The sequence below is a fragment of the Sorex fumeus genome, unplaced genomic scaffold (assembly GCF_029834395.1).
Source record: "Sorex fumeus unplaced genomic scaffold, SorFum_2.1 ptg000072l, whole genome shotgun sequence".
In the NCBI taxonomy this organism is placed as follows: Eukaryota; Metazoa; Chordata; class Mammalia; order Eulipotyphla; family Soricidae; genus Sorex; species Sorex fumeus.
Window position 1 is genome coordinate 25,048,224 of NW_026606129.1, and position 72,089 is coordinate 25,120,312.

At 37.4% G+C, this 72,089-nt stretch overlaps 2 pseudogenes; both read right to left on the reverse strand.

Annotated features, from left to right (window-relative positions):
* Positions 1-20,922: 20,922 nt before the first annotated feature.
* Positions 20,923-58,200, reverse strand: LOC130037472 (mitogen-activated protein kinase kinase kinase 21-like; annotated as a pseudogene).
* A 56-nt stretch (positions 58,201-58,256) lies between these two features.
* Positions 58,257-60,147, reverse strand: LOC130037473 (sentrin-specific protease 1-like; annotated as a pseudogene).
* Between the last annotated feature and the right edge of the window lie 11,942 nt (positions 60,148-72,089).

A 72,089-nucleotide genomic window follows, 5' to 3' on the forward strand; every position in this document is an offset into this window, starting at 1 on the left:
ACTGTGCTATTGCTCCAGCCCATGCTGATACAAAAAAAAAAAGATAAAAATTATATTATTTTCTGGCAGTTAAAGAAAAAAATTTCAGATAGCTGACATTGGCAAAACTCTTTTCAATAGCATTCAAACAAGATGATGATGGATGGCATGCTTCTTATGATTCCATCATTGATTACTAAACACTGTATACTGCATACTACTGCTGACATACTAATTCTACTTGCTATAAATTAGGTAGTCTGCATTATGCTACACAAACCTCCATTTGGTTTACCAAGAAAATTTCTTTAAGCAATAATACAATGCAAAGAAAAGTTGGTGGAATGACTCAAGACATTAAAGTCTCATCACATGAACCTTAAAAAATTATACCATTCTCTATACATCTTGATAAGTCAACTTTTCCAGGAAATGAAGCATTATTGTTAGCAGATAGTTATTCATAAAACAAAAAAAAATGAATCCAAAGAGACAGCACTATGGAAAGGGTGCTTTTCTTGCACACCACTGACCTGGCTTCCACCTTGAAATCCCATATGGTCCCTGAGCACTACCAGAAGTGATCCTTGAATGCATAGCCAGGTGTAACCCCTGAGGCTCGCTGGGTATGTTACCATACCCCACCCCAAGACACCCAATAAAACGATGCCAAAATCTATCACAAAAGGAAAAGGGTAAAGAGTGTAAGAAAGTGCCTCCCATAGAGAAAGGTTGGGGGTGGGAGGTGGGGAATAGGAGGGGGGTGGTGGGAGGGAAACAGTGGACATTAGTGTTGGGAAATGTACATTGATGGAGGGATGGGTGCTGAATCATTGTATGACTGAAACTCAATTATGAACAGCTTTGTAATGGTTTATCTTGCGGATATTCAATTTAAAAATATTTTTAAAAAAGGAATGTGGAGTTCATGTCTGCTTCAGTCAGCTTAATCATTGACTGAATAAATAGCAGTACTCCTACATTAAGAAAAAAAGAATAATTTCCTAAAATTTACAAACTGATGCTAAGAGATAATTATATTTCGTGCATTGGAAGAGATTTTCTAAGAAAAAGAAATTTACTTGATTGAAGTTACTATCAATGCTGTTCTTCTAAAGGCAGGGTATGGAAGGGGTTTTCCTGCATGTTCTCAAAAAGTGGTTCCAAATGCAGTCCCTGTATATTATGTCACTCATAATCAACATTTAGTTGTCAAAAATCTGAGTGAACACCTACATAAGTCATTACATTATATCATTGAAGTAGTCATATAATCAGAATTAATTCCATAAATGGAAGATTGTTTGGTGAACTATGTTCTGAAAATGATGACAAATTCAATTAGTGCTGATTCATACAGATAACCTTTGGCTTCCCCCAAATGTCTATTTGAATTGATTGTATAAACTCTTAGACTCAGTGTTAGAGTTTCTAGAATGCAAACTTGATTGATTCCAAAAATGATATAGTTTATGATTATTTGACTTGTTTAATAAATTTAATTAAACAAATCTATTAGCTTAAAGGTGAGTAGCTGAATTTAATAAAAAGAAAATTTTATTATTTCATTATATATGGAAAACTTCTACAAAAATTAAATCTAGGGTGAGGGAATTAAGGCATATTTTAAATTTATCTACAGTAGCCGAATCATTATGAAGACTTGCTTACCTAGTGCCGGAACTCAGAAGCCTTCCATTCTGACTTCAATCAATGATTTGAATTCTAAACAATTTAAATCATTTATTGATTTGAATCAATGTTCATTTCTTAAAATGAAGATATCTGACTGGGCATTACCTTTTTTCAAATAAAAATACAGAAAAGCATTTAAAATTTTAAAAAAATTAATAAAGGTGACAACAAATAGAAATTGAGATTGAATTTGAAGGATGGCTATCAATAATTCTGGCTGCAAAGGCAGATACCTACATTTTATCTTTGTTTATGAGCTGTACTACATTTTAAATTTTATTTCATTTGTCATATCTAGTGAAACATGGGCTTCGTGCATTCAAAATCTTTTAACCAAAATGAGAAACTGATTTCAAATAATTATATGGTGACTTAAGAATTCCTCTGACAATAAAACCAAGCATTAATAAATTGATAAGCAAGCACCATATTTATCCTTCTCTTTAGGATTACTTTCAATGTTATTCATACTTTTTGCTTTAAAAGTATCCTTTGTTGTCTTAATTTTCTATGTGTAATGTTAATGTCACTATATTTAATTTAAATAAATTTTATTACTTCAACCTTCAAGGTATATTTTAATACCATTTTTACTGTCTTGTAAGATGTAAAGAGAAATATAGGTACAAGGTGTGGAGAGACAGAGAGATAGCATGTGGATATGCAGCACTGTACTTGCCTGCAGCCTACTTTGATTTCTAAAACCCTATGTGGCTCCCTGAGCACCTTCAGGAGTGATTCCTTAGCACAGGGCCAGAACTAAGCCCTGAGCACTGTTAGGTGTAATTCCAAAACCAATAACCAAGCAAACAAATAGAGATATATTAAAGAATACAAAGTTTTCACTGCATCTTTCTGTTTGTTCACTTATGTAAAGTAAATTCTGAACAGCAATGAGTCTTTTTTTTCTGAATAGGGGATGAGGGATAAAGAGACCAAATATATTTGGGAACCTCTAGAATATTGAAAGAAATTCTATTAAGGAGGAAAACTCTTTTCTTTACCTAGCTTCCTTTGACATCTATGCCAATACTCTACTTTATTCTACTGACATGGTTTACACAAGAGGGTACCCCCAGAGTTGTGTAATGGGATGGCTCTGACTTATACCAGAAATTATAATATATTAAGGCACTTGAGAAGCATTGATTATGTAGAGGTTTTCCCACAAAAGAAAAGGAAAGATGAGTTTCTAAAAGTCCATTTAATAGCCTGTGAGTCTACTTGGTATAATAAAGATAATACACATAAATACTTTTAGGATGTTAAAGTGGAGACAATAAGTTATTACATGGCCGACCCGAGTTCGATTCCTCTGCCCCTCTCGGAGAGCCTGGCAAGCTACCGAGAGTATTCGATATGCCAAACACAGTAACAACAAAGTCTCCAATGGAGACGTTACTGGGCCCGCTCGAGCAAATCGACGATCAACGGGAGGGCCTTTACCTTTACCTTTACCTATGCAATCTCCTAGAAAATGACGAGCACTTAATAAGCACCTGAGATTTAGTTATTTCATTTTAAATGCTTATTATCAGATACCTAAGTATTTGTACAAGGTAAAATAGATACTATGACAAAATTTCTACAAAGGACTTTCACACTTTAATTCTCAATTTTGTTGCCACTATAAGGAATGAATTATCTCTCGTTCAACTCTATTGAAATCCGGTGAAAATCTGCAACTGAAAATTTCTCATTCTTCACCTATAAGTGTCCTACTCTATTATACTATGTTTCAAAGAAAATTTCACTTTTTCTTTCTATGTCATCATGATTATTAGACGTAAGAACAGGTTTGACTGCACTCTTATGTCAGTTCTCCTAAAAACTGCACCATATTTAATATATTTCAATGAAAACTGTCATTAAATTTAAAAATGAGTTTCTCAGTTTGTTAGCATCTTTCAAGTGCTCATTAGCCATGTCTGCCTTGAGACACCCTTAGCAAACAGAATATTTCTGTGATCACGGTGACTTTTATTGATAGAAATACCCTAAGGGGACAGCAAATCTATTTTTTTAAAAATTGAAACTTCTACAGAATAAAGTTGCCAAACAAGTTCTCTAAGACATCAGTTTATTAGTAGATATTACTAAACAAGCAAGAATATGCAGCTTCAATTTGTGCTGTTTAGGTTACTATGTCAATATAGACAATAACCCATAGTGTTTCTCAATAGCTAACGATTTTCACTGTCTTCAACAAAAGAGCAGATGACTTGGTGACTTGGGTCATGATTGCTGAGTCTACCTCAACAACCCTGAGCTTATAAACTGATAGAAATGCCAGAAAGCACACTCAATTAATTCATATGTTGTAATAGTAATAGAAGCTATGGCAAGGAGCCAATAACAAAAATACTGATGAGTTTGACTTTTGATAGGAAGAATGCCACTTTGAGCTTCATGATGTTGCATGAACTGAGAGACATTTTTTTTTCCTTTTCGGAAACTCAAGTGTTTTTGTGGCATTATAGAGGGATTATGATTGGTGGTAACATACACTAATAGGTGCAAAGAACTTACCATAGTGCTGGCATATGGCAATCCTCCACAAATGTTTGCTAGTAATGCACTCATGCACTGGTATAGAAAGGGAAAGACAAAAGGAAAAATTATCTAAGGTTGTGAGGAAATTTTATTTCACCTGCTAATGTTTTTTTAATAAAACACATAATCCAGGTTTTTATCTGATGACCAATTACTCCAGCTTTTTGCAAAGAACAACATGAAGTTTACTGAAAGGACAGAATACATATACAAATAATATAAAATTTTGTCTTGTCTTGTGTTTTTAAGGAGTATGATCCTTAAACTTGCCCACACCTGTGAATTATCAGTATAAGTAGATAATAGACATGAGATTTATTGGAAAATGGAAAATAATTTTTGAAACACATGATTATGCTATGTATCACTCTCTTTGTTGTATGGAGAAACTTCGGGTCAATAAAATCACTTAACCTGTCACTGACAAGAATAAATGTCAATGAAATTAAGTCAGTATTTTAGGGAGAAATTAGAGTTTATAAAGCATGCTCTTTTCTAAAGAGATTAGAAAACTTTTCAGAAACTGATGGATCATTAATCCTTGGTTAGCTGTAGTTTTCCTCTGTTCAGACAACAAATTCAGTTTGATACTTCCATTTTTTTCTTGCAAAATTAGAGAACTTGTGGTGAATTTGAAAAATTATTTCAAAAGAGGGTCTGGTTCTCTTACTGAAGAAGTACTGGGTTGTCAGGGAAACCAGAAAATAAGTAAAAGAATTGTCGTCTTACATTTTTGCTCTTTCTACTTTAAAAAATAAAATTGAAATAAAGTTGAATATAGAATTAAAAAGTAATATTGCAAGTGACATTTATGCTAATTGTCTGGCTTTCAAATAGTTTATGACTGACTCTGCTCCTATTCTCATATTGTCACAGAGAGAAGAGGGATAAATAAAAAATGACAGTCTTTCGAAATGAAGATGTGAAGAAAAATGCCAGAATCAAGGTCTTAGCTTTTATTAGCTTTTATTAACTCATCAATTTAATTTCAGTGCAGAAAAAATCAAAAATAAACAAATCAAATGGATTGAAAGAACAGAAATTAGCATGTAAACAAAAGGGTACATATTTAGTGTTTCCTTTCCAGGCATAGTGTTTACTGCAGGCTGCATAACCAGGCATGATTATTTACCTTTGTTAAAAGCAGTTGTCTAAATTATATTGATGTTTGAAATAAGTGTTAGGAAATGCAAAAATTCTTACAGGTCTATGTCTAGAGAAGTTTTATTACAGCTATGTTCCCTTGATATTCTAAAATTTGGGGAATTGTTAAAGGAAGGTCACTGTCACTGTCATTGTCCTCCCATTGTTCATTGATTTGCTCGAGCGGGCCCAGTAACATCTCCATTGGAGAATTTGTTGTTACTGTGTTTGGCATATCGAATACATAACAGGTAGCTTGCCAGGCTCTGCCGCGCGGGCGAGATACTCTCGGTAGCTTGCCGGGCTCTCCAAGAGGGGCAGAGGAATCGAACTCGGGTCGGCCATGTTGGCTGCGTGCAAGGCAAATGCCCTACCGCTGTGCTATTGCTCCAGCCTAAAGGAAGGTAGACTATTATATTTAGATGTTCATAATTGCCATCTCTAACAACCACTCCAATATTCCTCATGGTTACTCTATTATCCTTCAAGCACTCCTCTATTCCTTACACATGCGCAGACATACCCCAACTGTTCCTTACACAGTCACACATACACACACACACACACACACACACACACACACCAACTTTTCCTCACACACAGTAAGACAATGGTCCCAAGTGTTAATCCTTGTATGGAATAAAAGGTCTCAATTCATTCATCAATTCACCCAGCACAGCGGGTAGAATGTTTGCCTTACATGCAGCTGACCTGGGTTCGATTACTCCACCCTTCTGGGAGAGCCTGGCAAGCTACCAAGAGTATCCCGCCCGCATTGCAAAGCCTGGCAAGTTACCCGTGATATGCCAAAAACAGTAACAACAAGTTTCACAATGGAGACGTTACTGGTGCCTGCTAGAGCAGATTGCTGAACAATGGGAAGACAGTGGAAAGTGCTATCTACCCATTGAATATTCAAAAAATCACAGATAAACCTAATTCTAGACCCTGAAAACCCTCTCATAAAACCAAAAAAGGTATTTTCAATGAGAAGAGCTATCAAGATTGTGTTCATAGAACCCAAATTATTGCAGTATTGTGTGTAGCTCAGATAGATAGAGTTAAAAACATAACAACTTCCTGAGTGACACTGAGTATAGCCCTAGATACCCCAAAGCATTGTCAGGGTGACCAAGCATCATAGGTTTAAACAACACTGCATCCTCGTGTCCAGTTATGGAACTGGTAATCCAATTGGCTGAATTGACAATAGCCGTAGGACTCCTGAGCACCACTTACACCACCACATCCCTTCCCCCCCCCACCCCGCACCTCCACCCCCCCAAAAGAAAAGGTTTAATTTAGATCTATGGATTCTAGGAAAACTCTTAATATTTAAAGTTTTCTGGTAATGAATCTGAATTGATCAACAGAAACATTTTTCTCAATGTCACAAGTTAAAAACCAGATTCATGATATTTCTCTAAAGCAGGGTTCTTAACCACAGTAATGGCATTAAGTATAATCCATTATTAATACCTGGAAGTACATTTTAATGACTGCCTTTTCCTTCTTACTCTTCTGCGCAGGCAAGACTATTCCAACCTGACACTACCAACTCTGTCCTCAAGTCTAAAACCAAGACAACTCTAGTTTGAATTACCATCATGTCTTGTAGAGATGGCTTAAATATTCTCCTAATTTGTCTGTACACATTCACTCTTGTTTCCCTCCAATTTATTTTAGACACATCCATAATGATTTTCTAAAATAAAGGTCTAATCATACCCTTAACTACTTACTTCTTTTCCACGGCTTCCTATTACTCTCTGTGGAACATCTCAGTCTTTAATTTGTTTAACAGCTCACTCTTCCTTTACACCTTTGGTATCAATACTACTTCATTGTTTTTTTCACTTCCCTTTATACACTAGCCTTACTTCAGTTCTGTAAACATGCTAAGTTTCTCCTCATGCCTAGACCTTTTCTACTGCTGGGCTGAAGTTTAGACCAGCTGCCAACCAACATTTTGTCTCTTGGATATGAGCAGATTGAAATATGATAACAAAAAAAAAGAAAAAGAAAAGAAGAATTGAATTGCCATACAGTTCTTTAAAAGAAAATAACACAACCAATGATTATTAATAATATCTGCAGCATGATCTACAACAAACTTAGCAACTTTTCCTTTTCCTCCCACCACTGTCTTTCTTTTCTTGAGTTCATTTTCATGCTACGCTAAGTATCACAGTCTACCTGATTCACCCCACCTATGTCTGTCTTATATGGATACCTCTGGAATTAACTCCATTACCTTCTTTCTCAATATTCATCCCAAAGGTCCTTTTTGATCCCATTCATCAAGTCTGTGCTATTTTTTTCCCTCAGTAAGTTGATGAAGTATAAAGATTGTGGGTAATGGTAAAGATAGAATTATTGAGGCTGGAATACTGACTTCATGCACCAGCTCTGCCACTTATAGGCTCTATTATGGTTAATTTATTGCTTTTCTCATATTTTCCACTTTACTATGAAGAATTCTTTTCAATTTTTTGGTACAGCATCTCTGTACCATTGGAACTTTTGTATTTCTTTTTTTATAAAAGTAAATATTTATTCCTGAGGCTGAGATTACATGGAGTCATCCATGCCCTGGACAGTGTCAGCCTGGCCCCATCCTCCTTCCTGGCTAGGATGCTGAACTCAAGTCCCACCTCCATCCCCGAGCTGAGTGTGGTTAAGGAGGGGACTCCTCTGTGACTCCTGGGAGGCAGCCCAGGGCTGTGGGGCTCTAACAGGTGCCCCATCCCATCTGCCCAATAGGTGGAAGCAGGGTCGCAGTTTCCCTCGACCAAGATCACTCCTTATTGCCCTCATTACCAAATACATCCTATCTTTGATGACCCATCTCCAAGAAGCTCTTCCTAAGTCCCTTAGTCTGTCAGCGGGCAGCCCTTGTATACAATTCCTTAGCTTCTTCACTTCCCTCCCTAGTGCATTTATCACACATGATAAATATATTTCCAATTTTCTCTCTCACTAGCCCTCACATCCAAGGGAAAAGGAAGAATAAATGCCTTATTCACAGTCATATTCCCCCAGAGCAAGATTTTACCAGAATAAGCAGCCAATATACATTGAATAAATAAAAATGGAATGACAAAGGGAGACTATCTCCATTCACTAATAAACTACTCAAGTTGTGGGGATTAATTCATATATTTAGATAATGCCAAGTATAGTTTCTAGCCCCAAATAACCTAGTTTCATCTGAAAAATTAGCAGTGGATCAATATACAGCATTAATTCATTCATACACTGGCTAAACTTCCTTTAAAATAATGTTATTTTAACTTGGTGTGTACCTTTTTTGAAAATAAAAGTTCTAATTCAATGAACAGAACTGAGATATAATATATATAATATTTCTCAGCTAATCCTTTTCAGCACAATGACAAGTTCATTTTGTGTCCATATGGAAATCAAATTGGCCAGAAGCATCCACCCTGAAATTACAAATGTCAGGGTAGATCTGCCTGGTGTAGAGTTCAGGTATCTTTCCTGGCACTATCGTGTTCTCTCCTGTGCCACATTAGTCTGTTTTCTGTGCTTATTGTATTTCTCTATAAACTCTGATAGCCACCAGAAGCAGTGGCAGTGACCAAGAGAAGCAGAGTCAGCGAACTCCAGCTCTCAGCAAAAGCTGACTGCTTCATTTTTTGGTCCATTGCCTTTGACTTCTCCCTGGTTGATTCTCCCACCAGCTGTTCTCTTCTCCCTGTCTTTGCCCCTCAAGTCTCCCATTAATTGTCTTGGATCCTTTCTCATCTGCTAATCTTCTGTTTCCTTTTGCCTGCTGTTGTTTTCCTTCTAACCTTTTATTTTGGCAACTATTTTTACCTCAAAAGCTCTATGATAAGAACAATGAACAAGAAGGTATAAAGAGAATAGCAACAGAGAAAAGTATAAAACTATGCCTTTTTACCCCAAGATATGTTTTCTTCCCAAACTTTAGTCACCTGGGTTGTTTTCATTTAAAAATAAGACAATATTTGAAGGTGCCTGTACTTTCTTTCTTGAACACTACTCCTCTCTTTGTCTCCTCTCAGAACTTTCTAAGTAAATTTTATTCAATAGAAACTATCTTGATTATCTTTAAAGAGAAAGAGGGGGAGGGAAAGAGAGAGAGAGAGAGAGAGAGAGAGAGAGAGAGAGAGAGAGAGGACTAGGGGCTGCTGGAGAGATAGTACAGTGGGTAGGGTACTTGTCTTGATGCAGCCAACTAGGGTTCAATATCCAGCACCCCATATATACCTAGTTCCACCAGGAGTGATCCCTGAGTGCTATGACAAGATTAAACCCTGAGCACTTTAGGGTGCGGCCTCAAAACAAATAAATGAACGGGATAATAATAACAGCTCCAGTATATTAGCAGGAACAAAAAAAGCTATCATTCTAAGAATTATAACTTAACCATATTCAGATCTGGGACCATCATCTTTCTAAAACAAATGGTCCCGGTCACGGTCCTTCCATTGTTCATCGATTTGCTCGAGTGGGCCCAGTAACATCTCCATCATGAGACTTGTTGTTACTGTGTAGGCAGCGTGTCAGTCTCTAAAACAAAACTAAGTATAAAATTATACCTAGCCACAATTATTTCTCAATATCATAGGAATTAAAGGAAAAGAGGCCTTGATCTACTTCAATAGCCATATCTACTATAAATGGCTCAGAAACTAAATCACAATGACCAGGACCAACATGGGCCCATGTTAATTCCTGCCCCATTCATTCTCATTTCAGAAATGCCAAGGAGGCTACCAGTCAAATGTGGGCTGATGTCAGATCTGAACATCAAAGCAAACAATTATAATTTACACATGACAAGGGAAGAGAAATACCAATGCAAGTGAGTGCCTTTCTCCCCTGCATTGAGTCTAAGCCTTTTATATCTCCGCATCTGTCTTGGTTTATTGAAGGTCAGATTATTGCTTATCTTTTCTTTTCTTTTTTTTTTTGGTCATGATATATTTACCATACATTTCTTCTGCTCTAGAAAAACAATTTTTCTAGTAAGTCTTAATCTTTCATTCATATTTCCTTCTTTTGTCTTGAAGCATCATTATATACATGCTGTATTAATTCCACCTATTATTATTCATGATTGTTGAGGTGAATTCCTTCCAGATAATTGGATGGAAGTAATTTTAGTGAGGAACTAAGTCAAAATTCCTTCTTAGCAATTATTGCTCTTATGGCAAAGGTATTCATGAAAGTGCTTTAATATTTGAATCTTAAAAGCAATAGTGATGACCATTGTTATCCTGATCATAAAGTAAATTATCTTCCTCCTCCTCTGTATCAAGATTGAATTACTGAAAATAAGATTGATTTCTACCCCCTCTTCAGCCTGTTTTATCTGCCTGCCATGATTTTAAGAGAAACTGAATTTAGGAAAGATCGTATATTAACTCTCCCATCTAATAAATTGCTAGTCTTTAACTTCAGATGTGTCACTATTATGAGAATAGATATAGGCTGATATTATCTGAGCTCTACAATCACAAGAATTGCCTCTAATATATTCTGACATATTTTATTTTTTCCTCCCTTATTTTTATACTAGCTTGGAAACTCTTTTTCATGTGGGTACCAACATTTTAGTTTCATTAAATACATGTTAGCACATTTATGCTTTTTCACACAGTTGTTTTATAATGATTTCTTGGGAGAAAACATGAGAAACTCAGAATATCAGATCAATAGGCAAGATTTTCACATTCTTCATCAAAACTTTGACCACTTCTTATCTGGAGATTGCAGTAGCCTCAGAATTAATTTCCCTGTGCATAGTTGGGCTTTTTAACCAATCATTTTTTCAATAATGTGATCACTATTATTCAAAATTTTATACTAATATCTTATTTCAAATCTTCCAAAAACTCTTCTTAGCTTTGTGGAAAAAGCTCAAACTTCTCAAGGCCTAAAGGCCTTGTTGATTACTGACTCTTGTTTGGCATTCTCTTAAATTTATTCCCTTATTTATTATTGAATAGCTACTCTGTGGCCAAAACTAAAGTTACAGTGATAATCAAAATTCTCCATGTAGCTTCTGATCATGTGGATAAAATATATATTAATCAAATATATAGTTTACTTATGTAATTATAAATTGATCAAATTAGTAAGTGTAAAGACAGAGTACTATGAGCAAAACTGACTTGATTAAGAAGGAACAACAAAAAATACAGTGATTTGTCAGGCCTTGCATGCTTTAAGCCCTAAAAGATAACCAGAAATCACAACATTACTCTGAGGAGAGGACTTCAAAGAAGAATCATGAAAGATGGTTCAGAGAAATAAATACAGTCTTAAAATACCATTTTTACAGGCATTACTTTTTTTCTAACAAAGTATATTTCCTTGGAGTTACCTAAACTAGAAGTCTTTCAGTAGCCAATGTATTCAAATGTACTAATATCTCTTCTTGGATTATTCATCTTGATTCCTATTTAACTTTCAAATTTCAGTTCCTTAGGTAGACAGCTGATGATGGTGGACTTATTCTTCACTGTTCCCAGTATCAAAAGTGCGTCCAACAAAAGTTAACTTTGATTTTAGGTTCATCCAGACATTATTATTATATATTTATTAGAGAACATTAGTTAAAATTATGCAAGAAAATCTTGAAAAACACTCACAGACTAGAAACTATTCTACAGATTTTTTTCTTGCCTCTCTTCCTTCAATAGAACTATATATAAAGATGGGCTCATAGGAAGATATAACTGGCACAAGCTCAAACAATCAAGGTCATCCTGGAATTGTCAATGCCAACTTAACTCCAAGCCTGAACATTTTAAGACAAGATTATCAAGCTGCCTTCTTCATTCTTATCTATGGCAGACACACAAGCAAATTGGACCAATATCAGTGAACTATCAATCCAAACTTCAAATTTGATTGCTTAAGTGACTGATAGTTCCTTATAGGCATATATTATAATGATAGTGAATAGGCATTCTTCCTCTAAAAAAATTTTGAATCCGTTCAAGCAATAATAATTCTATTCTTCCATCCCATCATGTTTTCAAGTTATTTGTTAGGGCACCTTTGTTCCTTGTACCAACGATTTACCAATTTACTTTTACCAGTTTTAGGTTCTCCACGATGATAAAATCAGTACTTAATTTAACTTTTGACTCATGAAAAAGCATTAGTATTTAACATTTTGTCATTCAGTAGCACATATTTATTTTTGTTCCTTATATTTGTTTTGTATTGTCTTGGGTGCACAAAATTTTGGTTTGGGGCTATAATTCTGTCTCAGAGCTTAGGGTTCACTCCTGAGAGTACTCAATGGACCATGTGGTGTCAGAATTCAAATTCAGGGCTCTTGAGTTTGGCTAATTATTTTGTATTATTACAAAGGCAGTTTTTCAGGGAAGGAGAAATCAAATTCAGTATTTTTTTTAAATTCTGCTAGATTCTGAACCTATATGAAGATATATAAAACTAAATATTTTTATTTCATAGGTGAAAAAAAAATCTCATAGCTGGTACTAACCTCACTCTAGGCTGCCTTTATCTGGGCAAGTTGGAGGGGGGTGGGTTGAGTTTCCCTCCGTGCCCCAACAGATCCCCTGCAGCCAAAAACTTCTAGAACCCAACCTCTGCCATGCTCATGACTGCTCCCCACAGGCTCAGAGAACCTCACCCGTGAGTGAATTTGCAGAAGAACCCAGGTATGCGGGACCTGTGACAGAAATATCCAAGCTTGCTCAGAGCTGGAATGGGCTTCCTCCCCTCATCTCCCAAATTTACCAGTAGCATGGCAATCACATCCACAAACTGTCCCTGGCACCACACAATCTCATCAATGGCCAAGATCCAGAGACTCTGAAATAAAGCTTCCAGAAGAGAGCAACATAGGCCTCACCCATGAGTGAATCTGCTGTATAATCATATTCTAAATTTTAGAATTTCTGGTGCCACAGTCTCTCATACTCTACACTGCTGATATACCAAGGGTAGCACACATTTGATTGGGTTTTAAAGAAACATGCTTGTAATCCCTTATACAAGGACTTAATGACTCCAGGATGAAATATAGCAATCTTAATACTCTTTCTTCTTATGGTGGTAGGAAGGTACAATGGTGGTGGGATTGGTGTTTGAATATTAAATGTAATGAATTATTGTGAAAAACTTTACAAAAATTAAATTTAAAAAAGTGGATGGCTTTAAAAATCTCACATTATCTTGATTTCTGAAAAAGTTCTTGGAAAATATTTAATCTCCCAAAATACAAATTAAAAATCTGAAGATGTATCCTACTGGTTACATCTTTTAAAGACTTTCTTTTCTCTCATCCATTCTACATTAAGAAGCAAATTTGTTAACTTCAGTTACCAGAAAAATTTACATGTTCCTAGAAGAAAATTACATGTGGTCATTAAATTACACGTAGTCTTTGATTGGAAACTATCAATTAATTTCTTTCACTTACTTTACCTCAAAATAAGACACTAAGATTTAACAGATTGAACACTGAATAGCCAGTAAAATAATTGTAACTTTTTCTTTCTCATTATAGTCACCATCATAATTTACTTATAAAATATTTAAAATTATATACCTTGTAAAAAACCATAGCAAAGAAGAAAAATGTATCGTTTATCCTTTATTTTTTCTCTAAAAAATCTTGTCTTCTTAGAAAACAATAGGTTGAACTATCTTTAGTCAGGTACAATTCTACCCTTGTCTCCTAAAGTGGCTTACTTGTAAACACTGCATGTAAAAATTGTTACATATAGTTTTTTTCTGTTTACCAAAAATAATCCATAGCCTTGTCCTTAGTAGTTCTGGGGCTTCTGACTACTATTCTTAAGTGGTTATATTTATAGATACTTATAGTAAAGTAAATTAAAGCAAAGGCCCTCCCGTTGATTATCGATTTGCTCGAGCGGGCCCAGTAACGTCTCCATTGGAGACTTTGTTGTTACTGTGTCTGGCATATCGAATACTCTCGGTAGCTTGCCAGGCTCTCCGAGAGGGGCGGAGGAATCGAACTCAGGTCGGCCATGTTGGCTGCATGCAAAGCAGACGCCCTACCCACTGTGCTATCGCTCCAGCCCTTATAAGTATTATAAGTATTATTTCTTATTTCTTATTTATTTATTATTTATTATTTATTTATTATAAGTATTATTTCTTATTATAAGTATTATTATAAGAAATAATAAATTATATATCCACAGCCATCACTGTACATTGATTTCTTACTTTGTTAGAACTGTGCTAAGTAATTAACATGCATCTTACAGCCTTCCTATGGTGATAAGTATATTGACAACAATTTACGCAGCTAAACTTGCTAGATAGAATTCAATTTAGCAAATATAACAAGGTGCCTAAAACATAAAACCTCCATAAATTTGAACCATTATTATAATCTTGTAGCTATTTCTCAATAACCTTAAAGGCATAATAATAAAACATTTCCATGAAGGTGATTCTGAGATAAGCTGAGATATGTATTTCAAATAATGACTTCTGGTGATATAATAGAGTTCTGAATATCTAAATTATTTTTATCCTTGCTTTCTGCATCTAAGTCAAGTAACAGTATAACCCCCGTATTTTCTCTAATCCTAATGATTATTAAAATCTGCATTCATGCAGATAAGAAATAAAGCTTAAGAATAAATAATGTCACTTATATAATGTCACACTATAGGAACTAAGTGAAAAAGAGAGAGACAGAGAAAGAGAGAAAGAGATCATGTTAGATGAGAAAATACTATCCTGCAGTGCTCGTACCCAGCTAGACTCACCAGCTATTTGACAGATTTGATCCCATCAACCTAAAGTATTCCTATAATATTAATTTGCTTAATAATGATTCATTGGTTTTCCTCTCTTTTTGTTCTTATTTTCTTCTTAGTATTTCCTGGAATCATCTCCCAAATAAATGTTTTGCATTGGAATCCTTGTCTTGTGAGGTACAAGGAATTTTAAGTCAATTAATTCTGTATTAAAGTCCAAATTTTCAACCCCACTAAACACTGATTGACCAAAGCAAAGTGAAATTAAATATGTAGCTGCTTAATATTCTATAGCTCCACAAATTCTCTTATAAGCTATGAACTGATAGGTAATAATAATTGAAAAAAAAGCTTAAAGGGAACATTAATAACCAGTCTTTACTGACTGTTAAAGAAAAGAACATTTTCAAATTCAAACTAAGATCTGTTCTCAGGGTTTTTTTAAATACTCTTGTTATACACTTGTTCATCAAGATGGGTTCAGAGTACATTGAGAGGAGTTTGTTTAGTATATGTTATGGTAGAGGTGAAGAAGGAAACTCTTTGTAAAGATTCTAGTGAGTCTGCTCCATGAATTGGTGATACTGGGATTTAGTGGCTCTATTTGAGCTTTTGGGGTATCATGAAGCTACCTTTAACTGCAGTACTTTCCCTGTTTTCATTCTCTTCATAAATTTTATGTCCTGTACATTATCTCCATATCTGGTATTGTTGCTGGTACACATTAAACTCATAAGAATCCTAAAAGCCCATAGGCATGGGAAGTCAGAATTGCATCTTTTGTCTCATCTATAAAGTTTTTTCACTATGTTAATGACAATCTAGTCTGTGCCATTCTGGAGTGGCTAAGTATCCTAGAGACTCCCCCTAACATTCTTATGTTTTGGTATATTTATTTTTATATTTCTGCCATCTGTCACCCCATGTAAATTCTACCCTGAATGGGATAAAAAAATGATCCTTAGTTTTTGCTTGCTTCTGCTCAGTGTTCCTTCTTTCTACTTTTTATCTCTTGGTCACCAGAGAGATAAAGAATGGTTTTGTGTATGTCCGTATATGTATTTGTGTGTGTGAGAGAGAAAGAGACACCAAAATCATGGCATATAAAGAGGTTGTACTACTTGGGAACCCAGATATGGTTCTTGATTTGATAAAATAAGAACTGTGAAACTGAAAAATCTCCACAATTTTTTGGGGGAGGTTTGTTTTGCTTGTGTTTTTTGGAGGGGGGTGGGAATCACACCCAGTGATGCTTAGAGATTACTCCTGGCTCTGCACTCAGAAATTATTCCTAGCAGTGCTCAGGGGGGCCATATGGGAGCCGGGGGTTGAACCTGTATTGGCCACATGGTAAGGCAAATACCTTTCTCATAGTACTATTGCTCCAACCCCTCCACAAATCATATATTTAAAAATCTTTGCCTTAAACAGGCCCACCTCTACATCTCTTGATTCTCTGATTTTTCCTCCCAGGTGAGTTCAACCTCTCAACTAACATCCTAGGACCCTTTTCATACAAGAAGAAAATCCCTCTCCCATCCAGCTGGATCCAGACAACCACCATACCTGCACTCTACCATTTAAGCAGGCCCAATTCTATATCTCTGGATCACGCATATAGGTGGCCAAGCACCTGCTCTATTCGTCACACTTCAGTTTGCATTTATACTTCCTGTCACTGGGTGAAGGCAAGCAGGGAAGGAAAAGAACAAACCCAGCCTAAAATCTCAGAGACTCTTAGTAGGGCTAGCTACAAGTCACCCTGAGCACAACAGGAAAATAGCAAACACAATGACTAAGACACTAAAAAGCCCACCAAGTTCAATGAATGAAAATCAATACATGGCTTTAGTGTCCCCATATTGACAGAGAGAGAGGTGCCTGCCATATAGGCAGGCTGGAGCGGGAGGGTAACTGGGGACACTGGTGCTGGAAAATTACACTGGTGACCGAATGGGTGTTGAAACATTGTGTGACTGAAACGTGATGATGAAAAATTTTGTAATGCTCTATCTCACGGTGATTCAATGACCAAAAACAAAGAAACAAACAAAAGAGTTTCCCAGAGCTAAGTTGTGCAGGCACTGATATTCAAGACACCCAAAGGGTACTAGCAAAAATAGAATCAAACAGAAAACAAACCAAGACACATTATAATCAGGATGAAAAATGCCAATGACTAGAGATACAATATTGAAAGCAGCAATATCAACAAAGGAACTTACATGCAAAGGAAAGCCAAAAATTTCCACAGCATATTTATCAAATGAGACTAGTAGCCATAAAAGAATGGAAGACTTAAGAGCTTGAGTTACAAACACACACACACACACACACACACACACACACACACACACACACACATCTTACCAAGAATAATACAGAACTTCAAGTACAGCCAACAGTTTAGGAAATTCATAACCTTGAAACCAGTTTTGCAAAAAACATTAAAGGGCCTTTTATTTAAAAAAAGAATACAATCTTCATACTTTTGCCACTGAGTATGGCACTCACTCATAGCATTTATGGTTGACCTCCACTGGAATAAGGTCTGTTTAACCCTAATTTTCTAAGGGATTTTATACTTTTCCAATAATGAATTAATGTTTTATGCAGATTGAATGTGTTATGTATTCTTAGGCACTTTTGTTACATCTATAGAATCTTTTATTATATTATTACTTATAATAATATATTAATTATATAATTAACTTATACTAATATAGATACTGTATTTGTCTATTAATATATAATATTTTCTTATATAAAGACAATATTCACTTTTTAGGATTAAAAAAATAAATTTTTCCTTATAGGCCTAATCAGATTTTCTCTTAAATATTTCTAATTCTCATTTTCTCACTTTTACTAAATTGTATACTCAAAGGATTTATCTATTTTATGTTAATTTTAAAATATATTAGCATAGAATTATTCATACTATTAATCTTTTTAATTTATACAAAATGTATATGAAAATAAAATAAGTTTTTAAAATGATTTTATCAATTTTATCAATTTTACAATTTTGTAAATTTTAGGAGTTTTGCTATATTCATATATGTGTGGAGGTGTCACTATCCTCACAATAATTTTTTAAAGGTATCTCTAATATGTGAAATATAAAAAATCATAGTAAGGTAACAACAAATGACCAAAATCATAGAGTCTGAAGATTTTCTCAATAAAACTGAGCTTATGTAGGAGGGTAAGTTACTGGAAAGGCCCTTAGGATACCGGTGGAGAGAAGCAAACGTTCTGGGAGTCAGAATGGTATTGACATGATGTATGCATGAAAAGCATGATTAACAGCTTGGAAATCACAGAACCTCAGCAAAAGTGGCTTTAAAAAATTAATAAAAAGAACAGGCAAACAAGTTATTAAAGACAAATTAATATGGGACACTCTTCTTTGATCACCACATCTGTATCTTGGACTGTCCAGCCATTCTACTTTTTCACAACATAGCTGTGAAAAAAGAAATACCTTGGAATGTTGAAAAAAAAATCATTGTCTCAATACAAGAGATTCACTTTGAGACTTATGGATTACCTGAATCTATCCGTTCTTTATACTCAGAAATAGATTATAAACCTATATAATTAAAAGAAAAAGAATAATTTATGAGTCTAATAATGTTATTATCTGTGTCACCTACATACTGGACATCAAGTCCAGTCCTCAGCAAGTAGAGCTTTTGGTCCAGAATTGCAGTTGAATGAAACCATGATAGAAAATCTTATTTTAAATGGAGCCCTGGATGAACAGATAAAATCTCAACATACAAGAGAACAACAACATTCCAAACAGAGAAAGCAGTCTGAAAAGAATGTGACATATAAATTAGGATTTAAATGCTTTATTTTATTTGTAATAAATTGTATTTAAAGGCAATCTATGAGTAAGGGAATAAAAAGCACAGAACTTTAAGGCCAATAGAATGATGATAATTGTGAAAAAACTCTATTTTACTAACAATAAATAGAAATTAAAATATTTAGGTTTCAATTTACAAATCCTCAAAATAGAATAATACTTAAATAAAATGTTGTTTATCTTTTCCTAATTATTTCTGGGTAGCAATATGGAAACTGGTCAAAATGCTATGTCCCATAGTGGTAATTATTACAAAAATGGTTGTATGCACAGATAATGGGTAATTTGTGAAAGGAAATTGTATTGTTTCCCATTAGTTACGTCTCTCCAAAATGAACTCTTCTTTCACTATGTATGTTGCAATATTCTAAATTATTTTGCAATCACTTTCAATACTAACACTTTAATTAAAAAAATATTTTAAGAGCAACCTAACAACTCCCATTTAAAACATGTTCTGCATTACTTATCTAAACTGCTTATAGTGAGTTAATCTAAAACCTAACAATTATGCTAAAAACAGTCTCATTCCAGTTGTCAGCAGTTGTTAAATATGACCAACTGAAAGAGCTTTCTCACTACAAAACTGCCCTAACAAATGTATATAACACACCTACTAGTCAGGTGTAAGAATTATCATAAATATTTTATGCAAAAAGTGTCACTTGTTAAAATATAAAGCACATCAGTGTCCCAACTTCCCAACTTTAATAATTGCTAAAGTGTTTCCCAGTAAAAGATTTCCAAGAGCCCATAATAGCCTCTTCTAATGAGACTTTCAAATATAGCAGCCATAGGGGTCAAATTTCTTTTGTTTTACTCTAATGCCAGCTCACTTTGAACATCAAGGGAAAGACTAATTATTTTATCTATATCTACTAAAAATAAAGCACTGATTTATAAAAAGCTATCATGGCACTAAATACCCAATTCATGCACTGCACTGTAGCGCTGTCCTCCCGTTATTCATCAATTTGTTCGAGCGGGCCCAGTAATGTCTCCATTGTAAGACTTGTTGTTACTGTGTTGGGCATATCGAATATGTCATGGGGAGCTTGCCAGGCTTTGCTGTGCGGGTGAGATAATCTCGGTAGCTTGCCAGGCTCTTCGAGACGGGCAGAGGAATCGAACTTGAGTCAGTCAGATTGGCCGCATGCAAGGCCCTACCTGCTGTTCTATGAATAATAATATGAAAAAGTCTATATATATTAGTTAAAGAGATAGAGGAAAAGACGATGAAAGCAGTTTCAGCTTTAATTAAGCTTTATATCCTCTCCAGCAGAAAGAACAGTGAAACAGGATTAGACAAACAGATAAAAAAAAAAAAAAAGGGGAGGTAGCTAATGCAATTTTAGTTCCACTTCTTACACTAATTACTGGTTTCACTCTGGGAAAAATGACCTCTTTTTTAACAGGAGGGACTTGGGCAGTTATTCCCCATAAGTTCTTGCTGTTTTAGCATATATGTGATATTTAAGTTGTTAAAAAGTTCTGATCATTTTCTTAGAATCCAAATCATAAAGTCCAAGAATAGGGTAAAATTCCAAGATCGCTGAATAGGACAAATAGGGTAAAACCCAAAGCTCGGCAAACAGGACAAATTTCTGCACATAACCATTTGACAAAGATAAAAAATCCATCCAATTTTACATTGTTTACCAACTAACATGACTTACTTGGGGCCTGGATGGCATTTCCATCAGACCTGGTCCTTCTGTGACATGTTGCTCTTTCAGAAGAAACATAAGGCACATTCCCACATGTCTGCTCTGTGAAGGGAGATGGTTTTTCCACATAGTAAGATCAGTCTCAAATTCTGGCATGCAGGCTGGTTAATGACTACTTCCTCTGATGGGAGGGCAAAAGTGGGAGGGTAGTATGTCTACTGCCCTCAAATGAATCTTCTCAGTCAGTCTGCAGCAAGCACTTTGTGGAGAGAGCAGGCTCCCAGTGATTGGTAGAGGCCCAGGGTGGGCAGTTGGCCCCCTCTCCTGTAGGGGGCAGCCTCTTGGGAACACTGGCATTGTTGCGGGACTTTGGAGCCTGCTGGACGATTCCCTTTCTTCCTTTCTTCCTTGAGTAACTGTTCTTCAGCTGTCAGTTCTTTTTTTACCTCTCTGATATCCTGTCCCAAAGCCACTGATGCAAGAAGCGTAGTACAGCCGTACAAAGAAGACCCTATTTTCTTTCTCTGGGGGGACTGGCTCAGATTATTTGTAGGGTACACCTGAGTGCAAGCTACAGGGCTCCCAGGAGTCCCTTCCTTCCATCTTTCAGTTTCTCCAAGATTTTCTCTCTGGTCATCTTTCCAAAGAGGTAGATCAATGTAGTCTTGATTGGGTAATTTTATTTGCTTTGGTTTCTGTGTCCTAATCCTTCAGGAGAATGATCTGGCTCTTCACCAATTCCTGACTGTTCCACAAATAATGTAGCCAGTGGCATGGTTTTCTGATTTTTTATGATGAGAGATGACCAAGGACTGTTGCCATCTGAGAGAAGTCTTATTCGTTCTCTGCAATCAGTTCTTTCTTTCATTTGAATCGAATTTGGTCCCCATGTACAACCGTTTTTCTTAAAATTCTTTTTTAAATCTTTACATTCTTCTTGTGGACAAACAATGTTCCTTCCCCAAGTTCGATAGCTTTCATCTGAGGCCAAGTGTATAGCCCGAAGGCAGGGAATTACTGTGGAGCTACTGGGTGGGCTGGACTGCTGATGTTCAAACTCCTCTTTTTGTCCAAGTTGGGAGAGGCCTGCACGGTAATTTTATGCTGGAAATCGGAAGGCAAACTAATCCTATGTCCGTCTTTCAGCTTTAAATTACTTCTTTTAAATTTCTCCTTCCTCTTCTTTACATTTGGCTTCTCTTGGTTTAACTGGAATATCATAATGTTAAGCTCCCTCTCCAGCACATCAATCTCACCTTCCGCAAGCTGCTGTTCACCTCGTTTTAGCAATTCTTCCTGGGACTTCTGCTGAAGAGCTGCTCGGGTCAGTTCCTCTTCCTGGGATCGCAGCTCCTTTTTTTTTTTTTGTTCTCAGCTCATCAAACATTTGTTGAATTTCTAATTTCCAGTCATCTTGAATGGAATGAAAAGATTCTTGAGGCAGTTCAGTCATAACTGCCCCTTCTATAGCTGTTAACTGTTCAAGAATCAAGGCAAATGATGGACAAATAGGAGGGTCCTGTTGCCAGCATTCTTTCATGAGCTTGGCAAAAGGCTCAGGACAGGTGGATGGAATGGGCAAAGTGAGCTTATTGACTGCTACCCCATAAGCCACAGCTAGATCATCGATGCCTTGATAGGGAACTTTCCCAGTCAGCAGTTCCCAAAGCAGTACTCCATAGCTCCAGATGTCACTTCCCTTAGAAAATAGGGAAGACTTGATCACTTCTGGGGCCATCCAACCATAGGTGCCTGCTGCACTCATTTTGATGGTCCTGAACCATTCTCGAGCTAACCCAAAATCTGTGATCTTCAATGTTTTGTTGCAGATGTCGTCATGCTCTATCTTCTCAAGGAGCAAAATATTGCTGGACTCGAGGTCCCGTTGCAGGATGGACACGAAGGCTTCCTCGTGAAGGTAGAGTATGCCCCACGCAATCTGCACCAGCCCGGTTGACCAGCACGTGTGGGGGGATGCGACGCACCCTGCACGACTCAGGCACAGGCTGGTTGGGGGGCGGCACTGGCCATTGGCCAGCGTGCAGTTGAGCGTGTCTCCGCAGGCAAACTCAGAGAACCAGGCAAAGGTGTTGCTGAGGTGTTGTACTTGTGGCAGCCACACCTCTGCCTGGTACTCGAATTCATGCAGTAAACATAAATTTACCTAAATATAAATTTACCTAAACACTGAAATGAATTTTGAAATGGAGCAAATTTAAGCTATTATGAAAATCTGTGATTTCAAAAAAACAAAAGGTAGCATGTTGTAAATAATTTATAGATAATTTGTGATTTAATTTTAAAAAACTGCACATAGAACAGAAAAAATGTTATTTGAGATCATCTCATTCTACTCTTTACATAGGCAATATATAAATCAACTTAAAAATATATTCCAGAAGCCAGGTATGAGCCGGCGGCGATGGGTCAACTGCAGTCCCATGGGAAGGAGGGCGGTACCAGCTCTTCCTACACGCCCTACGGAGGTCACGAGTTGCCCCCCATAACCGGCTCTCTGGCACGGCCATGGATCCAGAGGCAAAAGGACTTAATCCAGAGCCCAGCAGCTTGCAGCAGAGAAGTGAATGGACTATGTATTAAACTACAGTGCCATTCCTCCCCAGGAGGGAAAGGGTGTTGCTCCCTTCCACCTTTTCCCCCCCAGCAGCAAGGTGTCTGCCGCCTCAGAGCTTATTGGAAAACCAGGTATGAGCCGGCGGTGAGGGGACAACTGCAGTCTCATGGGGCGGGGGGTAGTACTAGCTCGTCCTTCACGCCCTACTGCGGTCACAATTTGCCCCCACAAGTGGCTCTCTGGCATGGCCATGGCTTCAGACACACAGAAACCAATCTCGTAATTATCTAGCTCTTTGCAGAAATCCCTCCAGACTTACGCAACATCATATGGTTCTCATAACCAGCTATAAAAAATAACTTCACAATGCCCTTTCAGCAATTCTGATTTTTTTGGGGGGGCAGAAATTCTAAACGATAATGGTGCATCATTTGTCAAAATATTGAACGTAATTAAAGTAGAGAGAGAGTTATGTAGAAATCACCTGCTTAACAGGCATTGGGGAGGGGTGGGAGGGGAATATATTGGGGTTCTTGGTGGTGAAAAATGAGTACTGGTGAAGGGAAAGGTGTTTGATCATTGCATGACTGAGACTTAAACCTGAAAGCTTTGTAACTTTTCCCACAGTGATTCAATAAATAAATATAAGAAAAGAAAAAAAATATATATTCCAGGACTGAAAAAAATAGTGTAGTGGATTTTGTGCTTGCCTTGCTGAAGAGACAAGAAAATTGCTGAATAGACACTTCACTAGAGAAAACGTATGACTAACTGATAAATGAAAAAGTCCCCATTATTATTTATCAACAGAGTAATGCATATCTAAGCTATCTCAAACCTGTGAGAATGAAATCCCAGCACTCGATATGGTCCTCTAAGAAATGTCAGGAGTGATTCCTGACACAGAGCCACGAGAAAGTCCTAAGCACAGAGAGAGGAGTACTGAGCCCAGTTAGGTGTTCTCTCTCTCTCCAAATTCCAAACTCAGGGATAACAAGAGAATTACCCACACTGCACATTAGCATTTTAAGCAGAAAGAAACATCTCTTTAATAAGTGGTGCTGGGGAAAGCACATGCAAATGAATAAAATTGGTTGACTAACTCATACTATGTACAAAATTTAACTCAAAACGAAAATGGTTTGAAGATTTAGGAGTTAGATTTGAAGCCATGAGATATGCTGAAGAAAACATAGTCAAAAAACTTCATAGTATTTATTTTTGCAGTGTATTTAGAGATTCCACTTCAAAGGCAAGGCAAGGGGAAAAATAAAAATAATCTCATTAAAAATGGAAAAAATTTCTGAACAGACACGTCACCAAAGAAGACATGCAGATAGCTAACTGATACATGAAAAAGCCACATTATTATTTATCAACCGAGTAAAGCAAATCCAAACTACTTCAAACCCATGAGAATGCCAAATATCAAAAAGGTCAGAAATAAGAAATCCTTGAGAATTTCAAGTCAATGGGAAACTTCATAAATTGTTGGTCAAAATGTCAAATCAGTATAATCTATGTGGAAAGAATATGGAGATGTCTCAAAAATATTGAAAATAAAATAACCACATGATCCCACAGGTCTACTCTGAAATATCAATCCAAAGAACACAAAAGCACTAATCTAAAAAACGTAAATGCACACCTGTGTGTACTGCAGAGCTATTTGTAATAGCCAAGATAAAAAAAAAATCAAGTACCCAAGAAGAGATGAATGAGTATAGATATTTATATACATGTGGAAACCTCCTCAGCTATAATATGGCTAGATCTGGGGGTGATGAGGCTGAAATCAGCCCCCAAAGAATTCAGAATTACAGTTAAAAATTAGAACTAACAAACTCCTCTGGAATTAGGATAGTAGAATTGTAAAGAATATTTACTTTATCTTTCTTTCCCAGTGGGCTGGAGCGATAGCACAGAGGTAGGGCATTTGCCTTGCATGCAGTCAGCCTGGCCGAGTCGGATTCGATTCCTCCACCCCTTTCGGAGCAAGCTACCAAGAGTATCTCGCCCGCACGGCAAAGCCTGGCAAGCTACCCATGACGTATTCAATATGCCAATCACAGTAACAACAAGTCTCAAAAATGGAGATGTTACTGGGCCCGCTCGAGCAAATCGATGAACAACGGGAAGACAGTGTTTGTTTTGATTTTTGCTTTTTTTTCCCAGTGAGTTGTGGTTGGAACATATTTTGAAGACATGTGAAACCGTATAACATAATCTATCTAATATTATCTCAATTTTAAAAGTTAAAAATTTCTATTTATGAAAAATGTTATACATTGAAAGCATGAGCAAAACTCAACAAATACCCCATACTAAAACACATTTTGCTAGCTTTGCCATGCCACCTCATTGTCATTAGGATACTTCGACAATATCTTTTTTGCTGGCTTAATATAACATATCAGAAGCTTCACAACATACAATACTATCAAAGTTTCTTGTTATTTCTCCTTCATAGATATAACTTCTACAAAATATTTGTAAATATAATACTAAAAATGTAAGTGCAAGGATGAAATGAGGCAGGATGCACAGATTAATATTTCAGAGCTATTGGCAATATTTTTTCCTGGAAGATACTTTTGAGAAAAAAAATATCTGTAAGTTCAAAGGAAGCACCAGTTAAAGATATGTCTTTTGAGTCCCAATTGGCATTTCTCAGAAGGTGTCAGCATGTTGAACCCTTTCAGAAAAGAAATCAAGTGGAAAACTTGTAAGGGATAACAGTTCATTACTACAGAGACAACCATCTCAAACAAACATCAGCATTGTTTTAAAAGGAAATTGGCTTTTTTAAGATTAAAAAAACTACAACTCAGGGGATAAAAATTGTAACAGTGATATAGATCAGATAATGAAAACACCTAAGTAAGCCATCATCACTCAAATTCAAATAATAGGGACATGACTGAGACACTTTAGGTAAACTAACAGGCCACTGTGGAATTGATTGATGTCTTTTTCTAAACAAGCTGATGTATCAAGCAGGAAAATTATTTTGATAGATATTATATTCAACTATAAATAGCAAACTAAGAAAGAAGGCATGATGGAAATCTAATTTGGGTGAAGATTTTAATTTATAAAAACGTTGTTGATATTTAGACTTACTGATTTGGGGAAACATATTTAAAGAAAGGGCTGGAGCGATAGCACAGCGGTAGGGCGTTTGCCTTGCACGCAGCCAACATGGCTGACCCGAGTTCGATTCCTCCGCCCCTCTCGGAGAGCCCGGCAAGCTACCGAGAGTATCTCGCCCACACGGCAGAGCCTGGCAAGCTCCCCGTGACGTATTCGATATGCCAAATGCGGTAACAACAAAGTCTCCAATGGAGACGTTACTGGGCCCGCTCGAGCAAATCGATGATCAACAGGAGGGCCTTTACTTTACTTTACTTTACTTTACTTTACTTTACTTTATATAGTTATCCCAAATCTCACTTGCACAATTTGGTTTTGTTTTGTTTTGGTTTTTGGCTTTTTTTCTCATACCCAGTGATGCTCAGAGGGGCTTAACTTCTGGCTCTGCTGTCAGGAATTACTCATGGCATCAGGAGACCATATGGGATGCTGGGGATCAAACCCTGGTCAGCCGCATGCAAGGCACAACCCACTTATATAACTTCAGCCCCTCACTGACACAATTTAAAGTAAGAATGATAGAAATGTGGAATCTAAGAGTGAGGAATCCCATGATAACAGGATGTTCAATATCAAGAAGCAGCATAGTTCTATTGTGTCTCTTGTAGGAAATTAGTGATCAATCTAGTAACAGAATGTGATAAACATTTTGGGACTACTAATCAGAATGACCATTGAGGGATATCAGACTTAGAAGAAAATTTGACATCTATAGTTCTGAGGAAAACAATCCCACTAAGATTATCCAAAATCAAACAGGAGAACAGCAGATTCATCTCAGTTTCTTAAAGTCTTTCCCAATGTGATAAAAGAACAATTCAATTCTAGGACAGATCCCCTGTTCCAACCCCCAATTCCTCTGGCATTGGGACTGAAGTGATAGTGCAGTGGGTAGGGCATTTGCCTTGCACACAGCCGACCCAGGTTCGATTCCCAGCATCCCTTATGGTCCCCTGAGCACCGCCAGGAGTAATTCCTGAGAGCAGAGTCAGGAGTAACCCCTGTGCATTGCCGGGTGTGACCCAAAAAGCAAAAAAAAAAAATTTCTCAGACATTTTGTAGCATTTGCTAATTCATTACCCTACCCAGTTTTATTTCTTCTCTTTTTAAAATTTTTTTGAGCTCCTTTATTGTATTTCCCCCCTTGCTCCAATTAGTAAAGCTAAAGCAAGATTGTAGATTGATGGGGTATTTTGGAGACAAGGAAGGAACTCAAATCTTGAAGGTATATCTTCTGGATACTTGATACCATTAATATATATGATTTTCTCCTCCAAATATGAAAAGGAACTGATGGAGGACTGAAGTTCATCCTCATTCTGTTCATCTCTTTCTGATAGTTTATGAACATAAACTACCAGCACCTGAGCATATAAAAATCTATCAGACATACTCTTAGGGATCTAACATCATTTTTTTTACTAATGTGGTAATTATTTAATAAATTTTGTTATTTGGATCTAAATTGCTCAGTATCTTATGGTCAAAACAAATTTAAACCTTACAGCAGACCTCATTGCAGTTCAATCAATCATATTACAGAACATACATGTAAATCAGAAATTCTTCTATGCTAATGCATAGAATTCCTGCTTATTCTTTTATCTTTATTAAATATGCACATCTAATTTTTATGGGGAAGTTGAGGACACTGTGCTGCTACTCCCTCTTTAGAAATGCAGAACTGATCTTCATAGTTGCTTTATGAATGTCCCTAGAAAAAGAGTCTTGCAGCCCTCTCTAGAAACAGGAAATTGACATAAGTTAAAAACTACCTCTTTGCCCAAGGTAACACCTTTCTGGAGTTCAATTCAGATTCCATGAAAGAAAGGCCTGATATCTTCACTTAAATTCAGGGAAATTCTGAGGGTCCAAACCAGGTTTAGAGCTCCCTGGTGGAAATGCTGAGACCTTTGTTAATTATATTGTTGCATTCCACTATCTCTTTCTGTCCAATATAGCTTTTATCTCTTCCCAGCAGGAGATATTCCTAATATCTACTGCCCTAGGAAAGCAAACCTAAGACAACACTTAGCATCTTTTGATTTCTTTTATTATTTCTCACTTTAGCAACCAGCCTTTTACTTCCATGTTTATCTATTCAAAAAATATTGTTCAGCAATAAAAACAAAAGGTTCAGAGGAGTTAACTGGTGAAGTCTACAAAACATTCAAGGAAAAACTTAAGCTCTGTTAGGTAAAGGTAAAGGTAAAGGCCCTCCCATTGATCGTCGATTTGCTTGAGCGGGCCCAGTAACGTCTCCATTGGAGACTTTGTTGTTACTGTGTCTGGCATATCGAATACTCTCGGTAGCTTGCTGGACTCTCTGAGAGGGGTGGAGGAATCGAACTCGGGTCGGTCATGTTGACCGCTTGTAAGGGGCAGACGCCCTACCCGCTGTGCTATCGCTCCAGCTGGAACGATAGCACAGTGGGTAGGGCGTCTGCCTTGCACGCAGCCAACGTGGCCGACCCGAGTTCGATCTCTGTTAGAAACTGAAAAATAAAGAACACTCACCAAACAATTGAACTACAAGAAAACTATAGCGAACATCTCTCATGAATAATATGAAAAAAAAATCCTTAATAACATATCTTTAAAAATTCAATCCAATCATAATATGAAAGAGTTAGACAGCATAACATAGTCAAGTTCAGTCCAGAAATGCAAGCTAGCTTCAACATTCATAAGTCAAATAATATAACATCCTAGTTATGGACTAAATAAGAAGATATGTAAGTACTGAATGAAAGATGTTCAATAATATTTAAATATTGCCATAAAACTGAAAAAGGAAGGTAATTGTTTAACATAACAAAAGCTATTTATTGAAAAAAATCTGTAGTTAATGATATATTTGGAGACTAGATTGTTTTCCCTAAAATGAGGAACAAGACAAATGTATTTTCTCTCATGGCCTTTATAGGCAGAAAAGAGATCAATGGTTACAAGACATTTTTGAAAAAAAGAAAGTGTCTGACTAGGGGATACAGAATAAAATCTTTAGGCTAGTGGAAATAACCTGATATATGATTTATGATATCTGACACAATTCAGTTAAAACTCAGAGAACTTCACAGAGCAGTCATCATTAACACAGGAAACTTTTTATAACTGGAATAAGTTACATATCTTAGGAAGAAATATTTACTACGACAAAAAAAACCCAAGTATGTTGTAATGACCTGACAAAATTGAAAGAAGTTATAAAAAAAACAAACACTGTGGTAAATGATATGTTTACTAGAACTATAAGACTAAAGACATATAAAACTCTACATAAAAATTGAACTGTAGTTGATAGTTATTTCTCATATGTGTTGTTAAATGACCCTGATTTCTACACATATATTGGCATTAAACAAGTAAAAATATAGAATATAAGGCTATAGAGACAGCACAGGGGAAAAGGCACTCGCCATGATATGAACAGCATGATTTGATATCAAATCTGGTTTGATATCCAGTATGGTATATGATCCCCAGCATTCCTAGGAGTTATCCTAGAACACCAACAAGGAGTATTCTGAATAAACTCTGAGGTGGTTCAATCCAACCTCCTTCCTCAAAATATGGCATAGATGAATGGAGTGGGATTCCATGCATAAGGAAAGAGTATAATTTAGACTGAACCAACCAGGTCTAGTTTAGAGTTGAAGGACTCAGTAAGAATTCACATTTTGATGAGGCTGGAGAGATAATATAGCAGGTAGGGTGCTTGACTTTCACATAGTTGATCCATATTTGATTTCTGGCATGCCATATGGTTCCCCAAATCTGCCAGAAGTGATTCCTGAGTACAGAGCCAGGGATAACCCCTGAGAACTGCCAGGAGTGTCCCCAAAGCCATAAAAAATACACTCAGAATTTAGCGATAGCACAGCGGTAGGGCATTCGCCTTACAAGCGGCCAACATGGCCGACCCGAGTTCGATTCCTCCGCCCCTCTCGGAGAGCCCGGCAAGCTACCGAGAGTATTCGATATGCCAGACACAGTAACAACAAAGTCTCCAATGGAGACGTTACTGGGCCCGCTCGAGCAAATCGACGATCTCAATATAAATACAAGTAATATGTTGAGACAATGATGCTAAGTAATATACATACAAAAATTCTTTCCCATTCATAACCGGTATTTTTAGTATTTACACGTAAAATCGAGCTTGGTTTGCTGAGACAGCCTAGTAGCAATAACATTGTAATCACAATTGAGTTCAGATATTCTTATTCTCAAACAATTATTTATAAAAAGAAGTCAAAATTCTATGGAGAAATGACTGATTCTCAGACTGGAGCATAAAATATGGATGATGAGCCTGAAGCATCTGCTTGTGATAAAAAGAAAACACTCAAAACCAAACAAATATTAAGAAATGGAGGGAACATAAAAAGATCTAACTGAAATAACTCCTAAAGGACAAAACTGGAACAATTTGCCACATAAAATAACTAAAAATGGGTTATAATCTAAAGTATAAATAAATATCCAAAAGTCCACACTGGTTTAAATAAATGATCAAATTAAAAGAGGTAATTTTCTTTTGGGCTGGAGCGATAGCACAGCGGGTAGGGTGTTCGCCTTACAAGCGGTCAACATGGCCGACCCGAGTTCGATTCCTCCACCCCTCTCGGAGAGCCCGGCAAGCTACCAAGAGTATTTGATATGCCAGACACAGTAACAACAAAGTCTCCAATGGAGACGTTACTGGGCCCGCTCGAGCAAATCGACGATCAACGGGAGGGCCTTTACCTTTACCTTTTTAATTTTCTTTTGACAAATAATACTAAGTAGTTTATTTAGACAGCGTCAGCCCTCACCTCTGGAATGGAGATTGAATTTTAGGACTAAACTAGCTTAATAAACCAAGATTATCATCAGTTATAAGTAAGATGGATAGTAGTCTCCTTGAGATGATTGATAGAAACAGCACTTCACCGTCTTCATTCAAAAAGCCTACGACTCATTTAATTATTAGAAAATTTTCGTACACATCCCATTCAAGAGGCATTCCCAAAGTATTCCTCCTTAAAAGTGTGAGAGTGATGAAGAGCAAACAGCACTAAGAAACTCTCGTATCTGAAAAGTCTGAGACATGACAATTAATTGCTTTGCGATATTCTATTTCGAATCCGTAAATAGAAATATTTTCCCTTGGGAAGAACTAGTGATATCTTAAAGTATCATTAAAAGTAATAAAAAGTAATGGTTTCTTAGTTTTGACAAATGTTACATCGTAACACCATAATATTAACATAAAATGGTAGCACTAGGGAAAAAAAACAGAGAGTTTCATGACTATCATAAAGATAAGACTTTCAAAAATGTTTGCAATTTTTGTAAATCTAAAAGTGATTTTTAAAAATAAATTTATTTAAATTTTAAAAACAAAGCACTGGCATTCAATGAATCTAAGAAAAAAAATTCCCAAGCCAAAATATAACACATAATCAACTTTCATCTAGTCCTCACTATAAAATTGTTTTTTTTCCATTATCAGGTAGTCCCTCAGCAGATCTGCTGTGTGTCCTTCCTTCTCCTTAAAACAATCCTATAACATTATTTTGAATTTTGTTTTCAAAGAGTTTTACTTAGAGCTGTGGTGAATAGTTTCCAAACAGTAACCCCAGTTCTTCTGTGTTAAGATATCTATTACTCCTCTGGGATCCTGATTCCAAATGCCAATAAAATGGGAAGAGGTCCATATTTAGGACACTAGGACAAAGAAACTATTGATGCCCAGGAACTCTTTCCTACAAAAAGAGCATATCACAAGGAACAGTGAAATCCAGTACCAACCTAGGGCCTTCAAAAGCAACACTCTAAGGATTTTTTCTTAGGGAAAACTTTTTACAGTTTTTCTATTGGAAACAATAACAACTTTCTCACCTGATACACTTTCACAATTGGTTTCTGTCTTTCCTTTTAATCTAGTGTTACCATTTATTGGCCTGGAATGATAGCACAGCAGTAGGGTGTTTGCCTTGCACACAGCCAGCCTAGCAGAGCCAGGTTTGATTCCAACGCCCCTTTCGGAGAGCCTGGCAAGCTACCCATGACTTATTTGATATGCCAAACACAGTAACAACAAGTCTCAAAATGGAGACATTACTGGGCCCGCTCTAGCAAATTGATGAACAACGGGAGGACAGACAGTGCTTGTACCGCTTTATCTAGCCTTTCTTTTTTCTTATGCTATTCTTAGGGCATAATAGCAAATAGCAATAGATTATAATAATAAAACAAAACTAATAACTTTTAAAGTAATAAATAAAAGAGAGCAATAACATGTACTGTTTGTATGTGCCCTATACTCTGGAGTACATTTAATAATCATGATAAGGTGTTAATTTTATTATCTAAAATGTTGAATAATAAAAGTAAGGTCAAAGAGTTTTAATAAGCTAAGTTTACATTTTTGTATGGTAGAACCGAGATTTGAACCAAAGTACAAATATCTCCAGAATACATAATATTAATTTCTATACATCCTAGTTCTTATCTATATTTTCTCTCAAGCATCCTTTATTTGGGGTCGGGGTCATACCAAGTGGTGCTGAGGAATTGGGCCTAGCTCTGTTCCTTTCTTAGGAATCTTTCCTGACATTGTTCTGGGAATTTTGCACTGCTAGGGATCGAACCCAGATGGATTGTGTGCAAGGCAAACACCTTTACCTATTGTACTGTCACTCCAGCTCTCAATTACTCTTTTAGAGACATTTAATGTTTGGCATTGGTTTTTAATATATAGCAGTCATTGTGGTTAATTTTTGTAAATTGACTTTTTTCTCAGAACATCACTGAGATTTCCAAGTATCTGATTATAGATGGAAAAAATATAGCAAATTAAACAATATACTAAAAATTTTGCTTCATTTCTTTCTATTATTTAACCTCTCAAATATCTGCTTAGAGCACCCACCTGTAATTCTCATTTCTATTAAATTCAGTTCTCCTTCAAGACTTTAACCTTGGAAATAATAATAAAATAGCTTCAAAAGAATAGCTTCAGAATAGCAATGCTTTAATATGTTTTATAAAGCTCCTCTGTAGTGTGTATGCAAATACCTGAAATTATACATCAATAAAATTGCAACACCATTTACACTGCATGGTGATTACTACATATAACCACCACAGGATTTAAGGTAGAAGTTCTAAATGCTTTTAAATATCACAAATCTAACCAGTTTTCTGGAAGTTCACACCTTCAAAACGAGAAACACTAAGATAAGATTAATATGCTCAATAAATAAAACTATAGAACTATAGATATTAATATTAATATGTATAAAAACATAAACTTTAGTAAATTCCTGAGCTATGTTTTGGTTGTTATTGGTTTAAACATATCTAGTGTAAGACAAAAATTAAAAAAAAAAATTCAGGATGGGATAGATAGTTTGGGGATAAGGAATCTGCTTTGCACAGGATCAAACTGGTTCAATTCCAGCACTGCATGTGGTCACCAAGCACCATCATGAATGTTCTCTGATCAGAGAGTGAGGATTAAATTGAGCATCATTGCGTGTGCTCTCTCACCAAAACAAAAAGTCACCCAATGTACGAAAAAATTCCAACATAAAGCATATTGAAAATTCCATACAAAGTAAGAACCCACGCTTCTTTGTACTTTGGATTTATTTATTTTTGCGGGAGTGGGGGGTGGGATGGGTCATCACATCTCATGATGCTGTGGGCTTGCTCCTGGATTTGCCGTCAGGGATAACATTCCTGGCAGTACTCAGGGGACCATACGTGCTACTGGTTGAACTTAGTCGTCTGTGTGTAAGGCAAGAGCCCTAGCTGCTGAACTATCTCTCCTGTGCCCTTGCACTTTTTTGATTCTTAAAAAAACACCATGTGTCTTGTTCTAAGATGAAATTCAAAGAACATTTTATGTCAGAAAATCATTATTTTTAAATGTTTATGTATGATTGTGTCAATAAAAGCCCTGGTTAAGTTTAAAGTGGTTTAGACTATTATTAGTCATCAAGAAAATTCAGGAGAAAACAAATAATTTCAAATAAAACACATTGATTCATTCACACTATTGTAATAAACTACTTTTAGAATGTTAACTATGAAATGACCTTTGTAAAGCACATGTAACTATGAGCAATGCCAAAACATTAATGTTCTAATACTAGAATGTTTAAAACATTTATTATAATTTTATTAATAGAAGAAGTAAGATAAATTGTAATATTTTCTATGATCACTAAATAAAAAGTAATTCACCAGAGAACAAGGATGCTTCCCATTAATATAGAATTTCAAAAAGGAAATATTTAGTATACAATCTGTCATATCATTTCCTCTTTATCAAGCACTTTTGCCTAAAATGGAATTAAAATATCTACCTGTTCTCTTATGACCATTCAAAATATGCTCTTATAATCAATCACTTATGAGTAAACGGTGGTCAAGCAAATTAGAAGGGTAAAATTATGAGCCTATATCCTGAACATACTGACTGCAGATAAAACATGGGAGAGAGGTGGAGCTTAGCATAACAGATAAACACAGTACAGTTTTCCTTACAAATGGCAGACCTGGGTTAAATTCCTGGCATCCCATGTTGTCCCTTGAGCACCACCAGGAATGGTCCTTAAGTATAGAACCAGGAGCAAAACCTGAGTGCTACCCCAAAACAGTCAAAATTTTTTCAATTAAAAAATATATGTAAGTAAATAAATAACAACATAGGAGTATGTTTGATCATATTCTGAGCAACAATTTTATAATCAAAATATAATTAACTTATGTATTCTATTTTAGCATTAGCCTCAAATGACTTCAAATTCAAATGTTTTTCAAAATGTCACCTTATTGTTATCCTATATATCAATATTCAAAGACACTTTAATCATGCTTCATATTAGATTCAGTGATTAGGAAACCCAGCTGTTTCTGTTACCCAAAGCTGTCAGTCATGGCACTGAAAACACATAATGATTACCATATAGGATAAAATTGCTCACAGGAGAAAATCACCACTGGAAAGGATGCCAATATACATAATCTGCATATGATTCAACAGCTTCAACATTCCAAATACATGTGCCTCAAGTTACTATCTTATAAATGTATATAATTTTTCACTTACTGAACACATAGTTTATTTGTAAAAAAAATCTGTCACTCCACTAATGAGAATATTAATTTATAATTCCCTAAGCAAAATAACTATTAGTTTCAATGTGCAATATTATAAAATATGTATATACATATTTTGTAATATACAAGTTATACATACTTTTCTCTTTTAGGCTTTAAACCCATGTATAGAGAATAAAAATTTCAGTCACGGGCTAAGGAGACAGCTCAAGAGTTCAAACAATATCTGAGTTCAACCCCAGGTTTTATCACCAGTACTCTATGTCCACCACCCACACCACAAGGTGTGGCACCCCAGAGAAAAAACTTCTAGACATGATGTTTTTTTCTAAACAACCAGTGAGTGTCCTCTTTAATGTTAACTCAGAGATGAGGATACTTGTTGCTGTTATTTTTTTCAAATTTATCATAAATATGTCAAGCAAATTGAATCACAGACAAAAAGACAGATGTTGGATGATCTTGAGCATAGGTGATATATTTTAAAAATGATACAATGGAAAAGAGGTGATCGATAAACCCTTAGACTATGCCCACAGAACTGTGCCTACAAAGTGAATGAATGATTAGGATGAAAGAGACCATTGAACTGTAGTAGAGGAATATTGGCATTTTTCTGGTGAGTGTGTGATGGTAACCCTTTTTATAAACTAATATTTCCTCAATAAATAATAATTTAAAAAATAAAAGTGGACACTGGTGAAGGGATTGGTATTGGAATATTGTATACCTAAAACTTAACAATGAATAACTTTGTAAGTGCAATTCATGGTGATTGAAAAAAATTTTAAATGATCAAAAAATAAAAAACAATTTAGCATTGACAAAATGGCTAACTTGCTTCTAACCTTATTCCTGCTCACACTGGCAAATAGAGTCGCTATGTAAGTAAAAGGAATTTCTGTTCTCTTAACTAAATGGCCATTCAAAATATGCTCTCATAATCAATCACTTATGAGTAAACAGTTATTGTACTACAAAAATTTACCCCAGGGATTTTCAGAAATATTTCTGAAAGCGAGAGATCTAAATGCCATGTGTGATTTACTTGGTGTCACATAGTGATTTTTTTTATTTACTTTCAATAGATTCTCACTGTTTAATTTGCAGAACATTTTTTTAGAGAAACACCATAAGGTACATTTGTAGATTTACAAATTTTTTTGTTTGGATTTCAGTTATACAATGATTGAATACCCATCCCTCCACCAGTGCCCAGCTTGAAGGAATGGTACACTATTTTCTAGATAAACAGCAGCTCAGGAACTTCATAGACTCAAAACCAAACCTAAAACAGGGGCTAAAGGAGCTACTATAAGACAAGACAAATCCTACAAGCACAACACACCCTTACAGAAAATGACACAAAACCCCATAATAATAATCTCTCTCAACATCAACGGTCTAAATTCACCAATTCACCAAGAGACACAGAGTGGCAAAACGGATTCAGAGACAGAACCCAACATTCTGCTGCTTACAAGAAACTCATCTCAACAGTGAGAGCAAACACAGACTTAAAGTTATAGGATAGAAAACAATCCTGCAAGCAAATAGCTCCCTCAAAAAAGCTGGGGTGGCCATACTAGTATCCGACAACATCAATTTCATGTTGAAAAAGATTAGAAGGGACAGCGAAAGCTATTTTCTATTATCAAGGGATACATACGTACAATTGGAAGAAATCACACTCTTAAATGTATACGCACCTAATGAGGGAACAGCTAAGTATCACATAGTGATATTTTTTTAAACACATGTTACTGATGACATATTACACTTTGAAAGACCCAACCTTGCTCCCACCACAGGTAAGCACAGTTCTCACCTCATTCCATTTTTCCTGTCTTCTCTTAGCCGATTGTATCTTGACAAGATACGAAAAGACTTCCCGAAGAGCCCCAGAGCTCACTGTTCTACACAACATAAATTTGGTATAGAGTTTAGCAAAATTAAAAGTGTGACATATAATAGCTGGTGGGGTACTTGCCTTAAATGTGGCTGGCCCTGGTTCGATACCCAGCACCCCACAAGGTCCCTGGAGCACTGCCAGGAGTGATCCTTGAATGCAGAACCAGGAGTAAGCTCTGAGCACCGCCAGATGTGGCTTCCACTCAAAAAACGAATGAACGAAAAAGTGTTAATATTTAATTAAAAATTAAAATACATAGCAGAGTCCATAATGCATTTCCTCAATACTTGGACATATTTGAGGAACATTTTTCAACTATGACAATAGCTGAAAACCAAGTACTGAATGTGAAGCATACCTCCTAATGCTCCATTGAAAGATTTAAACTAATAGTATAAAAACTAATAAAGCATAAAAAAAAGTGTGACATATATACAGAACTTTCCACATTTCCTGAGTTCTGTTTCAAAAAGGCATCACACCTTCAAATTTCATTTAAGGAATCAGACAATTATAATGATAGCCAGCTGCTCTCTGAAGGAAGAGGGCACTGCAACTATCATTTGATCTCATATATTTTGATCAGCAAAATGAGAGAAACTAAATCAGATATTGGAAAAAAGTAATTGTTTAAGTTATTTCATCTACACAAATGCTAAATATTAATCAGTCATCAAACTGATAGTTACACTGTTGTTAGGAGCATCTGGATTTTCAAGAATTTGGTTCTTTTTTTTTTGTTACATTATTGAAATGTACAATGTATTTTATTAGGGACACCAAGATTGATAGCTATGCATATAAAGAACAAGAAAATTAGCTTGATTAGAACAAATAGCTACTAATTACATTATACTAATTACAAAACTTTTGAACATATTGCTCAAGCCAGGTGTTATTTTTATTGCTTTAAAATCAAGTGATGAGGTCATGCAGATTCCATTCCTATGGAGTTCACATTCTTTTTTTTGTTTGTTTGTTTGTTTCTTTTTTTTTACAGTTGTAGATTTACAATTTTTTGTGCTTGGGTTTCGATTATACAATGATCAGATACCCATCCCTCCACCAGTGCCCATTTTCCACCACCATGGATAATATCCCCCCACCCCCATCCCCCCATAAGAATTTGGTTCTTAAACAGTACATTATAATCAGCCCAAATGTCTGAATAAGAGGAGTAAGTTATTTTTCTCCTTGACACCTTTATCTTTCACCATACTCCCTGCTATCTGCCCAGCATCTGGAATAAGAAAAAGAAAATAAGTGAAAGAATGATTAAAGTAGTGATTTAGTACTACTGCATTTCATATTAGTTTTTTCCCATTTACCTTATGAATTCTTGCATCATTTATTGTGAAACACTGATTTGTTCTCCATTTTTCCCAGCCTGTACCAAAACACTACAGTTTTCAATGTAATGATAGCTTTTACAGCATTTGAAATTTTAAGTGGACTATTTTCTCCCTACTGCCAATAAGTGTGATCTTACTAAATCCATTTATCTCTTCTATCATGAGAAAAAGATGACTGGAAAAATATGTAGTAAGAGCAGACAAACTGTTCTACCTCAAATTCTCTAAAATTACTAAATATACTTGGCTTTTTTCCACATAAAAGATTATAGGGTGGAAGAACCAGCATATTAAATTTGGGAAAGCAGTTCTGTTACACAGGTGTAGCCAATTGAATCTATAGTTAAACTTTACTATAAGCCTACCCTATAATCAATTACACATTTTCTTATCACTGTCGTCAGTTCTCTATTAATGTGATTATTTTATGATGGTTACTTCTATCCATACAACAGTTTAAAGAGAAAATATTCACCTCTAGAATTGAAATAGCAAAAAAATCAACCTATACTTCTCTTCAATTTCACACTCTTTGGCATACATTAATCACAATATAATTGAATAAGATTATAAATCCAGAGCACAATAATCTGAATTGTTCTCAATAAACTTTCTGCTCTAACACAATTCTAAAGAAAACTGCATAGTAATCCAATGTCAGAAAATATATTCACATGTGTCACCGAAAATTAGGTCAAAATTACTCAAAATTTAGCTTGATCATCATGCCCTACTAGTTATTTCTATTACGAAGCTACTTACATTTAAGTAAATTCATTACTGTCAGCACCCTGTTGTGATGGGAGGACTTGGGCTGGATGACTCCCTGTCAGCTTTGCTGAAACTCTCTTAAAACTAAATTTCAGTCTAATTCCTTACTTTTTCATTCTCCCCGTTTCCCTCCCTTTTTTATCAACCCCCTTTCATCTCCCTCATATTCAGAAGCCAGAACAACATGATGGTCTAAAATTTCTTCCATTGCCGTTTGAGTTCCACTTCACCTCCATGTTTCTAATCGGTTTCCCCATAACAAATTATTTTTATATAATCATACTTGGAAGTCGCCTACTCCAACAACTGTGATCTAGACTCTGATTTCACACAAAATAAAATTGGGGAAAAATATTTTTTAAGTAAAATTTTCTATAAAAATAGGATTGTTTTATAGCCACATTTTAGTTTGTAAATAAATAAATTACATAAAAATTAAGAGAATCAGACCAGAAAAATATCTCCCAACCTGGGATGCCAGTGTGCCTGGGATTGAGTCCAAAGACAGCAGATTAACCACTCAAGGCCTCTGCCTTGCTCCCTGACCACTGGTATGGAGTGATCAATCAGAGCTATCAAACTCAGAGATCTCATTGAGCCTATATCCCAACACAATGATTGCAGAGACAGCACAAGACTACCACCATGCCCCTCCTCTAGCCCTCTGGGTAAAGCTTTGCAGGACCTGACACCATTAAACCTGTAACCCAACCCAACAAGAGCAGCCAGACCATGGAGTCTCTCTGACCTGCACTTCAAACTTTCTTCTTTAAGATGCCAAGAGTATAGAGAAAGAGAAAAATCTGAAAACTGATCATTCCCTCTATTATTTTTAGTTTCAAAGTTAATAAAATATAATTGTTTATTTATACCTGTTTAATAACATTCTGTTCTTTTATGATATAATGATATAATGCTAATAAACAATATCGCAGTACTACTGTCCATAGGCTTTTTCCCTTCTACTTCCCCTATTCTTAGTAACTAGTTCTGATATCAAAGACATTTACGACATTTCCCCTCAAATGTCCAATTGGACAATCTGTGTTTTTGTTTGTTTGTATATCATTTATATCATCCACCTAAATTATTTTGCTTAACATAACATATTCCAGTTACATTCACCCTACAGCAAATTTCGTGATTTCACCTTTAGTTATCATTAAGTGGTATTCTGTGTGTGTGTGTGTGTGTGTGTGTTTACAATATCTTTTCAATCCATTCATCTGTTGTTACAAACTTATGCTTTTTCCATATCTTAATTAAAGTTAATAGCACTGAAATGAACATCCTCTTTTCATTTGTAGTGTTTTTTTTTAAATAAAAGGGTGATCACTACATAGTGCAATGGTTCTTTTTTTCAATTATTTGATATATCTTCACACTGTCTTCCATAGAGGTTCTACCAGTTTACATTCCCACAAACAATAAATGAGGGTTCCTTTCTCTTTATATGAGTAAGCACTGCTTTCTGGCCTATTTGCTGCAACAGCAGGGTTAAGGGAAGGGATTTGAGCAACACACAACAGAGGTCAAGGTTTACTCTTGTTCTTTGCTCAGGGGTCACTCTGGTGATGTTTAGATGACTACATACATTACTGGGACTAAACCTGGGTCAGCTGCTTAAAAAACAAGTGTATTGACATCTGCACAATATTTCTGGTCTGTTTCTACAATGTGTTTACAGAGATTTTTGTATCATAAACACATCTGTTTATGATACCAACTATAGTTTTGAGTTGTGTTTCCTTATAATAAGTAATAAAGAGAATGTTTTCATGTACTTTGTAGCCATTACTATGTCTTCTTTGGTGCTCCTGTTAAGTTCTTTCTCCAATGTTTTATTGGGTCATTTGCTTTGTTGTTGTTGAATTTTGTGGGTTTCTTATGTATTTAGGATATTAGCCCTTTGTCAGATGTATATTGCCCTGTTCAGTAGGGTACTCTTTTTGTTTTAGCAATGATTTGTTTTTTAAAATAAGAAGTTTTTATTTATTTTAGATACAATCCCATTTGTTTGTATTTAATTTTTACTTCCCTGTCAATGAAGTTAAATCACTGAAGACGCCACTAAAGTCGGTATTATGAAGTGCATTAACCATGTTTTATTCAAAGATTTTTATGAACTTCAGTCTAACCTCTAAATATGTATACATGTTTATTACCACCTGAACATGGTGAGAGATAGGATATAATTTCCTTCTTCTACAGAGTATCTAGCAAGTTTTCTCAGCACCATTTGTTGAGAAAGCTCTCTTTTCTCCATTTTGTCCTCTTGATTTCTTTGTTATAAATTGATCACTAGGTTTTATACTGTATTTCTTAAACAATAATAGACAACTGAAACATGAGTTCTATTACTGAATCACAATAATATTGGCTTATTGTGATTATTAAGAAAATAATATTCATGTACCAGTCTGTATTTTAAAAAAATCACATGCATTCAGCCAAAGAGAAGAACAACATGGAGGGCGGGATCCACAGATCCCGAAGAAAAAAAAAAAAACAGGTTCCAAAAAGAGCCGAGATCATCGGGAAGCCCCAGATGGGGTAGGTACCGCATCCCGCCTCCCCCAGATGGAACCCCGGTGAGCAGAAGCCTCTACAACCACAGCTCGAGTATGCGGGAACTTGGACTTTTCCTCAAATGTGCTGGGACTGCAACTCCCAGGTAACCTCAGATTCCGGAAGTCATGCTCACAGCCCGCCCCCCAGCGCCATATTTACAGCATTCAGCTGAAGAGAAGAACAACATGGAGGGCAGGATCCACAGATCCCAAAGAAAAAAAAAAGTAGGTTCCAAAAAGAGCCGAGATCATCGGGAAGCCCCAGATGGGGTAGGTACCGCATCCCGCCTCCCCTAGACGGAACCCCGGTGACCAGAAGCCTCTACAACCACAGCTCGAGTATGTGGGAACTAGGACTTTTTCTCAAAACCGCACGGCTGCTCACGTGGCCGCGCGACATCTCTCTATATACAAAGTGATCCATGGGAAATAAATGACCCAACGTTTCTCTCTGAAAATCATAGTTAAGTTTGGAGCACGGCCACAGCCCCAGAAACACAAGGACTTAATGCATAACCCAGCAGCTTGGAGCAGAAAAGTGAACGGGCTATGCGTTAATCCAGGCCATCATGACTGTCCGGAGGGGAAAGGGTGTTGCCCCATTCGCCCTCTCCTCTCTGGAAAGAAAGATGGCGGCCACATGGGAGCCTTGTGGACAGCAGGAATGAGCCGGGGGTGTGGGGGCAACTAAAACCTCATGGGAAGGGGGGCGTTCCGGTCCGTCCTTCACGCCCTACCGAGGTCACCAGTTGCCCCCCGCGAGCGGCTCTCCAGCACGGCCACAGCCCCAGAAGCACAAGGACTTAATGCAGAACCCGGCAGCTTGGAGCAGAAAAGTGAACGGACTATGCGTTAATCCAGGCCACCAGGTCTGTCCGGAGGGGAAAGGGTGTTGCCCCAGTCGCCTTCTCCTCTCTGGAAAGAAAGATGGCGGCTGCATGGGAGCCTTGTGGACAGCAGGTATGAGCCGGGGATGTGGGGGCGACTAAAACCTCATGGGAAGGGGGGGCGTTCCGGTCCGTCCTTCACGCCCTACCGAGGTCACCAGTTGCCCCCCGCGAGCGGCTCTCCAGCACGGCCACGGCCCCAGAAGCACAAGGACTTAATGCAGAACCCGGCAGCTTGGAACAGAAAAGTGAACGGACTATGCATTAATCCAGGCCATCAGGTCTGTCCAGAGGGGAAAGGGTGTTGCCCCAGTCGCCTTCTCCTCTCTGGAAAGAAAGATGGCGGCCGCATGGGAGCCTTGTGGACAGCAGGTATGAGCCGGGGGACTGGGGGCGACTAAAACCTCATGGGAAGGGGGGCGTTTCGGTCCGCCCTTCACGCCCTACCGAGGCCACCAGTTGCCCCCCACTAGCGGCTCTCCAGCACGGCCACGACTCCAGAGCACAGAAACCAATTTCTTAACTATCTGACTTTCAGTAGAAATACTTCCAGGGTCAATAAGTAAAATAGCAGAAATCCAAAACCAACATATAATTCTTGAACCCAACTGTAGAAAGCAAATCACTTCACAATGCTTTGTCAGCATGTCTGATTGGGGGGGTGGGGGGGGCGGGTAAACTCTAAATAATAGTGGTGAATCTTTTATTGAAACAATGAATCTAATCAAAACAGATAGAGTGTTAACTAGAATTCATCCGCCCCACAGGGACTGGGAGGGGTGGGGGGTGGGGTTTTATTGGGGTTATTCATGGTAAAAAATAAGTTTTGGTAAAGGGAAATGTGCTTGATATTTGCATGACTGAGACCTAAACCTGAAAGCTTTGTAACCTTTCCCATGGTGATTCAATAAATAAATAAATAATTTTTTTAAAAAAGAGAAAAAAAATAAAAAAATAAAAAAAATCACATGTTTTTATTCAATTAATAGTTTCAAAAACTCTGAAAAATATATATATTCTGTTTCAAAGATAGAACTAGAGCAAAAAGTGCTTTTGTAACTTTCTCTAGGTTATAGTAGCAAGTATGAAGATGGAAATTAACCATAAGAATATAATGCCTGAAAGTACACTCTTATTTTATTAATTTTGTATACTTATATAACACTGATTTATCACATGCAATAAAATATAATTTTAATATATTAATACATAAACATATCTATATTTATAGCAGGTATTAGAGAAAAGTGTTCAAAAAATTTTAATATAGAAAATTTCAGCAAAACATGTTTTTAAGTCATTCATCACTACCTTCTAGATGAATTATGTCTCTTACTAAGGCTCTGTCTGAATATATGCAATTTGTTTTGTTCTGTTTAAATTTTATAAACTTCATTACCACTGAGAAAAAAATTATAAGAAAATATATACGAAGAATATTCCAATGTAACCATTAAGAAATCACACTTTAGTCTTCCTTACCCTGGGAGAAAATTCTTTTTCTTTTATTATTATTATTTAAGAGCCATGATTTACCAAGTTACTGATAGTTGAGTTTTCGGCATATAATAATTCAACACCAATTACTCCACCAGAGTCCACTTCTCTACACTCATGTTCCTAGATTCCCTCCCCACCCCAATTCCCACTCCACTCCCACCTGTAAAATTTACAGGCACATTACAAAGTTTCAGTGGTTTCCATTTAGATCTCATGTTTTCAGTTTTGTTGAATCTGTCTTTTGGATACATAGCTATATCCTTTGGGGGAGAATTTCTATGAACTTCTCAAACCACTGATTATACCTAATTCTATAGTGCTGTTTTCCTCTACATGCCTACCTAAAACAAAGTTCTAATTTATAAATTAAGCACAGTAAGACATTAAGATATCTATTAATTAATATAACAAAAAGTTATTTAAATTCTCTCACTCAAAATTTCTTAATAAGCATATTTTCTAACCATAGCTACATAACTAAATCTGTCAAACCACACCTCAGGTAAAGAGAGACTTCTATATGGAATATGAGCATCTCTGTCATTGTATGCATAAGCACCATTAAAATATCACAAAGATATCATGACATAGAAATTACTGTCTTTTGAGGCATTTTTATTCAGGAATTTACTTATCTGGTTTTTTTAAATCTACCTTGGTATTTAAAATAACCATCTTTTTGGAAATAAAAGACAAACTTTATTTGGATGTTCTGAGAAAGGAAAGGGAGAAAAGGAGAGAGGGGAAAAAAAGAACACAAGCTTTCCAGAGCCAAGAGAAGCATGAAAGCACCCATGTCAAGAGGGGAGATGTGTGTAACATGTGCTCAGGCATCAGGTGCTTGGCAGCAACCTAAAATATTCATTTTAATAGACATGGGGGAACAAAAATCATCCCAAAATACAATTCATAGAGAGATTGTTTATCTTAGTAATTTATAGGGAAAAATTAATTTAAAATTAAGCATTTCACATTAAAGACAAAGAATTTAGCATACAAGTACTGTATTACAGATACTAAATTATGTGCTGTGCGTCCCAAATTTTAGTTCATCCTTTCTTTGGATTTGGTGACAGATCTTGAATTCTAAAGCTAAAAGAAAAGCTTCAGAAGAAAGAATTCAATGCCTGAAACTCAACTGAAAATAACTTCATAAATCACAGTTCTTTAATTTGTTAAAAAAAAAATGGGGGAGGGGGCGGAGCGATAGCATAGCGGGTAGGGCATTTGCCTTGCACGTGGCTGACCCAGATTCGATCCTTAGCATCCCATATGGTCCCCTGAGCACTGTCAGGAGTGATTCTTGAGTATAGAGTCAGAAGTAAACCCTGAGCATCGCCAGATGGGACCTAAAAAGCCAAAAAATAATTATTTATTTTTAAAAAGTTTTAAAATAAGAGAGAATTCAGATAGGCGTTTCCTCTATAATGATTCACATTGAGCCTTTGTGGAGTGAAAGGCAAGAGCAGAGATGAAGGATACCACACCGTGTATAGAAATATTAAAGTTGGGTAACTTTAAGTGGGATGGAGTGGGTTGACATATTACTACCACTTCCACGTTTGTTCACTAAACTTAGAGAAAGTCTCTGTAATTAGACAATGCATGGTGGTTTATAAAATCCTCAAATTTTGCTATATTTTTCTGTCTTCATCTACTCAGGCTGCTACAATAGTATACGTTGTGTGCACACAAGTGCCGTCATGCTCATGGCCTCACTGTATTGCTCGGGACGAGCTTCATCCAGAAATTGATTTTTAGAAAAACTCAGGTATGCGGGGTTTGTGACTGAAATCTCCAGGATCTCAAGGAGATCCCCCTATATCCCTGTTCTTCTAGAAGCCTGACAGTTAGGCTCATGAACTGCCTCTGGCACCAAATAAACTCATTAACTGGCCATGATCCAGAGACTTATAAATAAATATATCAAAAGAGTTCAACAATTTGTAGAGATGTTTCCAGAACCCATGCTAGGCTCTATCATCTGAAGCACCCAGAGTCATTATCCAGTTAAAAATTTAACTCCAGCTATATCACTCCATTCAAAAATTTTGAATTATTGGAGTGTGCAATTGCATTTGTTGTCACATGACATCTCAAACTCTACACAGTTGATAAACCAGGAGTAACATACCACATTAGATGAGATATGAAGTAGAAGACAACCAATCTTGATTAAGAAACTATAAATACACAACACATCACTAACTGTAACAACATGCTAGTAATCTCTTCTACAAGGGCTTAGTGGCTCCACAGTGAAATAGAACAATAACCATACACTTTCTTCTAAGGAAACTTTTTTATCATTTTTAGCTAATTATAGAAAGCAACATAAAATAAATTATTTAGGGCCTTCTATACAGCGGGAAGGGCGTTTGCCTTACAAGCAGCCAACATGGCCGACCCGAGTTCGATTCCTCTGCCCCTCTCGGAGAGCCCGGCAAGCTACCAAGAGTATTGGATATGCCAGACACAGTAACAACAAAGTCTCCAATGGAGACGTTACTGGGCCCGCTCGAGCAAATCGACGATCAACGGGAGGGCCTTTACCTTTACATGGGTTGTATTGAGAAAATTGGAAATTATGGTGGTGGGAAGGTGTAATGGTGGTGGGATTGATGTTGGAATATTGAATGTAATAAATCATGTACACACTTATAAAAATAAATAATGTTTTAAGAAAGAATAGGTTCTGTGCTCTTGAAACAATAGGAATTTATTTCTCACTGCTCTAAAGACTGGGTGTCTAAAATTGGGGACCAGATGTTCGGGTATCTACTGAGAGATCACTTCCTGCTATATAGCATCTTTTCCCTTTCTCCTAATGACACAGTAAAAAATGGTATGGGTCCATTTAATAGTGAACAAACAAATTCATTCATTAGGCAGTCACCCTCATAAACTAGCCATTCGGGGGAAGGACTTCCAAATATAAATTGTAAGGAATGCAAGTATCAGGTCCAAAATCTTCCACCACCTGGAATCAAATTCCTCTCCTCTAAAAGACAGTAACTCCATGTTAATTAAAAACAATGTCATGAAAGTGATTATGTGTGACAGAAAATGCTACATAAAAAGAAAGGATGATGAGACTGTCTTCCAGTAGATAAGTCCCTCCCTGCCCTCCTGCTGTGTGTGTGTGTGCACACGCGCACGCCTGTGTGTGTGTGTGTGTGTGCGTGTATGTGTGTGTGTGTGTTCATGCACACTCATTCTTGGAATTCAGGTCTTCTGGATTTGTGTACATATAAAAGCCCCTTCCCCCTGCCCTGAGAAAATAGTCAGTTAAACAGCATCAACCACTCGACATGTGAGTGAATGAGTTTTCAGGTGATTGCAGCCCAAATGATGCTGAGAAGAATGGACACAAATTGTCCCATAAACCAGTGCTATTCAAATGAAAGATTTATAACTCACACTGTGCCTGTTTTTCTAAGCCATTAAGTCTTAGATTGGTTTTATTATACTATTTTACTCTACAGATAGACAGAACACAATATTTAAAAATTCATTTTTCTAATGATAATAATGCTAAATACTACAGATTTCTTACTCAGAAGAGAGAATTTGAATTAAAGCTTTGTAACCTATCTGGATATGCCACTTAATATAAGAATTTTCCTTCTTTTTATGTTAAAATAATAATTCCCGCTCAGAGATAAAAATTTATAAAAGGAAAATGTATATGAATGCATATGATACAGGACACTTCACATTCCATAAAATGCTCCTAGAATCCTGAGCTGATAATTTCAAATATTTATACTTCCTTCCTTCTCTATCCCTATCACTTTTTACAAACACAAAGAGTAAAAAGTTATGCCAGCTACATCTCTATTTAAATATGAATAATTTACAATTATTTTAAATGAGGGAATCATTATAACAGTTTTCATCAAAAACTATTATCCACTGGACCATCTTAAGAGGAACTCCAGAAACTAGCAGACTTAACATTTCTGAAGACATTGAAGACCCCAGGAAGAATGATTCTAAATGTTTCTAAAGGAGCTTACCTAATGATTCATCTTCTGGATGTGCCTTTTCAGTGAATTAAGTGACCAAGAAAGTAAAATGCTCCCTATTTATGCCCAACACAGTTCAGTTCTGTCATCTGCTCCTGCTACAGCATTAGAATGTACTGTATCATAAAGAATTACTTGAAAACAAAATCTGACTTGAAAGGCTGACTTTTCCAAAAGCTAAATTTCAGAGATATCTAAGTTCGTTATTTTTTAATTTCCTCTTACTCTTCTCTAAATGGCATCAGAAGATGAATTTCAAAGAGTTATAATGTATTTAAGATTTCACTTACCAAACAAATGCAGTAAAAGATGATATCAAACATCTGCAGTCTTCAATCACATAGCTAGCAAGAAATACAAAACAGTTTTAGTGAAGTGTATAATTTGGCATCCTTGCCATCCAAGACAATTTCAAACACATAATGCAAAATGTCCATTGACAGCAGGTCTCTCTTGCTGGGTATTAATCTGCCAGAATGAATCTGGAAACATTAACGTCTCTCTATTAGTAGCATAAACTTTTAAAATGAGACAAAAAATCATGATGGCATGAACAGGGCACAGGTGGGTAATTGACAAGCCTGCATAATGTGGAAAAATCATAGGTTAGAGGAAAAGTCATAACAGTAATATAAAGCTTTGGTTTGCACAGCTACTTCCCCCAAAGAGATCAAAGCCCCTTAACACACATTATATCATTAATCCCCAGGCTACCTGAGCCAGGGCCAGTGTTAGGGCAGATATCCATTGGTGGTGATTCTGATGCCACTGGCATCCTGTGTGGCAGCTTCTAGTGAACCCTGTCACTTTCTTCTCTTTGCTGTAATAGTGTGAGATTAGCCTTAGAGTCACAGCTGGAGATGTAACGCAGCATCAATTCTTAAAGCAATTTGTCCCTTTCCCCAAATTGTCACACTACACAGATAACTATCTAAAATATTTCCGTCTACAGGTACATTATTAATGAGCTGCAACTATGTCTCTGAAAGAGAGTTCAAAGACATCAAAAACATCTGTAACTACTAATTAGAGACTTGCTTAACTACATGAAATTATTTCAGAAAGAAGGTTAGCTATGGGATTAATTTGTTGCTCAATGACACAGACATTTCTGACATTTTATATTTTTTATTCATTGTCTTCCCAGCTCCTGTTAAAAATTTTAAATACTCATAATGGTAGGAGGAGATTTATGAGAAATAGTCAATGAAAAATATTTTGATATAACACCAAAATCTTGATGTTATATTTTTTATTTACTGTATTTTAGAAAAAATAAGTCTTTATGAAATGTAACTATTTTTCAGATTTTCCAAATACCTATTCATCAACTATCAACTAAAACTGTCAAACTATAGTTTAGCTGTCTTGAAGGCAAAAGATTACACTGTTTCAGAACTCTATTTCTGTGATCTATAATACTTTATGTGCTAATAATATTGGAAATCTCTAGTGGATAAATATTTCTTTAATAATTCACTCAAATATACCTGCCATATACAATGCTTTTTTTGGGGGGGGGGGGGGAATGAATCACCATGAGATACAGTTACAAAGCTTTCATGTTTGAGATTCAACATAAAATGATCAAACACCCATCCCTCCACCAGTGCACATTTTCTACCACTATTGTCCCTAGTATCTCCTACTCCCCTCATCCCAGTACTCACCCTGTCTCTATGGCAGACAATTTCCCCAATACTCTCTCAAAACATCAGGATCCTCTGTGAGATTTATTACAGATTCACTACCAGGTATCACCATTCTCCAAGGAAGTGATCATCCATGTCAAGAGAGGGGTTCAGCAGGGTGATACCATTTCACAGAAACTCTCAGTGCCACCCTTGAGAACATCATGCGACAACTGGAATGGGAAGGAATGGGAGTGAAGATAGACGGTCAGCAACTACACCACCTCCACTTTGCTGATTACATCGTTCTAATAACACCATCATTAGCCAAGCAGCACAAATGCTGGCCGATTTCAACTGTGAGTGTGAAAAGGTTGGAATACAGCTGAATCTTACGAAGACAATGTTTATGAGAAACACTCATTTCTGACATCCCATTTGCTCGCAACGGAATGAATATCTACTAATGCAACAGTTATGTGTACCTAGGTCGAGAAGTCTGGTTGCTGGAGTGGAAACATTAACATTCAGTTAACAACCGAATATTTAAAAAAATAGTTTTCTTTTTCAAATTGTAACCTGTGGTAAAACATAGAAAAATGTACTAAACAAGCTTGGTATAAAACAGAGCAAAATTGTCAAATAAGCCCAGGGATTTTTAAAGCACAACGCTGTAAAGAATGGGGTACAAGGATTAAAGATTTTAAACAAAACTACCTGTTACAATACAGAAAAAAGTATAAAACGTGCCTGTTTGGGAACTTAAATACAAAATGACACTGGCATTGGATCATTTCACTATCTAGCCTGAGGAACTCTGAGGGTTGAAAGGGATGCTAGAAGGAACAAAAGTAAGAGATTCTCAAATCTCACGCTGTCAGTCCGAATTCCACCCATTTTTCAGTTGGAACTTTCATCTCCCTCTGTAACTTGTATCCCTAAGCCAAAGTTCATCCAGGCCTCACAAAATATTCCATAAGAAAATCCACAAACATCCTAAATACAGGGGCTGTGATCTCTGTGTGCTGGAGCTAAATTTGGAAAATGAAAATAAATTTGCAGGCTAAATAAAATGGAGAAACACATTCAGCCTTTTAAAAACAAGTATATCACTGTGAAATGTGTGTGTGCATACATGCGTGTGCGTGCGTGTGTGTGTGTGTGTGTGTGTGTGTGTGTGTGTTTCTCCTGTGGTTAGAAACATACTTTTAGCCACAAACCAAACTAGACTTCCATTCATTCAATGTTGGAATTTTATAATAAAGACTGATATCCGCGGCCGCTAATGCGGCCGCGAAATATTTTCCCACTACATATGCCATAGGAACCATAAGCTACCTTCTTAGATGGAAACTTCTCTAGTTTAGCACAGCCACTAGAAACACAACTCACACTGCATATCAAGCAGAATAGTAACAGTGAACGTGAAGGACTAAACCACACTTGTCACAATGGTAAAGCAACATAAAAGCCCACCAAACTTTCTTATTGAAGAGTCTAGCCCAAATGACACCAACAGTACTGTAGTTTTAGACAACCTCTCTGACAAGGAATTCAGAAGGGAGCTACTTAGGATGCTTAGGTAACTAAAAGAAACAATGGAAAGCAACGCCAATAGAAGACAAGAGGATTTGAAGGCAGAAATGAGGAAAATGCAATCGGAAATGTCAGATCTGAAAAATCTCGTAGGCGAATTGAAAAACTCAGTGGAAGGCCTCAGCAGCAGAGTAAGAGCTACTGAGAACAGAATCAGTAAGCTCGAAGATGAAGTTCAGATACTCTTCAGAAAAGAGCAGAAAATGGAAAAGAAACTCACAATTCGGGAACAGATGGCAAGAGAAGATTGTGATAAAGCCAAGAGAGATAACATAAGAATTATTGGAGTCCCAGAGATACAGGAAGAAAACCTTGATGAAGAAGAAACTGTCAAAGACATCATTGCTACAACATTTCCAGAGCTGAAGAAAACTTGTGACCACATTCAGGAGGTCCGAAGGGTACCAGCTAGAAGAAATATGAGTAAAAATACCCCAAGACACATTCTGATCAAAATGACCAAAACCTTAGACAGAGACAAAATTCTGAAAGCAGCAAGATCAAAGAAAGAAATCTCTTACAAAGGAGCATCCTTAAAATTCACAGCTGATTTTTCTGATGAAACCCTCATAGCCCGAAAACAGTGGTGGGACATAGTGAAAAAAATCAATGAAATAAATGCCTCCCAAAAATTCTTTACCCAGCGAGACTCTCATTCATAATAGAAGGAACAACACACAGTTTCACAGACAAACAAGAGCTCAGGAACTTCATAGACTCAAAACCATGGTTATAAGAACAACTAAATGGGCTACTTTAAGGCAAGAAAGGCCCCTCAAATACACCAAATTTCAACAGAACAATGGGACAAAATCCCATAACAATAATCTCTCTCAATGTCAATGGGCTAAACGCACCAATTAAAAAACATAGAGTGGCAGGATGGATTAGAAAATTGAACCCAATATTCTGCTGCCTGCAAGAAACACATCTCAATAGTCAAAGCAAACACAGACTCAGAGTCAAAGGCTGGAAAACAATCCTACAGGCAAACAGCTCCCAGAAAAAAGCTGGGGTAGCCATCCTAATATCAGACCACATCAATTTCAGAGTGAAGAAGGTCATAAGAGACAGTGAAGGCCATTTCTTATTGATCAAAGGATCTGTACAACAGGAAGAACTTACAATAATAAATGTATATGCACCTAATGAGAGACCAGCAAAGTACTTAAAACAACTACTCATAGATTTGGAAAAAGACATCAATAGCAACACAATACTAGTGGGAGACTTCAACACCGCTTTGTCACCTCTTGATAGATCAACCAGACTCAAGCTTAGCAAGGACATACTTCATCTGAGGGAAACAATGGAAGAAAGGGACTTAGTAGATATATACAGGACACTTCATCCACAAAAAGCTGAATACACATTCTTCTCAAGCGTACATGGAACATTCTCCAAGATAGACCACATGCTGAGCCATAAAACATGCCTCCATAAAATTAAGAAGATAGAGATTGTATCAACAATCTTCTCAGACCATAATGAGCTGAAATTAGAAGTGAATCACACACAAAAACAGAAAACTAAATCAAACACCTGGAAATTAAACAGTGCACTATTGAACAACGAGTGGATTAGACAGGAAATCAAAGAGGAAATCAAAAGATTCCTAGAAACGAATGAAAATGAGAGCACGAGTTACCAAAACTTATGGGACACAGCAAAAGCTGTGTTAAGATGAAAGTTTATAGCTCTACAAACATTCCTCAGGAAGGAGGAGCGAGCACACATAAATAACCTAACTTCACAGCTTAAGAGCTTGGAGAAGGACCAAAAAAAGGAGCACAACCCGAACAGGAGAAAGGAAATAATAAAACTCAGAGCAGAGATTAACGAGATGGAAACCCAAAAAACAATCCGAAAGATCAATGAAACCAAGAGCTGGTTCTTTGAGAAAATTAACAAGATCGATAAGCATCTAGCAAAACTCACAAAGAAAGGGAGACAGAAAACCCTAATAAACCAAATTAGAAACGAAAAGGGGGTCATTACAACAGAAACTACAGAAATTCAAAGAATCCTCAGGGAGTACTTTGAGAAGCTTTATGCCACGGAACATCAAAACCTCGAGGAAATGGATAAATTCCTAGACTCCTACAGACTCCCAAGGCTGAACCAAGAAGATCTGGAATACCTGAACAGACCTATCACCACCAAGGAAATTGAAATGGTAATAAAAAGTTTCCCCAAGCACAAAAGTCCTGGCCCGGATGGATTCACTAGTGAATTCTTCCAAATCTTTAAAGAGGACTTACTCCCAATCTTCTTTAAGCTTTTCCACGAAATTGAAATATCAAAAACACATCCGAACAGTTTCTACGAAGCAAATATCACTCTGATACCAAAAGCAGACAGAGATACCACAAAGAAAGAGAATTACAGACCGATATCCCTGATGAACACAAATGCAAAGATCCTCAACAAACTACTAGCAAATAGAATCCAAATACTCATCAAAAAGATCATACACCATGACCAAGTAGGATTCATCCCAGGGATGCAAGGATGGTTCAACATTCGGAAATCAATCAACATAATCCATCATATCAACAAAAGAAAAGATAAAAAGCATATTATTATATCAATAGATGCAGAGAAAGCATTTGACAAGATCCAGCACCCCTTTATGATGAAAACTCTAGCCAAAATGGGTATAGAGTGGACCTTCCTCAACATAATTAAAGCCATCTACCACAAGCCTACAGCAAGCATCATCCTCAATGGGGAAAAACTGAGAGTCTTCCCTCTAAGATCAGGGATGAGACAAGGATGCCCACTATCTCCACTGCTGTTCAATATAGTACTGGAAGTACTTGCAATAGCGATTAGGCAAGAAAAAGATATTAAGGGCATTCAGGTAGGAAAGGAAGAAATCAAGCTCTCACTATTCGCAGATAATATGATACAATACTTAGAGAACCCAATAACCTCCACCAAAAAACTCCTAGAAACAATAGACTCATATAGTAAAGTTGCAGGCTATAAAATCAATACCCAAAAGTCCATGGCTTTCCTATATGCAAACAGTGAGAGAGAAGAAAGCAACATGAAAAAAAACAATCCCGTTCACAACTGTGCCCCAGAAAATCAAGTACCTAGGAATCAGCTTAACTAAGGAAATAAAGGACCTGTACAAAGAAAACTACAAAATGCTACTTCAGGAAATAAAAGAGGACATGAGGAAATGGAAAGATATCCCCCGCTCATGGGTAGGGAGACTTAACATTGTCAAAATGGCAATACTACCGAAAGCATTGTATAAATTCAACACAATCCCTATAAAGATACCCATGACATTCTTCAAAGAAATGGAGCAAACAATCCTGAAATTTATATGGAACAATAAGCCCCCACGAAGAGCTAAAGCAATTCTTGGGAAAAAGAAAATGGGAGGAATCAACCTCCCGAACTTCAAACTATACTACAAAGCAGTAATAATTAAAACATCATGGTACTGGAACAACGGCAGAACTGCAGACCAATGGAACAGGGTTGAATACACTGACATCTCCCCTCAATCATATGATCATCTAATCTTTGATAAACGTGCAAGTAATATGAAGTGGAGTAAGGAAAGCCTCTTTAACAAATTGTGCTGGCATCACTGGAGGGCTACATGCAAAAAAATGGGCACAGAACTCAGCCTAAAACCATGTACAAAAGTAAGTTCAAAATGGATTAAAGACCTCAACATCAGACCAGAAACCATAAGGTACATTGAAGACAAAGTTGGAAAAATCCTCCATGACATTGAAGCTAATGGTATCTTCAAAGATGCCACGCCACTGGCTGAGCAAGTGAAAACAGAGATAGATAAATGGGACTATCTTAAACTAAGAAGCTTCTGCACCTCCAAAGAAACAGTGACCAAAATACAAAGACAGTCTACAGAATGGGAAAGGATATTTGCCGAATACACATCTGACAAGGGGTTGATATCCAGGATATACAAAATACTGGTTAAACTCCACAAGAAGAAAACATCCAACCCCATCCAAAAATGGGGCAATGAAATGAACAGAAACTTTCTCAAAGAAGAAATCCGAATGGCAAAAAAGCACATGAGAAAATGCTCTACATCATTAATCATCAGGGAGATGCAGATCAAAACCACAATGAGATACCATCTCACGCCTCAGAGACTGGCCCACATTCAAAAGAACAAAAGCAACTGATGCTGGCGTGGATGTGGTGAGAAAGGGACACTCCTTCACTGTTGGTGGGAATGTCGACTGGTTCAGCCCTTCTGGAAAACAGTATGGACGATTCTCAAAAAAGTAGAAATTGAGCTCCCATTTGACCCAGCAATACCACTCCTGGGAATATATCCCAGAGACGCAAAAATGTATAGTCGAAGTGACATCTGCACTTGTTTGTTCATTGCAGCACTCTTTACAATAGCCAGAAACTGGAAAAAACCTGAATGCCCAAGAACAGATGACTGGTTAAAGAAACTTTGGTACATCTACACAATGGAGTACTATGTAGCTCTTAGAAAAGATGAAGTCGTGAAATTTACATACAAGTGGTACAACATGGAAAGTATCATGCTAAGCGAAATGAGTCAGAAAGAGAGGGATAGACATAGAAAGATTGCATTCATCTGGGGGATATAAAGTAACAAAATATGAGATTAATACCCAAGAATAGCTGAGATCAGCACCAGGAGGATTACTCCATAGCTTAGTGGCCAGCCGGGCACTCTAGAGGAAAGAGCAGCTCAGATAGAGAAGGGAGCACCAAATAAAGGGTGTTTGGAGGATCCTCCCAGGATGGGAGATGCATGTCAAAAGTAGACTATGGACTGAACATGTTTGCCACTCAAAGCCTCTTTTTCAGACCACAACACCCAAAATGAGAGAAAGAACACAGGGGATTGCCCTGCCACAGAGGCAGGAGGGGATGGGGGAATGGGGGTGGGGGGGATATTATCCATGGTGGTGGAAAATGGGCACTGGTGGAGGGATGGGTATCTGATCATTGTATAATCGAAACCCAAGCACAAAAATTGTAAATCTACAACTGTATCTCATGGTGTTTCACTAATAAAAAAAAAAAGACTGATATCCTTCTTGGTCGAACTCGGATCCACCATGTTGACTGTGTGCAAGGCAAACGCCCTACCCTCTTCGCTATCGCGAATAGGTCATTTGTCTTGCAAGCGGCCAACAAGGCCAACCCAAGTTTGATTCCTCTGCCCCTCTCGGAGAGCCCAGCAAGCTACCGAGAGTATCTCACCCACATGGTAAAGCCTGGCAAGCTACCCATGATGTATTCAATATGCCAAACACAGTAACAATTGTCACAATGGAGACATTACTGGACCCGCTCAAGCAAAATCTATGAACAACGGGAGGCCAGTGACAGTTACATCCTTCTTGGTCAGAACTAGATGGCAGTAAAAGTTGTGTCACCCACCCCCTAGGTGGATCTTTCCCATGTTATGTTTTATGTGTATATGCATGCCTTTGCTTTTATGGAATAGATCGCATAGGTTGGGATATGCCAAGGGTTCATGTGTCATGCCTCAGATGGGAAAAAGCTACACGTGATTAAAAAAAAAAGGCTTATAGAGAGAAGTAGACAGATTTTACAGGGGGAACCTAAACAGAAAAAGTCCTAGAGTAGAGACTTGGGCATTTGCCCAAAGTCCAGTCTACTTCCAAAATATAGTCACTTTCCTAGCTATACATCTTGTAAACCATCTGTGTATTAACTTGTGCGTGTAAATGCTGGTGTTTTTTCTCCCTACCTTTTGCCCAGGGTCTTCCTTACCTCTTAGTAAGGCCTAATAACAAGAGTTTATATGAAACCAAGAGTCTTTCCCAGCTTCTCCCAATACTCTGATAAAGAATGAAGGAGGCTGGAGCCCTTTGAAAACAAGATGGCAGAACTGAAGAATTGAAAAGCAAACTCTCTCTTCAGTTTAGGGATGCCCCTCCCCCCTTTCAGAGCACCAAAGTTTCTTTGCAAAAATAGTATCTGAGATACAAAAGGAAAGGAAGATGTGCTTGTGAATGCATCTTGCCAAGGCCTGGTCCAGGATCAAGGGTTGTGAGCAGCTGTTTCCGAGGTCTCCTGCTGTAGACAACAAAGAGCTGATCCCCAACAAGGTCAGTGTCTACCAAGTCAGTCTTCACAAGAGCTTTCTGTGGAGGATCTCCCATACCATCCACTTCCTTAAGTATGGCATATGTTGCTGTGTGAAGTTGATTGATCTGTCTTTGGTAATACAGTCAGCATATTTACAGGCAAACATCCCACAGTCACGTCCATTCATCTGCTGTGAAATTTCCTGGATTTTCTTGCTGAAGAGCTGCCAGCCATTGGCATCAAACTCTTTTCTTTTCTTGTCTATACTTTCTTGCTTTAAGTATTGTAAGGGGATCCTGCAGGCTTCATTGTTTATTTCACCCATGGAGTCTTAATAGGTAATATTCTTTTTTCTAAAGTCCACAAGAGCAAGCTTCACTATCATTTAATCTGTAACTTTTTTTTCTGTTTCTTGAGGGATTGTTCTTGCAGTCTCTGGTTTTGAAGCTGTAATGCCAGTGCTTTTTGCTCTTCAATCTGGAGCAATCTTTCCCGTGCTCAAGAATCATATACACCATTTAGTTCTTTGATCCACAGCTCTGCATGGAAAAATAGCTGGGCTGGAAGCTGGAGTCCGGGACTCTTTCATTTTGAGTAAAATCACAGAGTCTGATCCTTCAGACTGTGTATTTGAAGCTGATAAATTATCAGGCTGAGCTGAAAAAGAGTAGTAATGCGGGGGTTGATGGTGAGTATCAGAATCTTTGGATCCAAATGCAGCAACATCTGGGGTATAAGATGGTATGGAAAACATTGTGGGGCAGTTGTTTCTGGAGAGTTAAAAGGCTGGCAGATCCAGAAGACGAAGTATCAGAACCAATGATTTGAGAAGCATTAGAATTGCCATTTTTAAAGAGTGGATATTTCGGTATCATGCTAAGCGAAATGAGTCAGAAAGAGAGGGATACATATAAAAAGACTGCATTCATCTGGGGGACACAAAGTAACAAAATAGGAGATTAATACCCAAGAATAGCCGAGATCAGCACCAGGAGGATTACTCCATGGCTTAGAGGCCAGTCAGGCATTCCCAAGGGCAGCTCAGATAAAGAAGGGAGCACCAAATAAAGGGTGTTTGGAGGATCCTCCCAGGAAGGGAGATGCATGTTGAAAGTAGACTATGGACCGAACATGATTGCCACTCAATGCCTCTTTTGAAGACCACAACACCCAAAAGGAGAGAGAGAACAAAAGGGAATGCCCTGCCACAGAGGCAGGATGGGATGGGGGGATGGGTGTGGGAGGGATACTATCCATGGTGGTGAAAAATGGGCACTGGTGGAGGGATGGGTATTTGATCATTGTATAATAGAAACCCAAGCACAAAATTTTGTAAATTTACAACTGTACCTCATGGTGTTTCACTAATAAAAATTTTAAAAAAAATTAAAAAATTAAAAATTCTGGTTAAAAAAAAAGAGTGGATCTTTCAAAGAATTTCTACCAGTACCAAGACATCGAGACAAGTGCAAAGAAAAATCTGTGGTGGGTTTGGCTACAGAGAACTGTTTGCCTGTGACCATCTGTAGTAGCTGTCTGTAAATTTCTTTTTCTTCTTCTTGAAGAGTCTCTTCTGCTGTACTAATATGTCGCCTCTGAGTTTTCTTGGGGCTCAAGAGGCTTCTACGACATGAACCACTCCATAATGGACTTGGAACTGGCTTAATAGAAAAAGATTTTTCAAATGCAGACACATGCTCGATATGCCAAACACAGTAACAACAAAGTCTCCAATGGAGACGTTACTGGGCCCGCTCGAGCAAATCGATGAACAACGGAAGGACAGTGACAGTGAGAGTGACAGACACATGGCAATGATGGTTTGACTTCCCCACAAAAGTGTCTGACAATGCACCAGTGGTCTTTCGGGTTTCGAGGTAAAGACTTCAGCTGTTTCTTGATTTTTGCAAAGTTGATCCTGATGCTGGAGTGGAATTTCTACACTGGCCATTTGCACTCTTACCAAAGTTTATTAAGTCTTCTGAGATGAGAAAACTGTCTGAGGAACGGTTGTCTGAATAGTAATGTGGATTATAAGCTTCACTTCTTGTGGAACATGTAAAAGATGGGTGCAAATTTCCTGTCTGGAAGGTAAAATCTGATGGTCAGAAAGTGAAAGCTGGTCCTGTGGAAAACCTGTTTGTGACAGGAGATGGGTTTCGCATATGGAGTTATGGTTCACTAAAGTTATTTCTCCAGCATCCCTTCTCATCCTATCAGCAATTTCATCCATGTCAGGTCTTTTCATATCACTGATATTTAGCAATGATACAAAATCTTGTGACTGCAGCTCAGGTCCGCGGGGCTGGGGCAGGTGGGGGCTTCCTGGCACCTTGCTCACCCCCCCACCCCATCCCCCGCCCCAGCCCATTCTGGTGGGAATGCCCGGCCCGCTGGCTCCGGCTCCAGCCTGAATAGCAGCTGCACCTGCTGCTAATGGCCAGGCCCTGGGCATTATGTTTTGCTTGAATTTTCCCACCACCATTCAAATCTGCCTGCCAGGAGCAGATGCTAGATAATTTATTTTCTGTTGCTCGTTTTGAATATTATGAGAGCTTGTGCAGCCACAAAAGCCGCCATGCCCTCCTAGAATTCTAGATTGTAAATGGTTGGGTTCCAGAGACATCTCTGAAAGGCACTAATCCATTCTGGGATTCAATTGGGAGTCTCTGGACCAGAGCTTTTTGTGCGCTGAGATGGCGCCTGGAGGCACATCGTGGGCATGACAGCCATGCTGCCAAGCAAGTGGGGAGTCAGAGAGGGACAACCCAGCTCTTCTGTTGGTATGCAGTCTGGAGACTTAGCCCTGGCACCCGCATACCTGGGCCTTGCTTGTGGAAGCTCTTGGTCACTGAGATTTTATTTGGAGTTGGCGGGGATACTGCATCTGCTCCATCTGGGGTGCCCCGGTGAAACTGGCTCGGTATTGGGCCCAGAGAGATCTCCAGCACTGTGGTGTCTTCTGGGACTCACCGCCTTTACAAAGCTCTTTTGAAATAAACATGTACACAATGTCTACACTGAAATTTTAAATACATGCCATCACTTCTATGGTGTGTTTAATTAGGAAGAACTTTTAGCATGAATTTGTATTTTTAACTACCTGGAAAGTCTGAACTTGATATGGAGTTACATAGGTAAAGGAAAAGAAAGACATGCAGATATTCATATTGTGTCTACAAGGAGTTACTCCTTGAATTTCTGTATAAAATAAATAATTGAAATTCACCCATGTTGTAACAATATCCAGATTTTCAGTAAAAATGCCATTTTTTATAAGCAGATCTCTTATGGCAAACTTGCAAAGGAGTGTAGCAAAAGTGATGAGTATGTTTGAGTATTAGCCAATTTGATTAACTTAAGCACAATAGGCTAGAATTTCATTTATTATACTAAAATTCTATGGCTTTTAGAAAAGGCTGAGTTAAGAATAGGCTGTCACATCTGTCTTCCAGTTCCAATTACTCATTATGTAGACTCTTACTCCTCCAAATAGACAACATTTCAGGCACACAGAAAGGTTTTAAGGCACCATTTAACTAAGGCCTAAACTTACTTAATCAGTATTTATATTTTAACATGATCCTCGGGTGATTACTATGCACATAAACTATAGAGTAGTACTGAGTTAAAACTCTTACAGAAAGTGTTGGCGTCTTTGGGGTAGGGAGATGGATATACTAGTGATGGGTGTGATGCTGTAATTATGTGCATGAGAAACCATCATTAACAGTATTGTAAATAATAGAATCTCAATCACCCAAAACATTCAAAAATACTATTAAAAGCCTAAAAGGGCAAAATTAAGAAGAGTATCATAATATAACTTAGTTTCTGTATCAAAGTAATATATTTGGTTAACTCTATTTTCATCCACCAGATGATCAAGATAATTTTATGTTCTTTCTCTGTTGTTTTCAAAATATGCCTTTGTTTAGGTGCCAGAACCATAATAAGTACAGTAAGCAGGGAATATTCCTTACATGTGGTTGACCAAGATACCATTCCCATATGATCTCCTGAGCAATCCAGGAGTGATTCCTGAGTGGAGAGCTAGGGTTAAGCCCTGTTCACCACCAAGTAAGTCCCTCACCATAAAATATATATATGCCTTTGTCTATTAGATAAAAAATAATATAATTAGGGCTGGAGTGATAGCTCATTTGTATGGAGCAAGCTTTGCTTGCAGGAGGCCTAGGGTCTATCTCTGTTACTACATGGTCCTTTGAGAACTTCCTGGAATGATTCCCTGAGCACAAATCCAAAAGTAATCCCTGAGCATGACCAGATGTGACCCCCAAACAAACAAAACTAATATAAATATAATCAATAAAATCATGATTGTTTTAGGAGTATAATTACTTCCTCAGTACCTAAGAAAGGAGAAATTTTGTTATATAAAGGGGGAAAGAAAGACAAGTAAAGAGCTTTGGGCTCCCAAGAAAAATCTATAGTTTTGCTTTGCTTTGATACTGTCCTGTTTTGGCACTTCTTGATTTTAATTGAGTATCTTACCATTCTTCTGCATGACATCTTAGTGTCACTAGTGGAAATGGATTGCATTTTAACTTTTCATTATTCTAAAATATTTTATTGTTATGACATTTTATTGTGAAAATGTCTGAACTCTTCCAAATATTAAACTCTAATGCAAAGCTACAAATAAGACAGTTTCATTAGGGGTGATCTGAATGAATTAATAGAAGAGATTTGACAGAACACTTCTACTGACATTGAAATATGAAAAGAGTAAGTTTGATTAGAGAGAAAGATCTTCTAGGATACACCAAACAATTATACATAATTTTATCCTGAAGCATACTATATTTTCAGGGAGTTTTCAGTTTTATAAATCCATTTTTTCCTAAGCTGGAAAGGATGGGAGAATGAAGAGATGGACTAGAATTAATATTAGGATATTGTGGTGAGTATTTGGCATTTTAGTGACCTTGTAGTACAGCAACTATACTTCAAGAGCATAAATAATAACTGTGTTATAAAAAAAGGTTATCTTAATATAACAATAAAATATATAAATATTTTTTAATTATCTTTTGGGGCTGGAGAGGCAGTTTAGAGATTAAATCACTTGACTTTCATGCTACCAACCACAGTTGAATCCTGCCCACTGTGATAGAAATGGCCCAAACTATCTTTGAATACCCAAAATATCATCTTTTCCCCTTCGCTTTGTTGCTATCATGACCACGAAGGAGCCACATATACTTGATAATGATGCTCAGGCACTTGGTACTGATGTATCAAAAATCACACACTTTGTTGGGGCACCAGGGATCACAAAGGTCAGTGCCACTGGGTTGCATTGAATATGTCAAGTTGTGCTGAGCAGAAGGCACCGTGCCTGCAAGACAGATGCTTTAGCACTAAGCCATCCCCAAAGCCCAAGAAATATTATCTACGTGCCAAACACAGAAATAAAAAGTGAACCTAAAGTCTAATCTAACAATTGTCACAAAATTAACTCAAAATAGAACATAGACCTAAGGATAATATTCAAAACTTCAAAGGTAAAGGTAAAGGTAAAGGCCCTCCCGTTGATCGTCGATTTGCTCGAGCGGGCCCAGTAACGTCTCCATTGGAGACTTTGTTGTTACTGTGTCTGGCATATCGAATACTCTCGGTAGCTTGCCGGGCTCTCCGAGAGGGGCGGAGGAATCGAACTCGGGTCGGCCATGTTGGCCGCTTGTAAGGCGAACGCCCTACCCGCTGTGCTAAAACTTCAAGGAAATGACAAAAAGAAAAAAATCTAGATGGTTTGGAGATTGATGAGATTTTTAATTCACTTAATCACTTAATCCCCGTTATTCATAGATATACTCGAGCGGGTGCCAGTAACGTCTCCATTCATCCCGGTTGGGTGCTAGCGTAGCCCAATGGTATCTGTCGTTCTAGGAACATGCAGAGCCTCAAATCAATCATTCAGGGTCTTGATGAAGAAGTCTGACCATCTTGTAGCTGGGCGTCCACATGATCTTTTGATGTCCCGTGGAATCCAATCAGTAATGGCTCTAGTCCAGCGGTTGTCTGTAAAGGTAAAAAGGTAAAGATAAAGGCCCTCCCGTTGATCGTCGATTTGCTCGAGCGGGCCCAGTAACATCTCCATTGGAGACTTTGTTGTTACTGTGTCTGGCATATCGAATACTCTCGGTAGCTTGCCGGGCTCTCCAAGAGGGTTGGAGGAATCAAACTCAGGTCGGCCATGTTGGCCGCTTGTAAGGCGAACGCCCTATCCGCTGTGCTATCGCTCCAGCAGTTGTCTGTAAACCTCATTATGTGTCCAGCCCATCTGATTTTTGATGTCTTGGCAAATGAGACAGCGTCCCTGATTCTTGAGCGTTGACGAAGATCAGAACTCCGGATTCTATCTCTCATTTGAGTGAATCGTGATATTCCAAGCATAGCTCTTTCGATTCCTCTTTGAGAGACCCGAGTAGCGTTCTCATCCTGTTTTCGTAGGGTCCAGGTCTCTGAGGCATATGTTAATGTAGGAAGAACAGTGGAATCAAAGAGATGTGTTCGTAGCTGGAGGTTCTTTGTCCTTTTAGTTATTTCTTCAACGCTCTTGAAGGCATTCCAAGCCGCTCTCTTCCTCCTGCGCAACTCAGGTGCCAGGTCATTTATAATGTTGATTTCTCGACCTAGGTATATATAACTGTTGCATTCGGAGATGGTGGTTCCATTGAGAGCGAATGGAACGTCAGGAACAAGGCTGTTTCTCATAAACATTGTCTTCGTAAGATTCAGCTGTAGTCCGACCTTTCCACATTCACGGTCAAAGTCATTCAGCATTTGTGCCACTTGGCTGATGTTTGGTGTTATTAGAACGATGTCATCAGCAAAGCAGAGGTGGTGTAGTTGCCAACCATCTATCTTCACTCCCATACTTTCCCATTCCAGTCGTCGCATGATGTTCTCGAGGGTGGAACTGAAGAGTTTTGGTGAAATGGTATCACCCTGCCAAACCCCTCTCTTGACATGGATGATTACTTCTTTGTAGAATGGTGAGATTTTGGTAGTGATTCAGCAATAGAGCTCACGAAGGATCCTGATGTATTGAGTTTTTACGCCCTGATTGGCTAGGGCTTCCATGACCGCTTCCATCTCAACAGAATCAAAGGCCTTCTTTAAATCAATGAACGTTAGACAGAGCGGCATCTTGAACTCCCGAGAAACCTCAATGAGCTTAGTAATCGTGTGAATATGGTCGATGGTACTGAATCCTTTTCGGAATCCGGCTTGTTCACATGGTTGTCCTTCATCTAGTGTTCTGCTAATCCTATTCAGGATGACTCGAGTGAACAGTTTGTAGATGACAGACAATAGGCAGATTGGGCGATAGTTGCCAATGTCATGGATGTCTCCCTTCTTGTATAGTAGTACAGTCCTGCTGGCTTTCCACTGGGATGGAACCTTGCATTCAGACAGGTAGCGTGTGAAGAGCCGAGCCAATGTATTGATGAGTACTGATGGTAAGTTCTTCAGGTGTTCAGGTTCATGTCTGGGCCAGGTGCTTTTTGTTTCTTTACCGACGAGATGGCATGTTGGATTTCGGAAGGGAGAACATTGGGAATGACATATCCATCATGTGGTATGTGATATGTGGGCAAGTGGACGTGGCTATTAAAGAGATCTGAGTAGAAGTCATGAATAATCTTCTCCATTGCCCTTCTGGAAGATGTGATAGATCCATCATGATGTCGGAGGGCAGTCATCTTGGTTTTGTAGTTGGTGAAGGACAGGTGGGCATTACGAATGCTTTTTCCCAGCTTCTGCCACATCTACCAGTACTGCGGCTCTTCTGTTTTTGAGGTCATCCTTGATGGCTTCTCTGCACTGCTTTGCCAGTTCAGATGTTCGCTTGTGGTTGCCTGAGGCATGTGCCAAGACACGTTGGTGAATATGTTCAAGAGTGTTCGAAGAAAGGCGGTTTTTTGTGGTTATCTCTCTCAGCATTCCTGGCACAATCATGGAGGTGTTGAATCATTCGATCGTATTCCTCATCAATGTTGTCAATGACGGCATCTTCCCATGTTGCCACAACGGAGCCAAAGAGCTCCCAGTTGGTGGTCATTCTGGGAGTCCTCTTCTTAAACCTTGCATTCTTTTCTCCTCGTTCTGTGAGGTAGAATTTTGCATGAAGGAGACGGTGGTCTGATCCCGTTTGGAATTTTGGGACAACAGCAACATCGGTTAGGCAAAACTGCCGATTGAATATGATGTGGTCTATTTCATTGTGGAACCGTCCATCGGGAGACTCCCATGTCCAATGTTTATATTCAGCCTTTTGGAACTTTGAGTTTCCATGGAAGGTTTTGGTTGACATGATGAACTCAGACAGTCTGTCACCCTGTTCTTTCAATTCCAGGCCATGGGTCCCGATGTGGAGTTCATCGACTGATCTTCTTGGTCCTATCTTGGCTTTAAAATCACCGACAATGATCTTGTAGAAGGTGTGATCTTCTTTATAGAACTTCTCCAGCTCCATGTAGAACTTCTCAGTTTCTCTTTCACCATAACTGGATGTTGGTGCATAGACAACAAAGATAGAAACTGCCGGTAGTGAGCCACATCTATTCAAGTGTAATCATCTGATTCGGGTTGTTAGGCATTCGAATGAATCAATGCTCGTGGCTACGTTTGTGTTGACAAGGATACCGACACCACCAATGCCTCTTTTATCACATGTTCCAAGGAACAGTTCTTCTCCAGTGTCGAAAACGGCATGATGTGATTGATGTCTTCTCGTTTCGGTCAGACCAATGATGTCGTACTTGATCTTTCGCACTTGTACCATAAGGTCTTCAATGGATGCAGTAGATGCCAGCGTACGAGCATTAAAAGTACAGACAATCATTTTTGTTTTTCTGTGTTTTGGCAGCCTATTTCTGCCTTGGTATTTTATCAGCCTCTCCTTCCATATCCTTCTCGACTCTGCGTATTCAGGGTTAGGCGAATGAGATCCATTTATTCCTGGATTTGGCATATCAATTTGGTCTATTTGGCATAGACCACGGATAGCTTGCCAGGCTCTGCTGTGTGGGTGGGATATTTAAAGGTACCCTGAAAACTTAGAGAAAAGTAAATAAATAGTTGCGTGGCCACGAATGCTTGTCCCAGGAACTTGTTGTGATAATCTCTGGATCCTGGCCGTTGTTGGAGTTACACGGCAGTTGGAGGGCGTAACTGTCTAGCTACTGACAGGTCCAGTCCCAAACCGTGCAGGCTTGGATATCTCAGCCCCGGGTCCCACACACCTGGTTTCCTCTGCCAGTTCTGTTATGCCCGAGGCTTATCCAAGTGTGTGGAGAGTGGCCCCAGTAAGGCCTTGGCTGGGGCCTGGAGGTCTTCAGCTTTTGGGCCCTGGCAAGGATAGTCAGGCACAGGGTAGGAGACTCTGCCTTGTGCTCTCCCGGGAGCTTGATGTGATAATCTCTGGATCCTGGCCATTGTTGGGGTTACACGGCAGTTGGAGGGCGTAACTGTCTAGCTACTGATAGGTCCAGTCCCAAACCGTGCAGGCTTGGAGATCTCAGCCCCGGGTCCCACACACCTGGTTTCCTCTGCCAGTTCTGTTATGCCTTTTTTTAATTATAGCACCAAAACATATCTGTGCTATTGGGAAAACAATGTAATAAAAACATAATCACAGAGAGAAAATTCTTGCAAAATACATATCATGTAAAGTAATCTAAGAACTCTTAAAATACAACAAAGAAAGAAAAAAGTTCATGAACTGGAAAATGTCTGAACAAAATGTAACTCATTTATGTAATATTTACTTAGCCAAAACAAAGTATATATGGTTCATCTAAGACAACATGAATAACTTCAAAAACATATGCTTAGTGAAAGTATCCAAAATATGCCAAAATATAGAAAATTTAAAAAGATAAATGGCCTCTGGTTTCTTTTCTTTAACCTAATTGTTCCATGAAATTCTCTCCTAGTGGTTGTTAATTACTTAGTTCTTTTGGATTGAATATATATTTATACACACTTTGCTCTTGTCGGACTTTCTAGTATTCTTGATGTTTGTTTGGGGGCCTCACCCCATGATGCTTGGGGCTTATTATTATTGCTAAGAATTACTGTGCTTAGAGAGGCACTTGGGGAATCCTGTATGTGGTGCTTAATGATCTAATCAGGGACAGCTTCATACAAAGCAAGTGCCTTAACTTCTTTACTATCTCTTCAGCCATACACCACTGTCTCTAACAAACATACTGTGGCAAATTAATTGCAATTAGTGTTGAAATTCCTCACCCTCCCTATATTAGCACCCTTCATTATATAACTTTGTAATATATTACCAGTCTAAATCATCTAGCAACAGGACCTGACAATGAGACACTAGCAAATATGATGGGCTCAGATATGCAAGCATATATGAAAAGATTTACAGCTTATTCTTGTGTCCTACTTGCGTAAAACGAATAAATCCAATAATTAGAGACAAACACATAGATCATAGATAAAACTACTTAGTCATCTCAGCCAAATTGTTTTCAAATTATCTGACTAACATGCCAGACCAGACATGTTTCATAGATAGAAATTAAATTAAGTGCTCATAATTTAATCCCACTAAATTTCTTTTTTTAATACCACTAAATTTCTGTTATTATTTTCTGCCCAGCATTAAATGACAATGGATAATTTACACACTGTACCTATAGTTTGATTTTCCAAAACTGTTTATGATTTCCAAACTCCATGCTGATAAACAAGTTCAGCTGAATTTCCAACAAGCATCTCAAAACAAAATAAATAAAGCTAAATTTACAATCTTTCCCATCTAATAAAACTAATTCTACCTCAAACTTTCTGTCTCTACCTAATCCCGTCAGCAAAAAATCCAGAAGTCACCTATATCTTATCGTTAATATTCATCTCTAATGGTACAACATCTGGTTAAGCAGTTAGCAGTGAGTCGCTATAGGAAAAGTTTTGTGTTTCTGTTGAGTCTGTTGAGTCTATTGGGTATCCTCTGAAATTAACCAGACTGTATTTTCAAAACTGTCATCTCTGAAAGCTCAGTAACTTGCCACCAATACCCTTTTTATGATAGATAATTTGAAATAAAAGTGTTTTCCAAGAAAACATTTTTGTAAAAATGCCTTCCTTACATTTGATATGGAATTAAAAGTATAACTTACTTTTTTGGCAATAATATCTGCTGCTATAGATTAAGGAATTTTTTAAAAATTTACAAGTTTTATGATACTATTTATAGAGATATGTTGGAGGGCAATTTTTGTTACCACTTGAACACATTAGGAAAAATAATTTTGAAAGATTAATGAAATAGCTACCAAGGTTGCATATAGGCTGAAGGTGACAATCACAAAATGATGTGTTTTTCAGGCAATATAAAACAAGTATAGGAAAGCACTAAGGTAGAGAAAATTAATTAAATGTGCTATATCCCCATTTGAAAATGTTTAAAGAATGACACAGATGAATTTAAGCCTTCTTTTAGAACTTAATGGAAAATATCAATGGTCCAGAAGATGATGAAATACAAGAGGAAACACTATTTGAAAATTTTTAACAGAGAAACGAAGAAAGAGCTATCAAATCTTTATAAAATACAAATGTTAATTTTTCTTAAAAAGTAAATTCTTTTAATTATAACTTTTGAAACAAAAACAGGATAGAAGTGCCTTAAAATACAGGGGTATGTCTTATATCAGTCATAAGTGAGCCAAATACTTCCATCCAAACAAACGCTATGCTTTTTAAAGAATGTCTAAACAGTGCTAAGAAAAGTATGATCCTTTATATAACATTACTGTTGCACTAAATTAGTTTGGAATTTTGTGCCACTAATTGTTCCCCCTGCTCAATTTTCTAATAATATTATACAATTTCATCACATGTGGCTCTCTATGTGTCATAAAGTTCATCCAAATTTAATAAGGTCAAAAAAAAGAATGAGTTAAGAGATTAAATTTAACATCCAGGCCTTGAAGAGTGTTTCTACCAATTACTCAATTTGATCATGAAAAAATTCTCAACCTCCCTAAATTTCAATTTTCTACTCTATCAAATGAATATTAAAACCCTCTCAGTGTTATAAAATCAAAAAAAGTTAAACAAATGTTCATTAATACCTCACATGTAGCAATTATTTAATAAATGTCAACAACTATTACCATCCTTTACTTTTATTAATACTATCATTTCTCAAATTCTTCCAAACAATATTATTTAATTCTGATCTTTTATGGGCATTTTCTATGTATGGTTATCCAATCTTATTTGAGCTCCTCTTCAAATTATGGTGGTATCTACAATGGAATACTATGCAGTCACCAGAAAAAATGAAGTCATGAAATTTGCTTATAAATGGATAACATGGAGAGTATCATGTTAAGTGAAATGAGTCAGAAGGAGAGGAACAGACAGAGAATGATTGAACTCATTTGTGGGGTGATAAAAATAAAAACATAGTATGAGACTAATACCCAAGGACAGTAGAGACAAGGGTCAGGAGGATTGGGCTATGGTTGGAAGCTTGTCACAAGTGGAGAAAGTGGACAGGAGGGCAATTAGAACAGAGAAGGGATCACTATGACAACAGTTGAAAACGATCACTCGGAACAAGAATTGAGTGCAGAAAATAGGTAAAGGGTAATATGATAAACTTTTAGTACTTGTATTGCAAATTGTAATGCTCAAAAGGAAAGAGAGAGAAAGAGAGAGAGAGAAAGAAGAAAATTGCCTGCCATAGAGATAGACCTGGTGGGGTAAGCAGGAGGGAAACTGGGAACACTGCTGGTTGAAAACGTATACTGATGAAAGGACAGGTACTGGAACCCCATCATGAACAATTCTGTAACTGTGTATCATCTTACAGTGATTCAATTAAAACAGAAAAAAAAATTGTGGTAGTACCTACATCACAATCATGTCTCCTTTGAGTATCAAAGGTATTACAATTCGAAAGTCTCCTTGTGTCCAACATTTCACCAATCAGATGTACCCATTAAAACCAAGATTCAGAAATGACTATAATAGGGAGTTAAACTGAGAGCCAGACACATTTGATGATGGGAAGTATCAAAGATAACAGCACTGATTGGTGTGGGATAATTCCCAATTTCTGCCTAACACAGTATTTCTCCTAAGTAGGGCAGACAAAGGTGGTAACTTCCTTGTCTCAGTGGCGTTTCTCCAGAAGATGTTCCGGAAAGCTTGTCTAATGGAACTGTTAGAGAAAGCTAGAGAAATACACTTGCTACCTGGTATTCCTTAATAAATTCCTTTTGGGTTAGACTTTCTGTCTTTTTTTTACATCTATGTATGTCAGTGAGGAACACTTTAATTGGTTACCAGAAAAAATTTTAATCTCAGGAAAAATCCAAGAAAAACTTCAATCTCAGGGAAATAAAAGTTCCAGCATCGGGCTAGGGGGTGGTTCAATGGGCTGGAGCACATGCTTTTCATGCAGGAGGCCCAGGTTCTAATTAAGGCACTCATTATTTCCCTAAGCACCACTAGAACACTCACTGGTCCGTAAGCAACACTGAAACATCAAGCATGACCACTGTAGGGTGCAGTTCCTGAACAAACAAAAAAATGAGAGATCCAGTGTCACAGGAATTATGCAAAAGAAATTTCTCATTGTTAAGTGGATGCTGATCTATTAGGAAAGACTAAATATGAAACACTCTGTATTACTCCCAGTAGATCTCCCAACCCAAGCTCTGCTTTCATGTACAAGTATTAGAAGAGGAGATTTTGAGAAAACCAAAAATGTACTTTCAAAAATTCTACTTAAGATATGGAGGACAAAAAGTCACATGACTTTGTAACCTTTAGGTCAAAGGTCAGCCTTACTGGAAAAGGAGGCCCTCTTCCTCACTCGGGGAGTTCTCTGGAGAATAAACAACCAAAGCAAATTTAAAGACAAACAGAGTAAATTCTTCACACACTTGTAAAGGAAAAGTTTATAGGGTTGACGGTTGAGCACCTTCAGAATATGGTATAGCATAATTTTAACTGCAGGCTCCTACCACCTCTCTGTGACTTGCAGGCATCAAGAAAATTTTAGTAATAATAATAAAAACTCCAGGAGACTCAACAAATATTGAAAAATGTCCAGGAGGTACATAAGAATGATGTAAAACTGAAATAGTAGTTCAGCGACTGTCAGAATGTACAATGAGGTACAGTGACTTGTTCAGTCCT